The 72,089-nt window shown below is 39.6% G+C and overlaps 1 protein-coding gene and 1 pseudogene across 1 annotated transcript; both read right to left on the bottom strand.

The window, feature by feature from the left end:
- Nucleotides 1-19,469: 19,469 nt before the first annotated feature.
- LOC133832388 (uncharacterized) lies at nucleotides 19,470-24,064 on the bottom strand. The gene is made up of 5 exons (XM_062262737.1): nucleotides 23,729-24,064; nucleotides 23,129-23,500; nucleotides 22,915-23,024; nucleotides 21,070-22,333; nucleotides 19,470-20,933 (listed from the first exon to the last, which is right to left on the bottom strand). The coding sequence occupies exons 1-5, from the start codon at nucleotides 24,062-24,064 to the stop codon at nucleotides 19,470-19,472; spliced, it is 3,546 nt and encodes a 1,181-aa protein (XP_062118721.1).
- A 25,514-nt stretch (nucleotides 24,065-49,578) lies between these two features.
- Nucleotides 49,579-50,215, bottom strand: LOC133829081 (large ribosomal subunit protein eL21x/eL21w-like; annotated as a pseudogene).
- Between the last annotated feature and the right edge of the window lie 21,874 nt (nucleotides 50,216-72,089).

Raw genomic sequence — 72,089 nt, 5'->3', positions numbered from 1 at the left:
TATTTTAAACAAACAATATAAAATTTTATTATTTTGTTTAATGTTACTTGTATATAAATTCTGATAATACATATACAATATGATCAAAGTGTACACTTATGTGGTTTATTATTTTGTCCATTAAAATATATCCTTTATTTATTAAATTTATGAATTTTTTGCATACATTTGAAAATTATGGTGCATTAATATAAATGTGATGTGAACGTAATTAGAGGTACTAATTAATATATATTTTGATCCCAATAGAAACTTATTTAAATATTAAATAAATAAAAAAATTGTACCTTAAAATTAGCACGAGTTCAATTACTCAGTTTGAGTACAACTCACAGATGAATATGTGGAAAAATAGCCAAGTATTGTATCTGATTAAGAATGATGTGAACAACTCGGGACTCAATCCAGTTCGTACACGATATACATGTTATTATCAGACTGCCTCTCAGAATAACATTCGAGTTCGAGACTATAATTGCTAGATCAAAATTTTGGCACTCTGAGCTTAAAACAAGCTAAGGTTCAAATAGTCTTTGAACATGAGCTCAGGTGAGATATTCAGCTCTTGGAAACCTAGACAGAACGCATAATGAAGGATCCCAAAAGATTTGGAGGATCCTAATACACTCATTAATGCTCATGCTGTATTGCATATTTATCATTTATTATCTGAGATATCGGGAGTATATTCTATTCCATTATCAAATCATATCCCATGTAAATGGGAATAATCTGTATTAAATGTATACCTTATTTATTCACACGGTTACCCAAATCTGTCCATGAAATACCCCTATAAATATAAGGAATAATGGACAAGGAAAAAAAAGGCCTTTTGGTATTACTAAAATTCTACAGAAATTGTGAGAGAAAAGCAATAATACTGTCTCGTAGACTAGGTGGATTTTAACCACTGAACCAAGTAAAAGTTCGGTGTGTATGAGACGGTTCTTATTTTTTCATTATTGTTTACGATTTTGCACTAATATCCCTATTAGATTTCTTAATCTACTGTTGGTGAAAACTTTGGACATTGGGATAGAGCCATGATTTATCTCCAGTGAATCCTCCTGCCCCACGATCAGAACCTCAGGCACAGAGAACTCGGGACATTGGAATAGAGCCAAGATGGACTAATTTAGTTCGTCCTGATGGAACGAGGATAGCCTCGCCAATAAGACATCTACCATCACCAGTTAGACATCCTAACCACCTCGCCCACAATGAGATACTCCAGCTCGTGGGAATAGTTGGAGAAATCCCCCCCCCCCTCGTCAGTAGATACTTACGCCCCCCGAGCACGTGTTGAGAATCTAGGTCCTCGATCTCAGCCGCGGGCCATAAGTTTTGCAAATTTAAGTTATTGGGTGGGGATCCAGCGTGGAGTCAAGTCTGAAAGTGACCTGAGGAATCATCTGAGCTCAGCACAAAGTCTGCGGTATGATCCACAACCCGACCTGTGCGATCATTTGAACTGACAAAGAAGGTATCCATCTCGTAACGAGGATGCTAGATATACTTGACATGAGGGAGGTCCGTCTATAATAGTCGACAATGGGAATGTCCCACCTAACCAAGCTCGGACTTGGAGGGACAACAACCTATCAAACACGTATAATAGGATGGGAGTTGATGAACAACCCCCAGCTAACCTAGAGACCAAAGACTTAACCCTTAAGCGACTAGTCTTGATGGAGGATCAGATGAAGAGGCTCTAAATCTGGAAAGGGGGCGGATGATTGTGACTCAGATGAAGAGCTTGAACCTTTTGCTCTAAACAGTGCAGCAGCTATGTATCCTATTGGCTTTAGGATGCCAAACATGCGGACATTTGATGGAAAGACAGATCCATTCGATCACCTCGGGATGGTCAACACAATGATGATGCCCCACAGTGTCGGGCTCGATATAAGGAGTATCCTGTTCCCCGTGACTCTGGTCGGACCTGCTAGACAATGGTTTAAACAATACAAGAAGTATTCGTTAAGCTCGTGGAAGAAGTTGTCTTCCGAGTATAAGAGAGCATTCCAAGCTTTGCAGGAAGCTCGTGTAGAAGCCGATTCATTGGCCAATATAAAACATAAATCTCTTGAATCACAGAAAGCGTATCTGAGCATATTCACCAATGTTGCAGCATGAGCTAGGGACGTTGATGAGAGCTTCAAGCTCATGGCGACGAGGACAGGCATCTTGGTTGGAGGCGACCTATGGTAAGAACATCAACAAAAAGGAGTTAAAAGTGTAGATGAATTCTAGGCTCGACCTCAAGAATGGATAAACCTAGAAGAGGCGCGATTTGCTGTCGCAGGAACTAGCTAGGCCTCTATCCAACCTGCTGGAATGGTAGTAGATGTTGCAGCTACGGCTCAACCTTTTACCCAGAATAACCAAGCAGAAAAAAACAAGAGCAAAGGGAATGGTGAGGGAGACCAGAACGACACAAAGAAGAACAAGTCTGTGGAGAAATTCAAACCTGTTTATGCCACCTACACCGACCTAACGGACACCTAGAAACATATCTTCCTAGCACATTCTAATCGCCTCCCGTGGAAGAAGCCAGAACCTTTAAGGCATCAAAGGGCTAAGAGAGACTGCTCAAAGTTTTTCGATTCCACAATGACGTCGGCCATAACACCAATGATTGCCGACAGCTGAAGGATGAGATTGAGACTCTCATTCGGTTTGGATCATTAGCCCAGTATGCCCGAAATCGGGTAGTTTCCAATCAACTTGCCTGGCAGAATTTTCATCCAGCTCTGAAAGCCCCGACAGGTCAGCTTGGAGCTCAGATCAATTAGGTCGACCCTCCCCTGATAGTAGGAGGAGATATAACTAATATTGCTAGAGGAACTCATTTGGCAGGCACGAGCAGCGGGGTGCAAAAGAGGTATAACTAATATTGCTAGAGGACCTCATAATGGTGTGGAGCTTGTCCCGGGGTAGCGATTATCGAAACAACAACGGTTTGAAAAACAACCAATCATTTTCACGGAAGAAGATGCTAGCCACGTTCAATTCCCACACAATGACCTACAGGTGGTAACCGTGTAGCTCGCTAACCAAAGGGTACAGAGGATACTGGTGGATAACGAAAGTTCCATAAATGTGCATTTTAGGTTTACCCTAGAAAATATGGGATTGAAGGCAACCTCAATGACTCTGTACATATTTTCAAGTAAAGGAACAGCGGCCATAGGGACGATCGGACTGGTGGTTACATTGGGAGAAGAGTCATGAACTATCTCTAAAATACTTGAGTTCATGGTAATCGATTTTCCGGCTGCATATAACACGATTTTGGGACTACCCGCACTGATTGCTTTTGAAGCCATCACCTTGATCTAATACCTGGCAATGAAACTCCCCTCGACCTTGGGAATATGCACATTAAGAGGAGACTAGCTTACTGCCAGAGAATGCTACAACATTGCTATAAAGGGAAAATCACAACCCGGGCAGTAGGCGATGGTTATAGGTGAAGGAGATGAGGAGTCTCAGGAAATGGAAGTTACCTGTAGGAGAAAAGGACCTCGAGAAGGAAACAATGAGGTTGCCCAACGGGATGACATTGATCCATGGGTAGGCAAAGATATATATGAGCTTAAATCAATAGAATAGCTCAAGGAAATAAAAATCGACCCAAAAGAACCTTCAAGAGTTATCAAAATTGGAAAAGATATTGAAGTCGAAAGGAAGAAGGAGCTAGTCGAGTTCTTAAGGAAGAATCTGGATGTTTTCGCCTGGTTGGACGAGGATATGATGGGGATCAGTTCAAGTATAATAATGCATACTTTAAACTTGGACAAGAATGTGCTTGCAAAGTCCCAAAAATGGAGGCTTTGGGGACAGTACGTTCTGAAGCGTTAGAGGAAGAAGTAGCTCGCCTACTTAAATGCGGATTTATCAAGTTAGAAAAATATCCGATATGCGTTGCTAACCCTGTGATGGTCCCATATCCAAATGGGAAGTGGAGAACTTGTATCGATTTCTCCGACCTCAACAAGGCTTGTCCCAAGGATTATTTCCCATTACCAAGAATTGATTAGTTGGTAGACGCCACAACGGTCACAAGTTCATGTCTTTCATGGATGCGTATTCTAGATATAACCAGATCGCGATGAACCCTATAGACCAAGAGCATACAAGTTTCATGCCCGAGCATAACGCATATTGCTACAAAGTTATGCCATTCGGGCTGAAAATGCTGGAGCTACGTACTAATGGTTGGTCAACAAAATGTTCGCTAACCAGATCATGAGAAACATGGAGATGTATGTTGATGATATGCTTGTCAAATCAAAGACTGCCACTAACCATGTATCTGACCTGGAAGAATGTTTTGGCATATTGAGAAAGTACGACATGAAGTTGAATACCAAGAAGTGCACTTTTAGAGTTGTGTCGGGAAAGTTTCTGGGGTTTATAATCAACACAAGGGGGATAGAGGTGAATACGGACAAAAATCAGGAAGTTGTTAGAAATTCCTTCGCCCAAGTTGCATCAGGAAGTACAGAGCCTAACTGGAAAGGTGGCAACTTTAAACTGCTTTGTTCCAAAATCTACTAACAAGTGTCTACCATTATACAACTTGCTTAGGGGAAACAATAAATTTGAATGGACCGAAGAATGCGAACAGGTATTCCACGACCTGAAAACGCACCTGACTGTAATGACCAAACTATTTCTAAGACCTTGGACCACTAAAATTACTAGACATAGCTACTACTTTTGGAGAAAACATACATAAGAAATAATCATAACTTTATTAAAACTCCAGAATAAATATTGTATCAATAACATAAAATTATAAATTTAAAATGTAATATGGCATGGGTACCCATTGTTTATAAAACATACAACATAACTTTAAATACTAATTGCAAAATTACATCACAACAAAATTTTAAAGACATAAAAAAAATAACGTCACCCTCAAATGGACCAATAAACCGGGGACTAAGCTTGCCTTTCTTCCCAAACCGCTTCACACCCTTCATAGGAGATATATTTAAGAAGACTTGATCTCTGACTTGGAATTCCACATCACGCCGCTTGGCATCTGCATAACTTTTTTGATGGCTCTGACCAGCGAGCATACACTTTCTAATCAGTGCTACTGCATCCTGAGCTTCTCTAACAGCTTCGAGTCCAAGAAGTTTCCTTTCTCCTACCTTGTCCCAATGTAACGATGAACAACACCTCCTTCCATAGAGTAAATCATAGGGTGCCATCCCGATCGTTGACTAGTAGCTATTGTTGTAGGAGAATTCTATTAGTGACAAATACTTACTCCATGATCCTCCCAAATCAAGTACACAAGCGCGCAACATATCTTCTAAAATTTGTATGGTACGCTCGGACTGACCATCGATATGTGGATGAAATGTCGTACTAAGACTTAACTTGGTACCCATGGCTTGCTGCAAGCTTCCCCAAAATCTCGATGTAAACATCGATCCTCTATCGAATACTATAGTCTTAAGGATTCCATGCAGTCTTACTATTTCTTAGACATAAATGTCTGCATACTGATCTACTGTGTACGTAGTCTTGACAGGCAGGAAATGAGCTGACTTGGTTAGTCTATCTATTACTATCCAGGCCGAGTCGTGCTGCTTATTTGTTTGTGGAAGTCCTATCACGAAATCCATGGCTATGTCTTTCCACTTCCATTCTGGAATACTAAGCGGTTGCAATGAGCCTGCAGGCCGCTAATGTTTTGCTTTCACTTGCTGGCATATTAAGCATTTAGACACATACTCTGCTACATCTTTCTTCATTCCTGGCCACCAATATAATGCTTTAAAGTCGTGAGTCATCTTGGTCGATCCTGGGTGAACTGAGTATGGGGTATTGTGCGCTTCATCTAAAATCTTCCTCTTAATCCCTTGATCATTCGACACGCATACCCGATCCTTATATCTTAAAAACACCTGTCCTGAGATCGAGAAATCTGTGGCCTTGCCTTCTTTAACTGCATCCATATGTGCTACTAATGTGTCATCATGCCCTTGCCCGATCCGCATATCTTCTAACAGACTTGACTAGATGGATAAGTTAGCCAGTTTACCAATGACTACTTCTATTTCGGCATTGATCAGCTACTGCTGTAGCGACTTTTCTACTCCAGCTATCGCTACTAGACTTCCATAACTCTTCCTACTTAGCGCATCAGCAACTACGTTTGCCTTTCCTGGGTGGTATAGAATTTCGCAATCATAATCCTTCACTATTTCTAACCACTTGTGCTGCCTCATGTTAAGCTCCTTCTGAGTGAAGAAATACTTTAAACTTTTGTGGTCCGTATAAATCTCACACTATTCTCCATAAAGATAATGGCGCCAGATTTTCAATGCAAAGACCACCGCTGCCAACTCCATATCGTGCATTGGATAGCGTTGCTTGTATTCCTTCAGCTGCCTTGACATGTAGACTATTACCTTGTCATTTTTCATCAGCACACAACCCAAACCTTGCTTCAACGCATCACAGTAGACTACAAACTTGTCATTGGGTGTCGGTACACAAAGTACTGGTGCTGAGCATAGCTTATCCTTAAAAAACTGGAAGCTATCTTCACACTTATCAGTCCAATTGAACCTCTGCTGTTTCCGGGTCAGGTTGGTGAGCAGAGTGGCTATCTTAGAAAAGCCCTCTACAAACCTCCGATAATAACCCACTAGTCCCAGAAAAATTCTTTCCTCTGACGAGTTCTTAGGTCTTGGCCAATATTTTATAGCCTCTACCTTAGATGGGTCTATAGCAACTCCTTCCTTGGATACTATGTGGCCGAGAAACACTACTTGCGAAAGCAAAAATTCACACTTCTTGAACTTGGCATAAAGTTGATGCTCTTTTTTCGCAACAAGGTCATTCTTAAATGTTCCTTGTGCTCGACTTCGTCCATTGAATACACCAAGATATCGTCGATGAACACTACGATGAATTTGTCCAAATAATCCTTGAAGACCCTATTCATTAAATCCATAAATGTGGCTGGAGCGTTGGTAAGACCAAAAGACATAACTAAAAACTAGTAATGTCCATAACGAGTTCAAAAAGTTATCTTGGGAATATTTTCTTCCTGTACCTTGAGCTGGTGATACCGGGATCGTAGATCAATCTTTGAAAACACGGTTGCTCCTCGGAGTTGATCAAACAAGTCATCAATCTGGGGTAGTGGGAACTTGTTCTTAATCATAACCTTATTCAGCTCGCAGTAATCTATACTCATCCGCATACTTTCGTCCTTCTTCTTCACAAATAAAATCGGTGCTCCCCATGGCGAATGGCTCGACTTAATGAAACCCAAATCTAAGAGTTCTTGTAGTTGCGTCATTAACTCCTTGACTTCGGTAGGTGCCATCTGGTATGGTGCCTTTGAGATAGGCTCGGTGCCTGGTACTAGTTCGATTGTGAAGTCAATTTCTCGAGTCGGCGGTAACCCCGGTAAGTCGTCAGGAAATATTTTTGGAAATTCCTTTATGATGTGGATGTCTCCAACCTTTAGTGGTGTTTCCTTTACCACATCCATGACGCTGGCTAAAAATGCGTGACATTCTTTTTCTATCATCCTCTAAGTTTTGAGAGATGAAATAAGCGGCGTACGTAGTCCTGTAACTTTTCCCATAAAGCATAGTCTCTGACCGTCAGGAGTCTCGAACATCACTTTCTTGCGTTTGCAGTCGATGGTTGTGCCATGCCTTGCTAGCCAATCCATTCCTAGTATTATGTTGAAGTCTTTGATCTATAATTCTATTAGGTCTCCTTCTAGTTCTACGTCCTCAATTTTGATCGGTACACCCCGTATTATCCGTGATGATAGGACTATTTCACCCGAAGGCAATTCTATCACAAACCTAGTTCTAAATCATTCACAAGGTTTGTCTAATTTCTCTATCATTCCTAACGAGATATATGAGTGAGTGGCCCCCGAATCAAATAATATTGTACATACATCATTGAGGATAGGAATCTGACCTGTGACCACTTTATTACAAGCGTCAGCTTCTCCCTGGGTCAAGGCAAAGACTCTGGCAGGAACCATCTTGTTGTCCTTTTTCTCTTCTGGCTTGAGCTGGGGACATTCTCTCTTCTGGTGACCTTCCTGACCACAATTGTAGCATCCCTTGGTGTTTGCACGACACTCACCAGGATGTTTCTTTTGGCACTTAGAGCACTACGAGTATTTGACATAACCCGACCTACTACCTCCATTGTTTTTCTGTGCTCTTTTATCATTGTCGGACTGCTTATTGTAAGAATTTCTTCTCTTCTAACCATTATTGTTGCTAGGATGATGATTTTTGTGGTTGTTTCGACCATTCTGAGGTTGATTCTACTGTTTAGGCTCAGGCTTACTAGCTTCCTCCTTACTATCATTCGCCTGAAGCCTTTCTACTTCTATAGTCGTTTCTAGAACATCGACATACGTAGTAGTTCCAGGGTTTTCTAGCTTAACCCCTCCCTCAATCTTTGGTCTAAGTCCTCTAACGAACTAGGTAACCCTCAGAAAGTCAGTTGGAAACAACTCTGGTGCAAACTTGGCTAATTGGTCAAACTGTTGAGCATACTTTGCTACCGTCAAGTTGCCATGCTTCTGACTAGTGAACTCCTTGACCCTTGTGGAAATGACTGCCGAGTTGTAGTACATCTTGTGGAACAACTGGAAAAATCTGGTCCATGTCATGGTGGCGACATCATGAGTCTGCTGAACTAAGTCCCACCATATTCTAGCATCCTTCTTAGGGAGAGATGAAATACAAGATATGTAGTCCGCGTTGCCAAGATTCATGTCCGCTAGGATCGGCTCTACATTTCTGAGCCATTCTTTTGCCTCGAAGGGATCGTTTGTCCCTTCAAAGTTTGGAGTGTGTTGCTTATCAAACTGCTCATAGATTGGCTCCATGTACTGAGCTAGGTATGGCGCACAGTTCGCCATTTGCCATCCCCCATAAGGACCTACTTGTTGGGGTGCTTGAGCCATTTGCTGAGGCTGCTATTGCAGCTGAGGCGGAGGCTGAGTCTGAGTCTGCGGCTGAGCCTGTTGTCATTGTTCCTACAACAATTCCTCCACTTGTTGTCGAAGTCTTGCAATTTTTGCAGTGTTGTCAATCGGCGACAGCGGTGCACTTTGGTTAGCAGCAGTAGTGGTAGCACGTGCTCCCCTTCTATGAACTAGAGAGGCTTCATTAGTCTCAAGACGACGCTGGAGGCATTGGCATTGGTGCGTGCAGACCTTCTAAGCGACATCTTCACTAGAGTTCTAACAGTCGAGAAAAACATGTTAGAACTTACCCTAATAGGTTCTAAGGCAAAAACTTAATCTAAGAAAACATAACTTGGACCTATTAATTATGATTTCTTATGAAAAATTAGATAAGCCTTCTTTATCATTAGGGTGTGTTTCTATACTTAGAAAAATAAGCCATCTTTATTATTTTCTAAGTCTGTTTCTAATCATCCTATATGACTCAATTCTCTGGCTCGAAACTCGTCGTTGTTCCAAAGTTAACCATATTGAGGGAGGGCTGGGATCAGTAAAATTGTTCCCACTACAATGGCCCCCTAACTCTCAATATAGAACCTGGTCCATTAATTTGTATCCACCCTCACCGAACTTGGTCATTATTTATTAAATTTATTATTTATTATGATTGTTAAAAAAATCAAACTCATACATGTCATTCAAAAATAACAATAATATTTATTTGGAAAAAAGTTTTCACTATGTACAATCATAATTGCAAAAATAATAAATAAAATAAATAATGAAATAAACTAATCTAAAAATCATTATCTTCTATATCTGACCCTTCATCTAACATATCATCATCTATCTCCTCATAATTATCATTATCTTGAGCCTCAAAATTTTCACTAGGAAGATTCGTAAAAATTCTATGTTTTTGCTCATTTGTGAATTGGAATTCCATCTTAGAGGTGAACCTAAGTATGAGAAAATAATATCTCATAGCTACTAGTAATTCATCTTCATCATCTATAGTCTCCCATATTTCTTCTAAAGCTGCAATTACACTAGGATAATCTTTAAAAAGCTTAATTACTAAAACATATTTCTCCGTAGCTCTCATCATGATTTGCTTAGTTGTTTGGAGGTGAGCTATCTCCCTGTGGAAAAAGAGTAATCTCCGAGTGATTCTTTCTAGCACTCCTACTGTATTCCTTGGCTCTCTAATTCTTTTCAAGGTTTTAATGGCTTGGATATCCTCATTGGTCAAGGCTCAATCCATTCTTAACTGAAAACATAAGGCTAAAACGTTAACTAAACACATAAACATAATAACTATAACATAAACACTTACATTGGCGGTTAGATTCAGAGCTTGAGCATGTGTATCAAGGAGAACTTCATGCAAATGAATCGTTTCTCTGATACCAACTGTAATGACCCAACTATTTCTAAGACCTTGGACCATTAAAACTACTAGACATGGCTTCTACTTTTGGAGAAAACATACATAAGAAAAAATCATAACTTTATTAAAAATCCAATATAAATATTGTATCAATAACATAAAATTATAAATTTAAAATGTAATATGGCATGGGTACCTATTATTTATAAAACATAAAACATAACTTTAAATACTAATTGCGAAATTACATCAAAACAAAATTTTAAAGACATAAAATAAATAATGTCATCCTCGATTGACACACAGTCCATTGAATCCATTCATCCTTACACACATAAGCCAAGCTGCCAAGAATCCGCCCACCTCTATATTTATTTTCCTGCATCACACTAAAAATAAAGGAGTGAGCCTAATGCCTAGCAAGGAAAATCTACTAACACATATAAGCATAAAACTATATCATAAACATATACTAGAAAACATATGACTATAAAAGAAACATATATCTTGTAGGACTACAATGGCCATCATACTTCTTGGGGCTTGTTAGCTAAGCAGGTCATATGCCCATAAATTTGTGGGGCTTGCTATCTAAGCAAGTCATATGCCTATAAATTCTTGGGGCTTGCTAGCTAGATAAGTCATATGCCCAAGGACTATAAAGTATACTATACATATACATATCATAACATAAACATGTCATAACATATTATAACATATAAGAACATAAAATCTATCCTATTTTCCTTACCAATAGTCGGGATATTTGGGAACAAGAATGGGATTAGAAACTCCTATAAACCAACAGTAAAATGGTGAGAATCTCTAAAGATTAAAGATGAATATGAGAACTAAACTATCAAGAAGAAACTTACCAAGAAGGACCTTAAGTTTCAAGAACTTCAATACCTAATCAAGAATCATAAACAAGAGTTAGGATCTGAATAAAAGAAACTAAAGAAAACTAAAGAATCATATAGAACTTAACATAGGAATAGAAATACCTTGAATGATCTTATGGTTTGGTCTAAACCTCAATACCGAAATCACACTGTTTCTCACTTCCTAAGTGTTTATAAAAGCTTAGAATGATAAAGCTTTAGCCCAAAACCCAAGTGTATCTCTCTATAGTAACACTAGCACCTTGGAGGCTCTGATCAAATGCTTGAAGAATGAACAAAATGGTTGAGCACTAGGTCCTATTTATAGAATTCAAGGAGTGAAACTAACCCCTTTTAATTTGGGTAAATAAATGATTATAAAATGAAAAATATTTGAATTTTTGTTCAACTGACGCCCAAAACTCGGTCAAAATCGTTCAAAGGCAGATCTAGGTGGTTAAGGGTAATTTTAAAATTCAAAAATCAAACTTTTCAAAAAACCCACATGGAGTCGATATATCGCCCCCCATAGGCGATATATCGCCTCCCCCTATATTCCCGTGCCTTGTTCGATCATTCATGCAAAGTCGACGTGTTTTCCGTATCTTCCGTAGGCGATATATTGGCATACGTTGAAATATTAAACATGTATTTGCACTCTTTCAGCATAATTTGAATTGGATAAACAGCTTTGACTGAGTCATAATACGATCCTAACAGCTGCTGGAAGGTTCTAGAGCTTCTATATCTTTCTTTTATTAAAACTATCCATAAAAAATACTTAATTCCTTAATAATCAAAATTATGACAAGTGTCACACTCTTATTAGCTCTATCTAAACCATAGGTTATAATAAATATATTTCAAGAACCAGCAATATAATCAAACCTTATGTTATAATTAATATTCTGAAACAATAGGTTAAACTTATAAAATCCATAACTATTGTTATGAGTTTCCAACTAAGTCCCGATTTGAACCAAAATCCACGGTAACTAACATACTACTAACTAATACTAACTACTACTACTATCTAATTAGCTAAGTAAATATTATGGGACACTACACTAACTGAACCCCTCATACTATGAAAACTGACATCCGGAGAATGTTTGTTTCTTAACCTGGTCATGACAGAAAATGCAATCAGTGCTGTGTTAGTTCAAGAAGAAAATCGGGCATAGAAACCCATACATTATGTAAGTAAAAGGCTTCTTGGAGCTGAATCACGATACCCATTGATAGAAAAGCTCGCGTTCAGTCTCATTTTGGCTTCAAGGAAGCTCAAGCCATACTTCAAGTCCCATTCTATTAAAATGGGCCATCATACTTAGCTAGTTTGAGATATAATACATGCCACGAACGGAAATCAAGAGCCAAGCCCTTGCAGATTTTGTGGCTGAGTGCACATGTTTTCAGGACGAGTTAATAAGAGAGCCGGTGCAGGAATTATGGAAAATTTTCATTGATGGATCGTATAATGAAAATGGATCGGGAGCTAGGATAAACTTAATCTCACCAGAAGGACATCGGTTCCATATAACCCTCAGGTTCGGGTTTGAAGCATCCAACAATGAAGCAAAATATGAAGCCCTACTGGCAGGGCTAAGGTTGGGGAAAGAGCTCAAGGAAAAAGCCATCCAATGTTATTGTGATTCTTAGCTCGTGGTCAATTAGATATTGGGAGAATACCATGCTCGAGCCATCAAGATGGCAGCCTATTTGGCTAAGGTAAAGGGCGAGTTGTTTGATTTCGAGTTTAGCTCCGCTGAGCAAGTACCCCGTGAGTAGAATTCCAACGTTGATGCTCTGGCTCGACTCGCTACCACCAAAGAGGCAAATTCATTAAAATGTAGTTCCAGTGGAGTTTGGAAAGCCCAATTATAGCAGAAAGAATGATTGAGGTCGAAATTATTGACATAAAACCAACCTGGATGACTCCCATAGTGGAGTACCTCACAACTGAAAGACTACTTGATGGTAGGAAAGACGCGGGAAAGTTGTTGTATCAAGCTCCGTGGTATGTTATGATTGAGGGGATCCTATATCGACGAGGGCATTCGTTGCTCCTTCTGCGATGTGTTCTGACCAAGGAAGCACAGACTATTTTTCAAGAAATACACGAAGGCTTCTACGGAGACCATGCTGGGGGGAAAAACCTAGCTCTAAAGGTACTGAGGTAGGGCTATTTTTGGCCCAATTTGACGAAGGACTCGATCTCATATGTGTAAAAGTGTGACAAATGTCAACGCTTCGCCATAGTTTCCCGAGCTGCTCTAGTCGAGCTAACCATGATCTCATCCCCTCGGCCATTTGCAGCATGGGGAATTGACTTAATTGGTTCCCTGCCAACATGAAAAGGAGGAGTTCGGTATGCAGTAGTCGCAATCAATTATTTCATGAAGTGGGTAGAGGCTGAACCTTTGGCAACTATCACCTCGAAGAGAGTCTTTGATTTTGTTGTGAAGAATATCATATGTCGAATTGGACTCCCTAAAATGATCGTATCAGACAATGGAACTCAGTTCGATAGTGATCTCTTCACAGACTTTTGTAAAAATATGGCATGACAAAGAGTTTCTCGTTGGTAGCGTACCCATAACCCAATGGGTAGGTCGAGGACGTAAACAAAACCCTGAAGGAAAGCTTGAAGAAAAGACTAGATGAGGCCAATGGATTATGGCCCAAGCAGCTCCTACAAGTACTCTGGGCCTACCACACCTCACATAGATACTCCATGATACATACCCCTTTCTCCCTGACCTTTGGAAGCGAGGCTATGCTCCCAATTGAGGCGATGGTAACGACTCACAGACAAAAGACCTTTGATCAAGATCATAATCACAAGCTACTTAGTGCATCCCTCGATCTAATTGAAGAAAAATGAAAGGCATCACAATTTCAGCTCGTCCATGATCAACAAAAGATCACTCATTATTTCAATTCAAAGGTTAAGGGATGCAGACTCGAATTAGGCGATCTGGTTCTTCGAAGGGTCTTTTTAGCAAATAAAGATCCCAAGGACAGTGTGTTAGGGTCGAACTAGGAATGACCATATCAAATCGTAGAGGTCATGCGCGAAGGAACTTTCAAGCTAACCCGACTAAGTGGGGAAATAGTCCCACGGATCTGGAATGCCCTACACTTAAAAAAAGTATTATCAATAGTTTCGTTGTCTTTAATGTTTTCAGAATTATCATTTATGTAAGGCTTATTTATAAAAGCCATTTCAGTTAAATAATAGTTGGATTATTAAATAACCAATATCATCATTTTATTATCGCGAGCTCACTTTGTAAAAGCAACCAAGAACGTTTATACGTTCTGGTTGCTTGGGGGGCACATAACCGAAGAAAGTTTTTAAGAGAGTTTAGCTTATTCAGATAAAGATTAAAACTTAGAGTTTGGAAAAATTGAATATTCAACGGCTTTTAAAAGCTTGAATTTTCAAAAGACCAAACGCAGACTAAGTTTGAGAAATCTCTAAATCCCTGGATATAACTAGGTCCAAGGCTTGATTCTTAACAAGGTATGATGCAAATAAGCGAGCAAAATCTTGGATACAACTAAGAAATCGATAACATCTATCTCGATCTAAAGTCAACCCCTAAGATTTCGAATGTACAAGAATCTAAGGATTCATAAACATGAGAAAATAATAGACTAAAGGAAATACAAATAGATCACAAGTTAGATGTATATTCAAGCATATATTGTAATCTCGAGGAAAAAACCTCGAATTGAGGCCGAAGGAAATTGTTTTAGTCCCAATGGACTTAGTTACATAAGTTAAAAATAAATAAAAGTGAAAAATAAATCACTGAGGTCCATCAGCTTGTTTAAGACAAGTCACCTCCTCGCCATCTATCTCAACAGCTTCAATGGCTTAAGCGGTCTCCGATGGTTCCTGTGAGAACCGAATCGTGAACTTGGCAAGATATGGTTCCCACAACTCAGGCTGCATAAAGGAGAGGTTACCATACTAGTTAATATCCCAACAATGGTAAAGCATCTCCTCCATTTGATTCAATGACTCTGCAACTTCCTCCTTGGCCTTGGCCTCGACCTTGTTCAACTTCTTCCCGAGTTCTTCATTTTCAGCCTAAAGCTGGTTGACGCGATGGCTCACCTCCACGAGCTGATTCTGGGAGGCAGACAGTGCGGCTTTTGCAGACTGCTTGCTCTCCTGGGAGGAAACCAGGGCAGCTTTGGTGGTCTGTTTGCCCTCTTGAGCGGTGCTTAGGGAAGCTCAGAGCTCCTCGTCCCTGGCTTTAACCCGATCAATTCCTCAAAATTGATCCAGGATGGACTACAAAAGAATGAGGCAAGTCAAGAATAGTTTTAAAAAAAATCTCATTGGAAAGCAAAGAATTGAAAAAATCAAACCAGGTGAGGAAATACTTATAGTTTATATGATTGGTTAAAAGAAAGTGTCGATACGTCCACAAGAAACTCCTTGAAAGCTTTTGAGAATCCGAAAGGCGATGAAGGGATTTTGGGAGAAGTTGTAGAAGAAAAAGGGAAAATTTGTTTTTGAAAAGGAAACTTTTTGAATGCAAAGGTGGTGAAGGTTCAGGTTTGATCACCCTATTTATACGTAAACTATGGGAATTAATTTGGGCCACCCGATGAGGTTAGCTCGAGATCCAAATGTCAAGATTAAATGAACCATATGGTGGTAAAATGTTGACAGGACAGTTGTCACGTTCCTTGAAACCCGAATAGACGCCAATTACATACAACCACGTGTCCAATACTCGAGTAGTGGGCAGACACGATTTTACATGGCAGAAGCCTAAAAGCCCCTACTATGCATGTCATAAAGTGACGACATCGAGCACCAGCAGGAGCTTGGGGGGGAAATGTCATACCATAAAATTAGCACGAGTTTAATTACTTAGCTCGAGTACAACTGACAAATGAATATGTGGAAAAATAGCCAAGTAAGATATCTTATTAACAATGATGTGAGCAGCTCGAGACTCAATTCAGTTCGTACACAATATACAAGTTATTATCAAATCGTGTCTCAGGATAACAATCGACTTCAAGACCTATAATGGCCAGATCCAAATTTGGGTGCTCTGAACTTAAAACGAGCTAAGCTTCAGATAGTCTTTGAACACAAGCTTGGTTGAGATATTCAGCTCGTGGAAACCTGGATAGAATGCATACTAAAGGATCACAAAAAATTCAGAGGCTCCTAATACGATCATTAATGTCCAGGTTGTATTGCATATTTATCATTTATTATCTGAGATATCGGGAGTATATTCTATTCCATTATCAAATCATAATCCATGTAAATGGGAATAATCTGTATTAAATGTATACCTTATTTATTAACGCGGTTACCCAAACCTGTCCAATAAATTCCCCTATAAATATTAGGAATAATAGACAGGGAAAAAAGAGGCCATTTTATATTACTAAAACTCTGCAAAATTTGTCAGAGAAAAACAATAATACTGTCTCTTGGCTAGGTGGATTTTAACCACTGAACCACGTAAAAGTTTGGTGTGTACGAGAGAGTCCTTATTTTTTTGTTACAGTTTACGATTTAGTACTAATATCCCTATTAGATTTCTTAATCTACTGTTGACGAAAAACCGCATTAACAAAAATATTAAACTTTTTAAAATAAACTACTATATTAAAATATTATCAACTAATTAACCAAAATTGAAAGTCGTTTAATTAAATGAATAGTACACCGCACGTTATATAACTTTCATATCTCCTCTAAAATAAATTATTAAAATCCAAGTAAAAAATATATTAGAAATGTAATTTAATAAATATTTTTTTGACGTTTTTTTTTCTTTATAAAATTTTTCATAATATTTCTCTAAATTAATATTATAAGAAACAACATTTATCTTAAATTAATTTAAGAAAATTTCTAAAAAATAATAATTAATTATTGTGTATGATTTGCATATTCGCTTTTATTTTTTTTGATAAAATATTATCTTACTCTTTTTAAAATAAACAATTATCTTTCATTATATTTTATAAATTTCTAAAAGGTGCTTAATTTTTTTTTTTTTTGAGAATTGACACACAAAAATTCATCATATATATAATAGATCTTTAGGAGTGTGGGACGTGGAAGATGAATGAGGATTGGTTTCCATATTCAGATAATATGGAGATTGTGGAATTGAATTTTGAAGATTACATAGTTATAGAGAAGATGATAAACTCTTAGGCAAAAGTTGTCAGGTATGTTGGGTGGAATTTATAGTACGAACAAGGGGTGCACGAATGCCTGATTGCATGCATTTTTTTTATGTGAAATGTATTGACATTGTAGGAATCCATCTTGCTCAATTTGTTGATCTCAATTATTTTATTTTATTTGGTTATAACTAAATTAACATTTGGAATGAACTATTATTTAAACATATATAGTTAATAAAATTATAATAATTGAAAAATAATTATTATAGTTTGATTATTAATAAATGTTATGGAATTTATTTATTTAAAAATGCTACTATATAAAAAAATTATCTAATTAATTTTATGAAAATTGCATAATTTTGAATAAGACACAAAATATAATGTGCATTGTAAGTATTTTATACTTAGTATATTGTAAAACGCCTTAGACTACTACTTTGTAATAGGTCATCAACCTCATGAACTTATTTAATGAAAACCACTTAACATATGAAAATCCAGTGGGGCCTTGCTAAAACATGCAAGTTGGACCCAGTAGTTTAAAATAAAATAAAAGTTCTCATGCAACATTTAAAAATAAATATAATTCAAGTCTCACTGATATGTTTTGAAATCAAACTAAAATATAACATCGTTCTTTAAAAAAATTGGCGTTTAAGTGGATCGTTTACTCGCCCATAGGATACCCGCACGCAAAACACACTCTGGCGTCGAAACTCCTCACATCACCACGCATGCCAAAGAGAAACCCTATTTATTAGTTGAAAGGGAAATTAAGAGGGTGAGCTAAAAGGAAGTACAAACAACAAACAAAGAAAACACAACAAAGGCATACTCATATCGTAAGACTCATACAACATCATATCCGTACATTGCCATACATCGTACTTAACGTCATCATCATACATCATTTTCATGCATCACATATCATTAACATATTCAAACATCATCATCATAAACATCATCATTACATCCTTGTGAACATGGCCCTCTCTCTTGTCCATGTCACATCTTGACGTAAACAGGAGGCTTTGGCCCTTGAATAACCTCGGTGCGTTCGCCCAATGAGCTATGTCGTACCTTAGTAACTCGGGTAACATATTTATATCCTTAGTAACCATTTTTGTTGTGTCGCGTTCACCACACTACAACAACCATTTGTTTTTCATACAACACATACAATACATGCAAACCAGTCATATCAACGCAAAGGAAATACATGATTCATAAAATTCATCATATCATCTCAAAAATAGCATTTCATACTTCATATGACAAGGTACATCATCATACATAGAATAAACTCATCTTACTGTTTTGTAGCATAAATAAATAGAATTCTATCATTATTTATTTATTTCTTTTAAATCCCATCTACACAAGTATTTCTAACTTTTTCAAATAAGGATTTAGTAACATGATTTCTTTACCATTTATTTATTTCTTTTAAATCCCTAAGTTGTTTAAACCTTTTAAGACATTATTTTTATTTCATAAACATCACAACAACCTATAATCATAATCAAATAGTATTCGTTAGGATCACATGAGATTTCTTGTGCCCAATACATACTCCCCGTGTGTGCATGGGCCATGCACACATGGTGCAATTTACACATAATTTCCAAACATGCACATTTTTCACATAGAATCACAAAAGAATAATGCAAATTCTACCTATTATTCATGCATGGTTTTCAAGTAAAAATTATATGGTTGAATAATAGACATATATTGGAACGTAAAAGTGCATTTGCATGCGATATGCATACGTGTGAGCGTTGTTAGAAAGTGACGTTAAAACCGATAATTTCTACACGCTTATTTCTAACTCCTTCAAATAAGGATTTAACAACATGATTTCCTCACCATTTATTATTTTTTTTTTTTGGTAAGTAAGTCAATTGTATTGCAAATAAACCAAAACGTACAAAGCTGTGATAAAACAGCTACATCAAGGGACTAATTACATCACAACCACCAAAAGAGTCTAAAAAAAAAAACAACTCACAAACTCAACAACCTAGATACAGTCAAAAACCTTATGAAACCAGACCCACTCTTTTCCATTCACTCCTATAGGAACTGTATAGAGAATTCTATTATAGACAGACCACTTAATCTTTTTTATCATAAAATGGACAGACCAAACAATGTCTTCCCAAACTGCGATATTACGAACTCTCCAAATATGGTAGATGAGACTAGACAGAATAGACCAATACACAAATTTCTTGAACCGACTGAGTTTACATCTTTTTATCCATTTGAATATACCTTCAACTGTACAGAATCTGGTCCTGATTTCCAACCAACCCAACAAAATTTGAACACAACGGTCACTGAAAAAACAGCCAAAGAAAAGATGATTATGAGTTTCCACCTTAACTCCACAGATGCTACAGCAAGGATCAATGTTCATTCCATGCTCCCTCAAACGATCCTTGGTCTTCAATCTCCTGAGTAAATACAACCAGATGAAAATTCTATGCTTAGGAACACTTAATCTGTTCCAAAGGTCATTATAAGCAAATCTGGAATGAGAATTGTCCACAAGAGCTTTATATATGTCAGCTATGGAATAATAGTTATTCTCAAACTTTAGCCTGTTAATGACGCCTTTGATTTTCTCTTTAATCTTCACTATCTGACGCCAATACCAGCTGCAATCTATGGGAGCAGTATACTCCCACCAATCTTGATTTTGAATATAAACCGAATGCACCCATTTCACCCAAAGATTCTCCTTATTCATTGAAATATGCCACACATGTTTTCCAATAGCTGCATAATTCCAATAAACAATGTTCCTTAACCCCAAACCTCCCTCAGTCTTACTTTTACAAATATTAGTCCAAGAGACTAAACCAGGGCCACTAAAATCAGCGGAGCCATGCCAGAGGAAATTTCTACAAATGTCATTTATTCTGTCCAGAACAGCCTTAGGAAGAATCATAATCTGTGCCCAGTACAGGTGGATGGCTACTAAAACAACATTAATAAGAGTAAGCCTTCCAGCAAAAGATAAGTGTCTCGTGCTCCAAATCCGAATTCTATGAACCATCCTGTCAACCAAAACAGAACACTCATCTGAACCAATTCTTTTCGGGCAAATCAACACACCAAGATAGCGAAAAGGCAGCTGGCTTTTAATAAAACCTGAAACCAAGAGGATACGCCTCACTTCATCATCTTTCATACCATGGCAATAAATCGCTGATTTATTCACATTAGCTTGTAATCCAGACGTGACAGAAAACCTTTTAAAACCTTGCAAGAGAAGCACAATAGACTTATAATCACCTCTACAAAACAAAATAACATCATCCGCAAAATAGAGGTGATTTAAATTAAGCTCCTTGCATCTGTAATGGAATTGAAAATCAGGCTTGCAAGCAGTCTTGGCTAAGAATCTAGATAGGTACTCCATACAAATGACGAAAAGAAGCGGAGATAAAGGATCCCCTTGACTTAGACCTCTTTTAGCCTAAAAAAAAACCATGTAACGAGCCATCTAACAACAAGGAAAAACGAGGAGTACAAACACAAATAATAATCATGTTAACAAAATTCCTAGGGAAATTTAGCCCCAAAAGAATCTCCTCTAAAAAATCATACTCTACTATATCATAAGCTTTCTTCAGATCCAGTTTGATCATACAGCTGGGTTTCACGCTCTTCTTCCTATAATGCCTCACAATATCCTGACAAATCATGATATTATGTGCAATAAATCTCCCATGAATGAAACCCCCTTCATTTTGAGCTATAAGATTAGGTAAAATAGTTCTAAGCCTCTCACAGATAAGCTTTGTGGCTGCTTTGTACAGTACATTACAGCAAGAGATTGGTCTAAAGTCACTAACATTTGCTGGGCAATTAGTTTTCGGAATAAGGGTAATTGAAGTATTATTTACCTCTTTGAGCATTTGACCCAAATGGAGAAAAGATAGAACAACCTTGCTAACGTCCACTCCAATAATATCCCAGTTAGTTTTATAGAAACCACTTCCATAGCCATCTGGCCCCGGAGCCTTCTGATTAGGGATGGAGAAAATAGCCCGTTTAACTGCTTCAGGAGAATACTCTTGGAGAAGAAAATGATGTTGCTCCTGAGTAATTATAGGTCCCATACCGAGAACATATTGCAGCACCTTATTCCGAAAACAATTTTGAGAGCCTAAGAGATTTTTATAAAAGGACAAGAAAGCCTCATTAACTCCCTCTTTAGAATCCACCCAATTCCCATGCATGTCCTTAATGAAATAAACAGTATTATGAACTCTTCTTTGCTTCAGACATTGATGGAAAAACTTAGTGTTCCCATCACCCTCCTTGATCCATGCTACTTTAGCTTTTTGGTGCAAGAATGCCCTATATATGTCCTGACATTTCCTATACTGAGCACAGGCATTTAACTCCTCCTCCATTTTCGAGACATTTAAGGGGTCTTGTTGAAGAGCCTTTTGGACCTCATGCATGTGATGCATAGCAATCAAAACTTTGGCGTGAATATCCCCAAAATGATTTTTGTTCAGATCCTTAAGTCTTCCTTTCAAGAATTTCAGTTTCTGGACAACCTGAAACATAGGGGTACCCGAAACCTCTTTAGCCCAGGAATTTGAAATTATTTCTTGATATCTTGGGGCAGTACTCCACATGTCAAAATAGCGGAATGGATTTTTACCCCCTTTTATATCCGGATAAACTGACAGAAGGGTTGGACTATGATAAAAAATTCCCTCTAGCCAGAATACTACTTCAGCAGTTGGATAAAGAGAATTCCATTCCAAATTAGACAAAACTCTGTCCAATTCAGCATAAACTCTTTCATCTCCACATTGTTTGTTATTCCAAGTGTAAAAAGTTCCTGAATATTTAACATCCCTATGCTCACAAAAATCCAAGCATTCTTTGAAATCTTGACAACCAGGTTAGTGACCCTTCACTGAGAATCTGTCCTCCCCCAATAAAGTTGCATTAAAATCACCCAAGATAATCCAAGGACCAGATAAGTTCCTTTTAAAACTTCTCAAGGTATCCCATAAGTTCTTCCTCTCACTAGACTTATTAAAAGCATAGATAAAAGTAGCATGAAACCCATTAGCCCTCTTTGGCTGAAGAAATAGTGAATACACTGATCCGAACTCACTAACACATTAACATCAAAAACCTCCTGTTTCCAAGTTAAAATAATCCAGCCCTTAGGATGCCAAGCTAGATTAGTTGTGAAACACCAACCCTGAAACAGCTTCAAATAAATCTTCCCCATTCTAGATTCTTTGACTTTAGTCTCAAGCAAACAAACCAAACCAATTATTTTTTTATAGATAAAATTTTAAACTCTTGTTGCTTCTGCAACTTATTAATAACTCTCACATTCCATGTTAGAATTCTATCCATTGGCAGCTGGAGGTACTCCCCCTCCCATTATATTATTACTCATTTCACACAGAATCTGACCAAACCTTAACTCCTCTGTAGCATCCCCAAGCACTCCAAAAGCATTACCAATATTGACTATAGGCTCCTTCTTGTTTACAAATTTCCTAGCTGCATGAACCACCTGAAATCCTTCCTTATCATTGGTATGTTCCTTTATGTTGGTAACATTAGAGCTCCCCAGATTCGAGGTCCTAATTTCCAGCCAGGTTTGTTTTCCTTATATTGTTCCTCAGCCACCTGAGAAATATTCTTGGGTCTCCAAACTGCTGTCACTTGAGTCATATTCTGTTGATTCTTGCGGCAATTAGTATCCTCATGTCCCATTCCTTTGCAAACTGAGCAGCAGGTAGGCTTCCATTCGTACACAACATCCAAACGAATAACTTCAGTTTTTTCATTCACAAAACTAATGGTTGAGGGAAAAGCCTGTGACACATTTACCTCCACCATCACTCTAGCGAATTGCAAACGATCTCTATTCTTTGTGGCTGTATCTTCTCTGATAGGCTTGCCAATCTGCCTAACTATCTTGTAAAGAGATCTACCCCAGTATTTTAGATCAAGGTTATGAACTTGAATCCAAATGGGTATTGTTCTAATATCATCCTTCTAAAGACAGACATCAGGGTCCCAAGCTTTAAGCATCAATGGCTTTCTGTCAAAAAAATGATATCCTCCTGCAAGCACCTTGTCTCTATTTTCCCTAGAAGTAAACCGCACTATAAAAAGGCCCTGCTTCAACAGACTAACTTTATCCACCCTTGAATTTTTCTAGATGCGCCTGAAGAAACCCTCCATTACTTGAATTGGAGGATTAGCCCCCAAAACCCATCACACCACAGATGAATTCCAGTAACTAACGTCATCTTCAATGTCTTCATCCTCAATTTTCACCAGATCATCACTAAGCCCTGACTCCGGGATAACCCCCACAGGCTCCCCTGAAATATCCTTAACCTCATCTAAAATCGCCTGAGAGTTAGACGGAGATGAAGGGTCTCCGGTAATACCTTTTGACTTCACCGCTTTTGACATGATTTCTGAGAATTGTTTCCTAATTGCCGAACGCCTCTGCAACTCAGCTTCCGTCTCCAGAGGAGTGAGAATGATTTCATGGTTCTCCTCTTGGTCATCCGAAAAAACAATAGGCTCTATACCCAGCAGCTCATCCATAGATTTATTTATTTCTTTTAAATCCCTAAGTTGATTAAACCTCTTAAGACATTATTTTTATTTCATACAAAATAATTTAATTATCTACTTTCTTATTTTCTCAAAAATAATAATTCCATTTATTATTTTAAATTGGATAGATAAATAACAAACACTTGAAATTATCTAAAGGTGCTTATAAATATCATGTTTCTTTTAGAAAATAACTTTTTCTTTTAAATTAAAAAAATTACAAGATTTGATGTGAGAAAAATATAACTTAGGGAATTTAGTTCCGTCACAGGATTGCATTTAAATGAGAACAAATCTTAGATTTTTTTTGGAGGCATTTCTGAGGCTGATAAAAGGATTTTGGCTGCTGAAATGAATCTGTCAGAGGGAATATTTCCCCTAAAGTATCTTGGTGTGCCAATGAGACCAACCAAGTGGAAGCATGAGGACTGTGATGTCATTATTCAGAAAATCAAGAGGAATCTTCACACTTAGGCTAGTAGGCATCTGTCTTATGCCGGTAGAATGCAATTGATTCACTCGGTTCTTTTTGGATTAAGGAACTATTGGATGAGTATCTTTGTTCTCCCCCAAAGCATCATAAAAGAAATTGAAAGACTTTGTCGTGGGTTCCTCTGGAGAGTCAATGGGAATAGATGTAAGATTCATTTGGCTTCTTGGGATAAGGTTTGTTTGCCTAAGGCTCTAGGGGGGCTCGGATTCAGAAATGGTCAAAAGTGAAATCATGCTATTTTGGCCAAGTTTATGTGGGCTATATCTGAGAAAGTTGACCTTCTGTGGGTGAAATGGATAAACTCCATTTACTTAAAAGGAGCTGATTTCTGGTCCTATAATCTTCCCTCAGATACCAGCTAGTACTAGCGAAAGTTGTGTAACCTTAGGGGCAAATATAACAGGGAAGAGATTATGGCAGCTGGTGTATCAGGAAAATTTTGTCCTGCCATAATTTATTCCAACTCTCTTCACTATCAGTAGGTGGACTATTACAAGGTTGTTTGGTGTAAGCTATCTCTGCCTAAGCATAGATTTCTGCTTTGGCAAGTAGTCAATACTCATATGCTTACTCTTGACAATCTGTGTCGGTTCAAATTGCATATAGACTCACCTTTGTGCCCTGTTTGTGGTGAGTTTGATGAGAGTCTTGCCCATCTCTTTTTTGATTGTTCATTGTCTAAGCAGGTGTTGGCTCAGGTATTTGACTGAGTAGATGGGAATATATGGCCTGCTGAGTTTGACAGTTGGAGAGCTTGGTTAGCCAGCAGGAAATCTGAGTTCATTCATCAGTTTGCAGTTATGATTCTAGCTGCATCTGTTTACAACATTTGGAGGAATCGTAACAACTGCATATTTGAGTTATCTTCTAAATCTGCAGTGAGTATAGCTTCGGAAATTAAGGCTGTTCTTCATCATCGACTGTTCAGTATTCAAAAGCATAAACTTTCTGCTAAGGAGCATCGATTTATCTCTCAGTTTGCTGTCTCAGCTTGAACTTTATAGCTGGTCTGTTTGTATCTCAGTTTTTCTTGTGTTTTGGTTGTTTTGGAGAGGCTTTTAGTTATTAGCCTCTGTTTGTAGTGTTGCTGGTTTGTAGTTTGTATAGTTTCAGTTACTAGTTTATGGTTGTTTTGGAGTGGCTTGTAGTTTAGCCTCTGTTTGTTGTTTTGCTGGTGTGTAGTTTGTACTGGTTGTTTGATTAATGAAGTTATCCTTTCTTCTTGATCAAAAAAAAAAATATAACTTTAAGTATGGGAAAAATATATTTTTAATTGTATTATTTAGGTTTTAATTTATGTAGTGTAAACCCATATATGTCAAACAAAATAATTATTTTAATTTATTAATCTAAAGTTTCAGCAATTATTTATTTTGTTTAAAAGTCACAAGTGAATTTAAACACAACATTTTCATAATTAAAATACAGAAAACCATACTTATTAAAAATGTGAAAATTCATAGTTACAAATGAAAATATCACTTGAACATATATATAGTTTAGGGTATTAATTTATTTCAACATACACACAAACTTCCTTTCATTTAAAAGACATTTCACATTTTTACCAAAAACTTCTAGCAACAAATTAAGCCATAAAAAATCACCAACTTGGAATTAAAACTTATATTTTCTTCATAAAATATATAAAAAAAACTGTAGGTATTAATTTGAGTAAAAATATCATCCTAATGTGAATTAAAACACCCTATTAATTTCATAAAATCATCATAGCATTTGGAACACCACTTATGCATGCAAATCATTATTTCATAAATTTTATCCACCAATTATACACAAAATCAGCAAGCATATTTAATCATGAAACTCATCTTTATCTCATACTTCTCAAAACTCATACTTGTAACTTACATTTATCATCAAATTAACATTTATATAATTCTCAATTAACCCAAATAGCCTAGCATATTTCTAACGAGTGTAGGTGACATCACATACATTGACCCACATGCATCAAGACCCTTTTAGCCAAATCCATCATCATCATCTCATATTTTCTTTTTGCATCTTACAAGATCATGAAAAAAAACATCACAACCCTAAACTTACCCCTAGGCCGAAACACACCTAGGATTCAACAACAAAATATATCACAAAATTTTCATGCTTTATAAGAACCAAATCATTAGGTCTACAACAAGAACATACAACAAGATTCATTATTTAAACTCATCATGCTTTCAAATAAAAAATAATAATCATCTCTCAAATTCAAAGGTGTGATTTTTAAAGTTCAAGAGAAAACAAGAACCCTAGATCATGAATCCAACATAGCAACATAAAAGTAATATGTTAAGAATCCCCTACACATGCTTGGCTAAAACCCCCATAGGCATCAAACAAAATCAACCCCTATACCCATGATCAAGATCCTTATCATGTTTACCATGGATTTGATAAAACATAACCACATGGAAACAAACACTCACACACACAAAAACATACAAAAATCAAAACTAACAAATAACCATCAATCAAAACAAGGTTAGGGCTTAACTACCTCTTTGAAAATAATTACTCCCACAAGGTTGATTCTCCTTTGTTAGCACCTATAACATTCGAACCCCAAAAAGAACAAGAGAAGAGGAAGATCAACACTTAGTATTGAGGAGATAACCTAATCTTAAGAATCAAAGCAAAACATAAAGGGCCATACCTATGGATTTCGAATCCTTTCTCTCTTCTTCTCCTCCTTCTCCTTCTTTCTCTTTCACGCCGTCTCTCTCTCTCTCTCTCTCTCTCTCTCTCTCTAGTCGTCAGTCCCAAGGAGCAGAAAATGGCTCTTCTCTTCCTTTCTTCTCTTTTCATCTAACCCTAAAGAAGTAACTAGCCTAATGGGAATGGGCAAGTTTCCTCTTCCTAATTTCCATTAATTTGTTTATTCTAATTTCATAAATAAAGAAATTTTCAATTTAATTAAAAGAAGAAAAATACCAATTATCTAGCCATCATCAATTGACATGTAAAATAGGAAACAAATCCTTTCCCACTTGCCTCACACGCACACACTTCTCCTTTCCTTTTTCTTATTTTCTTGTTAGTTCTTCTTAAAATAAACAAATAAAAAATAAAACACATTCACACACACACATACCAATTTCGGCACACTCTCAATTAAATAAAAAAAAATAACATATTCTAATTACATAATTTGTCACACTTAATAAAATGTAACACTAATAATAAAACAAACATGTTACACAATTATTCCAAATAAATCAATTAATTCATAATTCACATAAACACAACAATTCATACAATATAATAAAAAAAAATTCATCACACTTAACAATTAAATAAAACAAAGCACAAAATTAATGATAATTTTTTTGGTGTGCTACATATATACCCTCCTTAAAAGTAATTTTGTCTCGAAATTCTTTCTTACCAAATAACTCAAGGTACCTTTCTCTCATGTCCTCCTGCAACTCCCATGTTGCTTCTCATTCTGTACTATTCTTCCACAAGACCTTAACTAATGGAATCATTTTGGATCTCGGTTCCTTGATTCCCTTTTCAATAGCACGCTCTGGATGTTCATCATAACTCAAGTCCTTCTTCAGCCGTAACGACTCGTAACTCAAAACATGAGAGGGATCTGACACGTACTTACGCAACATCTAGATGTGGAGGAAATTATGTGTTTTGACTAGTGCTAGGGGCAGTGCTAAACGGTACGCAACCTGCCCTACTCTATCCAAAATCTCAAATGGACTTTGTTGACGCGGTTCTTCACCAACAGGAAATTAAGAAAAGAAGAGAAAGGGATTAGTGCTTATGTTGAACCGAAATAGGTATATGATCTTAGGAAATGAAATGGTGACTCAAAGTACGTTTTTTAAGTTGTTCAAAAGTTAAAATCCTTCTACTCCACTAGTCAGTATTATTGCTATATACTGGATATTTGATTACAGGGTCTTTCTTACAATAGAGAATCCAACCTTTATTTACTCCCAGGGTCTCCATATTTATAGGAGAAGGCACTTGAGAGTTGGTAAGAAGGTCATCCCGTGACCTTCTTACCTATCGTATCAACTATGTGACATTCATGATTAATTCCTAAACCTGACACATAAGTGTGGTCAAATCAATAGGTAAGAGGATAATGGGCCGCACGGCCCAACCTAGTCGTGGGTGTCTGAATACGCACGTTCACGGTGCGTGTCCGAGAAGTCAGGGATATATCAGACACGTGATGTCTGATATATGCACGTTTACCTTGCGTGGTTGACTTTATAAAGGGTCATAGCCTCCAACTCTAGCTCGAACCACGAGCTGGATACTTAACTCGGCCTTCGGCCTTCAGAGCCCGTACTCAGTCCTTAAGTAACCAGAGGCGAACCCTTAGGTTACCTCGAGCTAAGGAGGTATGATCTTATGATGGCAGCTTCGGTTTTGGGGATGTCCACGAGATAATCATGATTAGGCCATAGCTCAGCTCGCTAATCAGCCCGTGGTAAAATCAGGGCGTACATCTGCCCCCCAAGCTCCTGCTCGTGGTATACGACGTCGTATAAGGCCACAGTAAGGGCTTTTAGGCTTCCCCATGAAATCTTCACATTCCACATTTTACGCAAGCGCCTAATACGTGGAACATCATGGTTGGTGACGGTACGTCTTCCGAGAATCGCATTTAATGGCTTAGCCTATGCCCAGCCGTCATTTCGTATTTCGAGTGGAGGGCCTTGGATCCCACATCAAGGCCATCCAACAGCCCTTTTTACGTGACCCTTCGCGTATATAAAAGGGGTGGCCACCCAACGCATGGGCCACCCTTTCATTTGAAATTTCTCAGAAACTCTCTCCTTCTTCTCTCTTCATCTCAGAAGATAAACCCTCTTCTTTTCTACTGTCATTCAGCGTTCAAGAAGCTCAGGCGTAAGGACTCCTTCAAAGCTATGGAAACAAATACTCCGACGAAGCTATCACCCAGGCGACACCTTCATCCACCTTCTAGCCAAACACTCTGTAAGTCCTCCTGACTATGTATGTTTTGAAAATATGTTTCGCTATAGCCTAGGTAAATATTTACTGTAGCCACATGCAAGGGTTTACTGGTTTTTGTGGGTATGAAGGGTGAAAGCCTTTTAGGTTAGGGTATTTTTGCTGTAGGAAATCGTTTAGGAGTATGGTTTATAGAATGCATTTTCGGTGGAAAATTTCTGGGTAGGAGTTTTGGAATTTTGGGTGCAAAACCGGGTAGCTTAGGGGACACGCTTCACAGGTAGTTTTGCCCTCTTTGCCTACTGAAACTTTCCCTCCAAGGAAAATTCGATCCTGACCCTCTTGACACACGAATTCCGAGTAATCGGGGATCTGTTGGGAGCACAGGCGCGTGTTCATAGAACCGCGTGGTCTCACTCTCCACGGGCTGGGCTTACCTCAGCTCGTGCAAAGAACACTTTGATTCTTCCTCATGCTTAGGTCGCCTTTTCTGAAATCTTTTCTTTTGTTCGCTAGGCGACCAGATGGCACCGAAGAGGAACGCTCCAAAGAAGACCGTCGGCAGCTCAGCCTCCCAGCAAGACAAGGGAAAGGCGGTGATACCGGAATCCCCGATCCCCAACTTTGGGCCGGCAGTGGAGCAGGAGGTCGAGGTGGCTCCTGACGTGTTCTTTGAGGCGGAGAGGATTGTCTCAAAGATTACCGATCAGATGAAGATCAATAAGCTATTCCTCTCCCACAACATCGGGCTGGGGAGAGCGTCAGTGATTGCCCGACCTCCCGCGGAAGGCGAGCGGAGCTGCGCTCCGCTCGACGAGGAATTCGCGGCCTGGTGCGGCGAGCATTTTAAGGCGGGGGCCTTCCTCCCGCTGGACCAGTATTTCGCTGACTTCCTCAATTTCGTGAGGTTGGCCCCATTTCAGCTCCCCCCCAACTCTTATCGGTTGTTGGCGGGGTTGAGATATTTATTTTTGAAGCACGAGTGGGAGGTCCCCAGTCTTGCGGATATTTTGTACTTTTTCTTCCTCAAGGCCAGCCCGGATCAGCGGGGGCGAGGCGACGAGTTTTACTACTTAACCCGATTTCCCAATACGGCTGCGGTCATCGAGCTGCCCAGCCACCCCAACGACTTCAAAGATCAATTCTTCATGTCGACGGGGTTCAGGAACTGCGAGCTCCACTACTTCAATCGTCCTCGTAAGTGTTTTTCAACCTTATCTCGTAAGTTAAGTATCATACATCTTCTCCTGTATCCCTTTCTGATTTAGATTAATCCTACAGCTATCTTTGCGAGGATGGAGAAATCTGTGACCCTCGGGGCTCAATACGAGACACTGGTGGGCTTTCCTCCCAGTGAAAAGGACTACCGCGTGCTCGTGACAGATGAGACGATGGTGGCCTGCAAGCTGATTTTCTCAAATCAAACTCTGAACCTAAGGAGGCCCCGGGGGCTTCCCCCAGCCCGCGATACCAGGCCCATCATCGTGGAGGAGGTTGCGGGAAATGAAGATGAGGAGGACGAGGTTCCTCTCGTGAGGTACAAGAAGCGGGCGTTGGAGGTTGCCCAGGCATCAGGCGAGGAGCGGATTCTGTCAGGAGCAGCCGTGGGTCCTTTTGGCCAAGGTAACCCTTACTTGTTTAGGAGTTTAGATAGGGCCACAGCAGACCCCCGGCTAGCTAGGTTCAATCCTAGGTAGCTTATCCATCGTCACCGAAGTGATCCGGACCTGGATACGACCCTGCTCCACTGTGTCGACCGGCTTGTGTTGGCCTACCAAGATAGCTGGCCTAGGGGTACCGTAGTAGTAGATAACACCCTAGCCTTTAGGTCGATCCTATTCGAGGAGTATGGGACCAACCTTCGGCCCTGGCCATCACTCCGGAGGGGTGCCGTAGCTCTGGGGCTTAGGTAATATGTAGAAGAATCTAGCCCTGAATCAGCCTCGGACCCAGAACTTGCGCCAGCTCGGGAAGTAATTGACTTAGATTCTTCTTCTAGCTCGGAGGGTAGGATTCCCTTTAGAATACATATACTTGAATTTCTCTTTTTCCCCCTTTGTTTTTGTTTCTGTATGATTGCTAACTCTTGTACTAACCATGTCTTTGTTTTGACAGAAGAGATGTCTCAGCCCAAAGAGAGACTGCGAGGTGCGTTCACTGGGGGGAACCCCTCAGCAGGGGCCGATGGGCCAAGAATGAAGAGGCTCTGAATGTCTAGGCACGCCGCCGGGACCCCCACCAAGTCTCCTGTAAAGGAGAAAGAGAAGCCCCCAGCTGTCCAGGTCGTGGGAGTGGTTCCTCCTGCTGTAGGGGGAAGCAACATGCCCCCACCCACTCCGCGAGCTCTGGCCGCCGCCCGAGACGCAGGAACGGAGATCGAGGCTTCGGTGATTGTACCCTCCGAGGTACGCATCCCAGTCAATCCCCATGACCTGGAGAAGATTCCAGAGGCCTTCCGGGGAACGGTGTATGAGTCGGCGAACTACGCCGTCAGCCACATATACAAGTTCAACGAGAAGGAGCTCCGGGCCATCGAGACAATGAGCCCGGTGGGCATGCTGGAGTCTTCACTGGGCATGACCCTAACGGTAAGCTGACTTTACCCTTTTATGGCTTTTTATTATTACACTTTGCCCTGTTTTTTCTTTCTTCTCTTTTTTCTAAGGCAATTACCTTTCAGCCTTCCCAGAGCACCGTTGCCCTTCATCGGAGCATCGCCAGGACCAAAACTCAGCTCGAGGATATGAGGAGTGAGCACCAGACTTCTCTGCGGCGGCTAAGGATGCCTTGGCGGCCTCGCAAGTCGAGTTGGAAAAAACCCGCCCAAAGGTTCAAGAGCTCGAGACCACCCTCGCCACCGCGCGGACAGACCTAGATGATGCGAAGGTTGAGGCCAAGGCTGCCCTGGAGGCCGAGCGGACAACTTCGGAAAAGGCCTTGGAAGACCTGTTCTACCATTGCTGGGCCTACACTCCAGATGCTGACTTCTCCTTCCTGTCAGCGAACCTCTGGGAGCGCTTGCTGGTTAAGTTCCAAGCTCGCCTTGATAAAGAAGCGCCCTCCGAGGCCGGGGAAGGCTCCGGCGCAGCTGAGCAGGGCGAGGCGATGACCTCCAAGGGGCCACCTGGCGGAGCTTAGGGCCTTCCTCTCTCGTGCCCTTTCTTTCAACATTTTTAACTCCCTTTTTTTGTGTGTAACCTATCCATGAGGTGCTTCCACCTCGAGACAATTTAACTTAATTTTATTTTTAATTGATTCTCTCTTTTGCCCCTACGCATTTTGGTTACAATTTTTGAAAAGCTTAGTTCGCGTTAATCTTTATCCATATTTCGAGCTCTTTAGGAAGAACAACGATCAACATATTTAAATCAACTTCTAAGTTTTATGACCTGGTTATATACATGAACTTAATTTGAAAACTTAGTTCATGTTAACTTTTATCCATATCTCGAGCTCTTTAGGAAGAACAACGATCAACAGATTTAAATCAACTTCTAAGTTTTATGACCTGGTTATAACCAGGAACTTAATTTGAAAACTTAGTTCATGTTAACTTTTATCCATATCTTGAGCTCTTTAGGAAGAACAACGATCAACAGATTTAAATCAACTTCTAAGTTTTATGACCTGGTTATATCCAGGAACTTAATTTGAAAACTTAGTTCGTGTTAACTTTTATCCATATCTCGAGCTCTTTAGGAAGAACAACGATCAAAAGATTTAAATCAACTTCTAAGTTTTATGACCTGGTTATATCCAGGAACTTAATTTGAAAGCTTAGTTCATGTTAACTTTTATCCATATCTCGAGCTCTTTAGGAAGAACAACGATCAACAGATTTAAATCAACTTCTAAGTTTTATGACCTGGTTATATCCAGGAACTTAATTTGAAAACTTAGTTCATGTTAACTTTTATCCATATCTCGAGCTCTTTAGGAAGAACAACGATCAAAAAATTTAAATCAACTTCTAAGTTTTATGACCTGGTTATATCCAGGAACTTAATTTGAAAGCTTAGTTCGTGTTAACTTTTATCCATATCTCGAGCTCTTTAGGAAGAACAACAATCAACAGATTTAACTCAACTTCTAAGTTTTATGACCTGGTTATATCCAGGAACTTAATTTGAAAACTTAGTTCGTATTAACTTTTATCCATATCTCGAGCTCTTTAGGAAGAACAACGATCAACAGATTTAAATCAACTTCTAAGTTTTATGACCTGGTTATATCCAGGATAGGACTTAGTTCGCGTTAATCCTTACCAATATCTCGCATTTTTTAAGAAAAACAATGATCAATCGATATGAATCAACTTCTAAGTCATTAAGGTGAGCTGGTTATATCCAGGTACCATATGCCCCCCAAGTAACTGGGAAAGGGTCTTTCGTGGTTACTTTAGATTACACTTGAAAATATGTACAAATATAAACAAAAAGCTGATTCTCATTGCTTAATACATAAAAAATGGCCTTCCAGGCCTTACAAGTGAATCATTGATAATATTTCTTTAAATGGATGGCGTTCCAAGTTCGTGGGACTGCCCCTCCATTTAGCTGAGCTAACTTGTAAGTTCCGTCTTTAATGACTTCGATGACCTGATATGGCCCCTCCCAGTTCGGTCCCAAGACTCCATCTTTGGGATCCTTACCGGCTAAGAAGACTCTCCTTAGGACCAGGTCACCAACACTAAAGGCGCGCTTTTTGACTTTGGAGTTGAAATAGCGAGTGATCTTCTACTGATAATGGGCGAGCTGGAGTTGCGAATCTTCTCGCCTTTCATCAACTAGGTCAAGGGAATTGCATAGTAGCTCGTGGTTGAGGTCCTGGTCATAAGACTGGACCCTATGCGAAAGCACCTTAATTTCCACAGGGAGGACTGCCTCACTCCCAAAGGTTAGGGAAAAAGGAGTATGACCCATAGGAGTCCGATGCGAGGTCCGGTATGCCCATAGGACCTGGGGTAGCTGTTCTGGCCAAACCCCCTTCGCTTCATCTAATCTCTTCTTGAGGCTCGCCTTTAGAGTCTTGTTGACAGCTTCGACCTGGCCATTCGCCTGAGGATAGGCCACGGAGGAGAAACTTTTCACAATTCCGTACCTTTCACAAAACTCGGTGAACAGGTCGCTATTGAACTGAGTGCCATTATCGGAAACGATCTTCTTGGGCAGGCCGAATTGGCAGATAATGCTTTTAACCACGAAGTCAAGCACTTTTTTGGACGTTATCATCGCCAAAGGTTCTACCTCAACCCACTTCTTAAAGTAGTCGATGGCTACCACGGCATAACGGACCCCGCCTTTCCCAGTAGGGAGGGTGCCAACCAAGTCAATCCCCCAAACTGTGAATGGCCATGGGGACAAGATCATCTTCAGCTCGACTGGAGGAGCTCGGGAAACTGCGGCGAATTGCTGGCACTTGTCGCACTTCTTCACGTATGAAATCGAGTCTTTGGACAGAGTTGGCCAGTAATATCCTTGGCTCAGGACCTTTAAGGCCAGGCTCTGCCCCCCAGTGTGGTCTCCGGAAAAACCCTCATGCACCTCCTGCAGGATGGCCTTTGCTTTGCCTGGAAGAACGCATCGTAGGAGAGGTAGGGAATGCCCACGTCGGTATAACACTCCATCTACCATCGTATACCTGGGAGCTTGATACAGGACTCGCCGTGCATCATTACGTCCTTCAGGAAACTTTCCCTCGATGAGATACTCAAGGAAGGGGGTCATCCAGGTCGGCCTGGCATCGATCATCTCGACCTCCGTCCTAACTTCTTCTATACTTGGTTTCACCAAGAATTCTATTGGCACTAACCCCAAGGTCTCCGTCTCCCCAGAGGTGGCGAGCTTGGCAAGAGCATCTGCGTTAGCGTTCTGCTCCCGAGGTATCTGTTCGATCGAGCCTCGCCTAAACGCGGACAACTCAACTTTTACCCTTGCCAGATAGGCGGCCATCTTAGGCCCCCGTGCTTGATATTCGCCCAGAACCTAGTTTACCACGAGCTGGGAGTCACTGAAGCACTGGACGGAGCTCGCCTTTAACTCCTGGGCTATCCTTAGCCCGGCCAGCAAAGATTCGTATTCAGCCTCACTGTTGGAGGCCTTGAACCCGAACCTCAGCGCCGAGTGGAATCTATGTCCTTCAGGGGATTTCAAAATGATTCCAGCCCCAGAGCCGTTCTCGTTGGATGAACCATCCACAAATATCCTCCATGACGCATGGGACGAGGTGACCTGGGGTGAGTCTTCTACAGGATCCTCCTGGAATCCCGCGCATTCTGCTATAAAATCGGCCAGGGCCTGACTTTTTATAGCAGTTCGCGGAGTGTACAAAATCTCGAACTGACTGAGTTCGATTGCCCACTTTAACAAATGTCCCGATGCTTCAGGTTTTTGCAAAACCTGCCTTAAAGGCTGATCGATCATGACGTGTATCGAGTGGGACTGGAAGTACAGTCTGAGCTTTCGCGAGGCCATGATAAGGCAAAACGCCAATTTCTCCATCAACGGGTACCGGGATTCAGCCCCGAGAAGTCTCTTGCTGATGTAGTAGACTGGTCTCTAAACTCGGTCTTCTTCCCGTACTAATATGGCACTAGCGGCATCCTCCGTGACAGCTAGGTAGAGAAAAAGAGGCTCTCCTGCCTTTGGTTTGGATAACACGGGCGGCTCAGCTAGATGTGCCTTCAGGTCGAGGAATGCACTTTCGCACTCTTCTGTCCATTCGAACTTCTTGTTTCCTTGAAGCAGGTTGTAGAATGGCAAACATTTATCGGTGGATTTCGAAATAAACCGGTTGAGGGCTACCACCCTTCCTGTCAGGCCTTGGACATCCTTGCGCGTCCTGGGTGAGGGAAGCTCGAGCAATGATTTGATCTTGTTGGGGTTTGCCTCGATTCCTCGGGTATTGACGATGAACCCCAGGAATTTCCCTGACGCGACTCCAAAAGTGCACTTCTGTGGATTAAGCTTCATGCCATACTCCCGTAGTATCTTGAAACATTCTTCCAGGTCGGAAACATGGTTATCGGCAGTCTTTGACTTGACTAGCATGTCATCAACGTACACTTCCATGTTTTTCCAATCTGGTCCGGGAACATTCTATTTACTAACCTTTGGTAGGTAGCTCCGGCGTTCTTCAGCCCGAACGGCATGACCTTGTAACAATAAACGTTAGTCGGGGTCATGAAGCTGGTGTGTTCCTGGTCCGCCGGATTCATGGCGATCTGATTGTAGCCTGAGTACGCATCCATAAAGGACATGAGCTCGTGCCACACCGTGGCATCCACCAACTGGTCAATCCTTGGTAATGGAAAGCAATCCTTGGGGCAGGCTTTATTCAACTCAGAGAAGTCGATGCAGGTCTGCCACTTCCCGTTAGGCTTTGGAACTAGCACGGGGTTGGCGACCCAGATTGGAAACTTGGCTTCACGGATAAAGCCGCATTTCTTGAGCCGGGCTACTTCCTCTTCTAGGACTTCAGCCCGGGTTGTTCCTAAACGTCTTTGCTTCTGGGACTTGGCGGGAACGCTTTTATCCAGATGAAGCGTGTGCATGATGACACTCGGGATGATTCCCACCATATCTTCGTGTGACCATGCAAATACGTCCAGGTTATTCTGCAGAAACTCGGTCAGCTCCACCTTCCTTTTGCTACATAGATTTTTCCCAAGCTTGACCTTCCGCGAAGGGTTCTGCGGATCGATGTTCACTTCCTCGAGCTCCTCAATAGCCTGGAGCTCGGATCTGTCCTCGCCTATTCGGGGGTCAATATCCTCACTTAAGACGACATTTTCCCCTTCGGCGCTTTGAGGTTTTTCAATCTCAGGATCAGCTAAGGGTTCCTGAGATTCCTCTTCACCACCTTGAATGGCCATTGCTAGCTGCCTGGGTTTAGATTTTCCCTTCATGGAAATGTTGTAGCATTCCCTGGCAGCGAGATGATCGCCATGGACAATGCATATTCCCGTGGAAGTAGGGAATTTCATCGCGAGGTGGCGAATGGAAGTGACGGCCTCAAATACCATGAGTGTAGGTTGTCCCAAGATGGCGTTGTATGCAGCGGAGTAGTCAATGACCACGAACTCGAGGAGTTTGGAGACTGTCTGAGATCCTTCTCCTAGGGTGATCACCAGCTCGATCACCCCTATTGCTGCTGATCCTTCTCCTGAAAAACCATACAACATCATGGAGGTCGCCTTCAGCTCGGCGACGGTCAAACCAATCTTTTCTAAGGTGGACCGGAATAGGAGGTTAACAGAGCTCCCGTCATCGATCAGCACCCTCCTGACTCTCCGATTGGCGAGCTGAACTGCCACGACCAAAGGGTCATTGTGAGGGAACTGGACATGGCCCGCATCTTCCTCAGTAAAAATGATTGGTTGCCTCTCCAATCGCTACTGCTTTGGCTGACGCTGCTCCAGGACAAACTCCATTCCGTTATGAGCCTTTGGTTCGTTCACGTATCTCTTCTGGGCGCCCCTGCTCGTGCCAGCCAAATGCGGACCTCCAGAGATGGTGGATATCTCTTCTCCTACCACAGGAGGAGGTACATCCTGATCTATCCGAGACCCGGGCTGACTGGCCAGGACTTCTCAAGCAGGTTGACTCGCTGGAACCCTATTCCGTGCGTATTGAGCCAAGGGGCCAGCTCGGATGAGGGTCTCGATCTCATCTTTTAAATGCCTACAATGGTCAGTATTGTGGCCAACATCGTTATGAAAACGGCAAAACGTGGAGGTGTCTCTCTTCCCCTTGTGGTGCTTTAATGGCTTCGGCCTCTTCCAGGGGACTCGAGTAGAGTTAGCTAGGAAGATGTTCTCCCTATACTGGGTGAGCTCTGTATAAGTCGCGAAGATGGCTTAAACTTATCTACGGACTTATTCTTCTTTTGGCCGTGCTGGCAGCCTTCACCATTTCCCTTTCTTTTGCCTCCACCGGGCTGGTTGTTCTGTGTGATGTTTTGGGCCGCTGACACGACCTCCGTCCCCACTCCAGCGGGCTGCTCAGGGACCTAGCTGGTTCCTGCAGCTGAAGCTTCGGCCTCCTCCAAGTTGATCCATTCTTGGGCCCTATTAAGGAATTCGTTAACCGAGCTGACTCCCTTTCTTTGTATGTCTTTCCAGAGATCCCCCCCGACGAGGATTCTAGTTCTCATGGCCATGAGCTTGGAGCTATCATCCGCGTCTCTGGCTCGAGCAGGGACGTTTGCGAATCTTCTCAGGTAGGCGTTCAGAGTTTCACCGGGCTGCTTCCTCACGTTAGCCAGAGAGTCGGCCTTGACGCGGGCAGCCTGGGAGGCTCGGAATGCCCTCTTGAAATCCGCTGAGAAAGTCTTCCAGGAGCTGATTGACTGTCTTTTACCTTGCTTGAACCACTGCTTAGCAGGTCCAGTTAGTGTGGAAGGGAAGATTAAACACCTCAGCTCGGGGCCAATGTTGTGGGCCATCATTAGGGTGTAGAACATCCCTAGATGGTCCGATGGGTCTTCGTCCCCATTGAACTTTGACAGGTGCGGCATACGAAAACCAGGTGGGTACGTCGTTGCTGTTATGGTGGGGGCAAAGAGCTCCATCTCGTCCCTAGAATCATATTCATCTTTCTCTTTCTCCGATAGGAGTTTCCTCATTAGATCCTCCATCTGAGCCAGGCGCTCGAGGGTTTGGTCCTGATGTCCTTGGTTATTCCGGGGCTGTTCAACAGCTCCGGATCCATTGTACATATTTGGTGGGTTATTGCCCCTCTTATCTTAAGATGGGTTATTTGGGGCATTCCCTCCGTTACGTACTTCGGACAGGGCCCCCCCTGAGCGAGCATGGCTGTCTCCTCCAACCTTCTCCCCTCTATGGGAGTTAAGGCGGTCCTGCAGGTCGCCCCCTGGTTGGCTTGTGGACTTTGCGCCGAACTCAAACGCTGACGCAGGTCTCCGCCATAAAGGTCACTCCGGCGACTGCCGGTCCAGTAGCTCCTGCTAGAGAGGCTTGGAGCCCGACTTTGGTGTTGAGGATCTGCGCTTTCCCTTGGCGCCCTGCTACGTCGGGAAAGTCCGGCTGATGGCGGGTTTCTCCTGCTACTCCCATAGGCTGGGATATCTCAGACGGGCCGAGGAGGAGATGGATATCTGATTGGAGACAGAGGATGCCTGATTGGAGAGGCGATCCTAGTTCCATCAGGACGGATCAAATTTGGTGGGGGCCTTTCGGCCCTGCCAACCTGTTGGTCCCGCGCCTGGTGATCTGGACGAGGCGCAGGACGGTTGTTGGGGACGGGCTGATGCTGCAAGCCCTTCCCGGATCTCCTTCGGGAATTTCCTCGAGCTCCCCTGGGCGCTCTCGAGGATGGTTGGGAGCTAGGAGTCAACGTCCTGACCGAACGGCTGTATTGCTGTTGTCTGGCTCTAGGCACTTCTTCGAAGTTTGCCTCTCGATGGTGTGATGAAGGGGTAGAGTTGGCTGTCGGAAGTCTATCCAAGTGGCTATGCCTGGACCGGTTACCCCGGCGAGACTTAGGAGCCTCGCCTTGCCTCTCTCCGACGTTAGCGTCGGTTGTGAGAGGGGGTAGTCAGGCCAGCACATCCTTGATCTGTTGGCTAGCTATTGCTCGCTGGCTCCTCAGCTGAGCATTATCCATCTCCACTGTAGTGTAATAACACGGGTTTGGATTAGGTGGCCAAGGTGCCGAACTTCAGGTGTCTTCTTGGCCCGCCGGCTGCTTTCCTGGCCGCTGCTGGGCTTCAGGAACTTGTGCACCGGGGGTGGCAGTATGATGAGCCTCCTGCCCATCATGCTGTTCTGTCTCGTTACCGTGCCTGGATCGAGTAGTCACCATAGTTGGATGTTTGCGACAACACTAATCGAACTTGCTCTCAATGAAAGCACCAAACTGTTGATGCGGTTCTTCACCAACAGGAAATTAAGAAAAGAAGAGAAAGGGATTAGTGCTTATGTTAAACCGAAATAGGCATATGATCTTAGGAAATGAAATGGTGACTCAAAGTATATTTTTTAAGTGGTTCAAAGGTTAAAATCCTTCTACTCCACTAGTCAGTATTATTGCTATATACTGGATATTTGATTACAGGGTCTTTCTTACAATAGAGAATCCAACCTCTATTTACTCCCAGGGTCTCCATATTTATAGGAGAAGGCACCTGAGAGTTGGTAAGAAGGTCATCCCGTGACCTTCTTACCTATCGTATCAACTCTGTGACATTCATGATTAATTCCTAAACCTGACACATAAGTGTGGTCAAATCAATAGGTAAGAGGATAATGGGCCGCACGGCCCAACCCAGTCGTGGGTGTCTGAATACGCATGTTCACGGTGCGTGTCCGAGAAGTCAGGGATATATTAGACACGTGATGTCTGATATATGCACATTTACCTTGCGTGGTTGACTTTATAAAGGGTCATAGCCTCCAACTCTAGCTCGTACCACGAGCTGGATACTTAACTCGGCCTTCGGCCTTCAGAGCCCGTACTCAGTCCTTAAGTAACCAAAGGAGAACCCTTAGGTTACCTCAAGCTAAGGAGGTATGATCTTATGATGGCAGCTCCGGTTTTGGGGATGTCCACGAGATAATCATGATTAGGCTGTAACTCAGCTCGTTAATCAGCCCGTGGGAAAATCAGGGCGTACAGACTTATATATCTCAGGCTCAACTTCCATTTCTTTCCACAATGCATAACACCTTTCATCAGTGAGGCTCTCAAGAACACAAACTTGCCCACTGCAAACGCGATGTCCCTTCTCTTAAGGTCCGTGTAACTCTTTTGCCTACTCTGTGCAGTAAGCATCATTTCCCAAATTTTCTCGATCGCCTCACTGGCTTCCCTAACTGTCTCGGGGCTTAAAATCCGTTTCTCCCCAACTTCATCCTAGTGTAAGAGAGATCTACACTTGTGCTCAAAAAGCATATCATAGGGAGTCATCCCAATGGTGGATTGATAACTATTATTATCGGTGAACTCCATCATGGGTATGTATCAGTTCCAAGACTCTAAAAACTCCAAAGCACAGCATCTCAACATGTCCTCTAGAATCTGGATAGTTCTCTCAGACTGCCCATCGGTCTAAGGATGGAACGCAGTACTAAACTTTAACCTTGTTCTGATAGCTCTCTGTAGTCCCTTCCAAACTTTTGATGTGAACACTGACCCTCGATTAGAAATTATCAACTTTGGAACCCCATAAAGTCTCACTATTTCACTCACATACAATTCTGCATACTGGTCCGCCGAATAGGTAGTCTTAAATGGTAGAAATTGGGCGGACTTAGTGAGTCTATCCACTATACCCAAGCAGAATCATGCTGCCTTGTGGTTCTAGGTAATCCTACCACAAATCCATTGCTATATTCTCTCATTTCCATTCTAGAACGTAAATCGGTTGAAGTAACCCTACTGACCTTTGGTGTTCTGCCTTGACTGACTGGCATGTCAAGCATCTGGAAACAAACTCAACAATATCCCTCTTCATTCCAGGCCACCAGTATAACGCCTTAAGGTCTTGGTACATCTTCGTCGACCCTGGGTGTGAGTAGGGTGTTGTATGCGCCTCTTTCATAATACTTTCTTTAATCTCATCATTATCAGGCACACAAATCCTATCCTTGTATCGCAGCAATCCACCGTTGGACATCGTGAAGTCACTACTACCATTCTCCTGTACCAAAGCCTCCTGCTTCATTAGGGCATCATCCACTTTCTGTCCTTCTTTAATTTGTTTCAGTAGGGAGGATTGTAACGTGAGGTTCGCTAGGCCTCCTGTCATGAACTCGATGCCGACGTTTATAATCTCCTTTTGGAGAGGCTCCTCTATTGTGGTCACTGCTGAGACATTCCCATGTCCCCGCCTACTCAATGCATCTGGAACCACATTGGCCTTGCCTGGGTGGTATAGTATTTCACAATCATAATCTTTAACTAGTTCAAAACACCTTCGCTATCTAATATTCAGTTCCTTCTGTGTGAAGAAGTATTTCAGACTTTTGTGGTCAGTGTAGATTTCGCACTTATCCCCACATAGGTGATGTCTCCATATCTTTAGTGCGAACACCACTACTACCAACTCAAGATTATGAGTGGGATACCATTGTTCATAGTCCTTGAGCTGTCTGGAAGCATAAGCTACCACCTTCCCATCCTGCACCAATACACCACAAATTTCTCGCCCTCCATGGGAACACAAAGGATAGGCGCAGAGATCAACTTGTCCTTAATGGTCTGAAAGCTCTCTTCACATTTCTCGGTCCATCAAAACTTCTGATGCTTGCGGGTCAAGTTGGTCAAGGGTGTGGCGATCTTTGAAAAACCCTTGACAAACTTTCGATAATAACCCACTAATCCTAAGAAGCTTCGAACCTCTCAGGCATTCTTCAACTGGGGCACTCTTTAATGGCCTCGATCTTTGACGGATCCACTAACATCCCACTCTTGGACACTATATGCCCTAGGAAAGTTACTTGTTCTATCCAAAACTCACACTTAGACAACTTAGCATATAGTTGATGTTCTCGTAGTCTTTTTAGGGTCAACCTCAAATATTCCTCATGCTCCTCCTTGGTCTTTGAGTAGATAAGGATATCGTCTATGAACACTACTACAAACTTGTCCAAATATTCCTTAAATACCCTGCTCATCATGTCCATGAATGCTGCTGGGGCGTTAGTGAGTCCAAAAGACATCACTAGGAACTCAAAGTGCCCGTAGCGAGTTCTGAAAGTCATCTTCGAAATGTCTCCCTCCTTTACTTTCAACTGATGATACCTGGATTGCAGATCAATCATTGAGAATACTACTACTCCTTGCAGTTGATCAAAAGGGTCATCTATCCTCGACTAAGGATATTTGTTCTTAATGGTGACCTTATTGAGTTCTCGGTAATCAATGCACATTCTCATGCTCCCATCCTTCTTTTTCACAAATAGGACTAGTGCTCCCCATGGCGAATGACTAGTTCTTATGAACCCCTTATCCAAAAATTCCTGTAGTTGGTTCTTGAGTTCCTTCAACTCTACAGGTGCCACTCGATAGGGTGCTTTAGAGATCGGTGTTGTTTCTGGTGCAAGTTCGATCACGAATTCGATTTCTCTATCCGGGGGTAATCCTAGTAATTCCTCAGGAAACACTTCCAGAAACTCGTAAACAATATGCACATTCTCTAGTCTCAACTTTGTTTCCTTAGATTTATCCACCACACTAACCAGAAATTTCGAACAACCATGTTGCATCATATTCCATGCTTCCAGTATTGATATCATGGTTGTACGAAAACCCACTAATTCTTCTTTAAAAAAAAAAAGAGTTCCCCTTCTTCTGGTCTGAACTCCATAGTTTTTTTCTGATAGTCAATCGACGCTCCATGTTTGGATAACCAATCCATGCCAAGTATGACATCATAGTCTAGTATATTTAGTTCTATAAGGTCTGTCGGGCACTCCCTGCCCTCTATCATTATAGGTGTTGATTGTAACCACCTAGTTGACAACATCATGTCTCCTGACGGTAATATTGTACGAAAACTATGCTCAAACAGTTTATAAGGCATACCCAACTTATCAATCATATTCATGGAAATATAAGAGTGAGTCACTCTAGAATCAATAAGGACTCTACACATAATACTAGATATAGGGAGCTGACTTGTGATTACGGTATTACTATTGGCTGCTTCATTCTGGGTTAAGGCAAAAACCCGTGCTGGCACTAGATTGTTGTTACTGTTCTGTCCCATTTTCCATTGTGGGCAATCCTTTCTCAGATGTCCTGCCTGACTACATTTGAAACATTTTTTTGTGCCGGTCTGCCATTCTCCCATATGGCTTTTCGAGCATTTAGGAAAAGTGGGGTACTCTACTCTGTTACTTTGGTGATTCCCACAGTTTCGATCATTATAGTGTCTGTTGCAATTGTTAAGGTGGTTCTGAGTGTTGTGACTGCTGTTATTGGTGGCCAGGGTTCTCGGTCTCTTATCAGTGCCACTATTCTACCCTTCATTAGCTTTCCTCTTATTGCCCTCATTGAAGCCCTTGTTTTAGTGGGCCTCCCTTCAGGTAGCATTGTCCTTCCATATCCGATCCTCCAAGTATTATGCTTCAAGAGTCCTATCTAGTACTTTGGCATAACTAACCACTTCAGCACTGGTCATCTTAACGTCCCTAGCAATCATAGGCTTGAGTCCCCTCATGAACCTTTGGACTCGCAGAGCTTCAGTTGGTATAACTTCAGGGGAAAATTTTGCAAACCTATCGAACTTCTGTGCATAGTTAGTGACAGATAGGTTTCCTTGAACCAAAGTCACGAAATCATCTACTTTGGTTGCTAACACATCTGCACTATAATACTTCTTGCTAAAAGCCTGAATGAAATCTGCCCAAGTCATGGTAATCAAGTCACGAGTTTGTTTAATCACATCCCACCATATCTGCACATCTAACTTAAGCAAGTAGGCTGCACATGAGATTCTCTGACGATCATTTAATTCCATATAATCGAAGATGGCCTCGACTGATCTTAACCAATCCTCCGCCACCATGTGATAAACCTTCCCCTCAAAGGTTGGTGGGGCTTGCTTTATGAAACATTCATAAACTAGCTCAAACCCATAAGTCACAGGTAGTGATGCAGGTGGTGGTGTTGGCGGTTGAGGCTGCACCATTGGTACTTGAGGCACTTGGGGCATTTGGGGAACTTGTCTAGCATGTGCTAATTGTTCATCTCTCGACCTTAGTTGTTCCCTCAACCTTGCAAAATTTGATGCCAAATCCATCACTACAAGAAAAAACAGTATTCATAACACTTAAAAACTGCTAACCGGGAGTATTGATAACGCTTCTGAAAACGCTAACATAGCCACTGTTATTAAAAGTCCTGTCTTTTCTATAACAGTATTCAAATGTTATGTTCAATGTTATCTTAAACTATTCAATAACACATTTTTAGTTGCTATAATATTCAAATAATAACATTTAGTTAGAGTACTTAGTTATAAATTTGAAGTTTAATCTTATACTTTATGCATAACACTTTCCAACTGTTATGAAAATTGTTATATTTGATCATTTTATAACATTTTTAGTTCATTCTATTATATAAATCATAACTTTTTGTCCCAATTATAATATATTATACAAAACAACCATAATTATTGCAAATTCTCCAAGTAATAACATTTTGTTATTTTGTAGTGTGCATTTTTAATTGTTGTAAAAAGTTTTTATTATTGAATTTTTATTAAAAAAATCATAATTGATCACAAGTGTAATATTAAATAGATCAAAAAATCTAAAATATTCAATATATATGATAAACCATGAGTATTTTTACATTTGAAGACGAACTAGTTCAAACCATGACACTGTCCACTTCAAAAGTTCTTAGTTCTAACTTGAGTTTGAACGCATACATAATTAAATTCTATAGTCTTGCACATCTTTTGCTTCAAAAGTAAAAAACAGAAACATAACAAGATACACAAAAAGTAAACCATGAAGCTTGCTCCACCCTCCAATTCATCATCCATTCAATTGTGCACTTGTCTTTGTTGTGAGGTTGATTTGCTTAGCTACACAAGAGTTTAAATAATTAATGCTTAAACTTAGAGTTAATAGTAAACTAAAAGAGTACAAAAAGAAATAAAGTTAATAACCTCATTACGAATTTATAAGATGGCCATGTAATTACACTAACTATAGCACATAGGCATGAAATATTGAAGATTTATGCTTGGTAAAATACTCATTAGAAAAGTTAGCTCAAACACTTTATGATTATGAAATGAAAATGCAAATGATACACCAACCAAACATACAAATATATATATACAATACAACAACTAATTTATAAAGAAAACCCAATAGCATAGACACATGAACTAGAATTAGATCAAATATAAAGTTCCAAATAACAAGAGTAACGAATTTGCCATTTTTATTGTAGATTTCCAAATACTGTCTTCAGGGACCCTTGAAAACTCTGCTGTAATATAGAATATCAGTTCAGTGGCTTTAGGGACCCTTGAAAAAGGTATATGAATAAACCAATTCCAATCATGAAAGCTTTTTACTATAAATAAACCAAGCATTTAGGTTCAATTTCTTCGTGTTCAGCCAAGTGTCATCATATTGTATTCTACTAAAATATCATAAATTAAAGAATGCTAGTAGTCATCACCCTCTGCCACCATACTTTTTAATCACCCAAAAATGAAAAAGAAAAATGCCTTGGCACTAAAAGGAAAGGTTCGGAAGTCCAAAAAAGTGCTACTGCCCAAGTAGTATGAGCACGTTATGACATTAGAAGAAGAAGACCAAAAAAAAGTAAAACAATCAGAAATATATCAAAATAGCAAGTTCCCTAAATCAATGTAAAACACAATAGCAGAAGAAAAAATTTGGGCATAAGACATGAGCAAGTAAGGATCAATAAGGATACATAATTACTAGAATCTAGGCTACACTAAGCATCATTGGAAAAATTATTCCCAAAATATTAAAATCCTGCTAGGCAGCAATAAACTGTCATGGTAGAATATTAAGTTATTACCTGGGCAGGATGACTTTGGATAGTATCCACTACTTATTTTTCATGACCCCGCTCAAGATGGAAATTTGACTCAAGCTTTGAAGACTATCTCATTTTTATTTTTACCAATCCTCCTACAGAGCATTAAAATTTAAAAATCATCAGGATCAAAGCTCTACAACAATGATAATCACTGCATAGAATATATTTATGCACACATAATCTGTCTATAATTTGTTCATTATTCAGATCAATGATATAAACACCTTATAAAACTTCAAAATAATTTAAAATATATTAGATTAATAACCAAATATTATTCATCACGTATGCGCTCACAATATCATTGATTGATTAGGGTAACATTCTGCATATCCCGTGTGTCATACTAACCTCCAACACTTTCAACATGTAATCATTAAAACTTCTGAGGTTATCCTTTTGAGCTTCTTGGATAGCTGAAATAAGTTCCATTTCATGCACCTGGTGCATAGGTATGATTAAGAAATCATTATCAGTCACAAACATGGCCAAAGTATATCAAGTTATTAGAAGAACAGCTATTTTCTCAAAATCAATTAAATTTTCAGGCTTGCTTGCAGCTATATATTGAATGATTCTCTCTTCTTAACAAAATATAAATATATATTGTAGAGGAGAGTGAGAGAGAGAAAGAGACTATAAAACTAATTCACATGCCAACAGTTAGTACCAATGGCTTGAATAAACACTTGTATTTTAGAAAATTCGAATAATTGTTTTAAGTAGCTAAATTGGTTATAACATTATGCCAACACATTCAAACCACTCTAACAAAAGTAACATACAAGGATAGTTACTCCAGAGCAAGTAGAGAAAGCAAAAAATATCTTTTAAACAAAAAATAAAGGATAACAAGCACAGATGCAAACAATTTTAAGACTAACGTACCTGCTGCAGATATTCCTCAACAGTTGTTGCCTCCGCAGGGAAAACATCCTCAAATGTTGTCTTCATAAAACATACAGCAGAAGAAAATCAAATGGCAAAGCAATTATAGATATCTATTCATAACATCATTAACATCTTACATGAACACCCTATTTCCTCCTTTTTTTCTTCAAAAGATAAAAATAAAGAGTACCCATTAACCTTTAGGGGAATAAGGATGAAGTAGTCCTCCAGAAATTCCAAAAGCACCTCCTCCAATCCCAATTTCATCATAAATATCTATTCGTAAGTTTAAGTCCTCTGCAGTAGTCTCCTATATGTATATAACAACATTGGTGCTCTCAAAAGTTTCTCTCTTAACACATAAAAGCTCTTTGGTCTTTCTTGTATTCTAATGCTTACAACCTCTCTAATTTTTCTCACTATATCCTCTCCATTAGAAACAATTCCAACACAAACAAATATATGTATTGATATATTCAAAATGTTTCTTGATATTAAACTAAAATCTAAAAACATAAAAAGAAAAGAAAACTCACAGACAAATGGCTTCTTGAGCAGCTGGATTGCTTGGGTTCTTGCTTCAGCAGGGGCATCATCCTGTGTGCTTCAATGGCTCAACCGAAGAGAGTGACGACAGACTAATAGACTGTATTTCATTTCATTGATAGCTCATCTTTATTGTACTGGCTTTAGCTGCATTGCAAATTTAAATTGTATGTATGTTAGTTTAGTGAATCTAATAGACTGTATTTTATCTTTGACATAACTGCTTCTTTATTAGACAGCTCATACTCAACCTACAAATTTGCACACTTGTACATATATCAATAGTGGAAAAAACTTGTTAGACATATGAAAAATAAAAAAAATAAAAAAACATGATCAAAGCTTCTGCGTGGTGCTTATGGCATAATATCACTTAATATCTGAGTTGTGCTTCCACAACAAGCAGCAATAATTATATACAGCAACAGAACAATCAAGCAATGGCTACTAGGTTTAATGTTATTCATAAAATAAAACTACATTTTAAAGTAATGAAATTAGGAAAAAAAGTTTTACCTGAGCGAATATAGAGTTGACTTCAGAAATTTTCGCTCAACTCTATAGACAATGAAGCTTAGGGAGGAGGTTTAAGCTCAGTATTACAGTATATATCTATATTCACTCAACTCTATAGACAGATGTAACTCATAAAAGTATATCTCAGAAACAGTATTACATGTATATACCTAAGCGAATATAGAGTTGACTTCAGAAATTTATTCAAAAAAAAATCTTAATAAATGAAGACATGATGCCGTGAGATACTGAGGTGTTGTGCCTACTACTTATTTCCATTTGGCTTTTGTGAAGCTTTGAGGTGTCCTTCCGAATTGATGCCATGACTAGTGAGGTGAGCTGCCATGAAGACCTGGTATCGTGAGGTTATGTGCCTTGCATGAAAGATAAGAGTTGCAGTGCATGAAAGATGAGAATGCCTTTTGCTTTTTGTCTTTCATAAACCGAAAATCTTGGACTCTTGGAATATTTCTGTACACAACAAAAATAGCACAGAAAATTTTTAAAACAAAATTGTACTTAGAATAGTATTCAAAATATGAAAACTAACAACGGCTTCGAGTACTTGAACTAATTAAGGAAACGTTTCCCTTGGTAGTCTTGAAAACAAAATCAAAACCAGACAAGAACAGAACATTGAGAAGAAAAAATAATACATAAAAAGATCTAATAACCACCCTTGAGATCGTTGACAACATCATAAGGAATGGGGGTGACAGTTTCCAACTGAGCTCCTTCAACCATGAAACCTGGCTTGGGACCCTCTGGCTACCTCTTGGTGCTGATGGCCTCACCCTTCAACTTGGCCTCGGCCTTAAGCTTATCGTTCCTTAACTTTTTGTTTCTGAACTCCTCAGTGCATCTAGAGGGCTGGACATGCTCCACACGAACATGAATCCTCTTCTTAATGATGTGGCTCCCAACCTGCTTCTTAACCTCCACGCCAATAGCGCGCTTGGTGATGTTCCAGACACGCCCAGTTCGGCCATGGTAGAACTTGTAGGGCATACCCTTGTGAATGGCGTCGTTCACCTTAATATCAACATACTCGCCGGTCTTGTAGGTCTTGAGGTAGGTGGAGAGAGGGATGTACCCCTTCTTCCTGAAGGAACGTGAAAACAGGTCTCGTGTCCGAGATCGTAGACCGTGTCCAGCCGGCATTTTCTATTACCTCTATTCTCTTCTTACTCTAGGGTTTCTCTCTGTAACACGGCAAAGTCAAGCCCTAGATAAAATAGCACAGAAAATAACACTAATATTATTGCAAACTCGCATCATTTTCAAAATACTTGTACACAACCAAAAGAGAAATTTTGATAGAAGAGAAAAACCCAAATGAAACTCAAACTTCATGCCAAATGACTCTCCCAATTCAAAGAGAATCAAGTCGAAAGTTACTTTCTCAAAAGCTAATATGAAAATTACAGAGTATATAAATTCCAAGATCATAGTATTAATGACTACCCAGTCCCACGCTCGACCTCGCACACTGCCAAACATTCAATGACTATAGCGGAGATAGAAATCGTCAAGCTCCTGCGCGGTTGAGCCCCCGTCACCACCTCTGTCGAGTTTCCCACACCAGCCACCTGCAAGAGAAAATGTGAAAAAATGGAGTTGAGAGGTTAGAAATTAGATAGATGTGAGGGAGATAGAGCGTTGAGAAGAAAAAGGGTATGACGATGAGAGAAGAGAGAGATTAATGAAATAATAAAATAAGGAAGTATTGGCGGTATTAATTCATTCCTCAAAAATTTGTGCGCCTTTTTTAATTTCCATAAAGTATTAATGACACTTCTTAAAATCTGTTATATTTCCACGTGATATTTGGTCAAAAATGTTGTAGTGCATAGTTGGTGCAGTTGGGGTTGTAGGTTGGACTGATGGCATTCCTACTTCAGGAGATGTCGTGGCCTTAGATCTTGTGGAGACACCCTGTCCTCGGCCTCCTCCTTTTCCTTTGCCTCCTCTTCCTTTTGTCGACATTATGAGATTCTAAGGTACCAAAAGAAAATCATAAGAGAGGACAATTCGCATAATGGTTTGGTAGATATTCGTGAAAATCATATATTTCAAATCCACACCATTTAGAGTTTGCAAGAGGAAATATATTAAACCATAACATTCAAAGTGTGTTCAAAATTATTCCAATAATTTAAACAACTCATATAGTGTCCAATAACCAAAAACACAATTCCTTTGGGTTCTTAAAAAAATCCCATCTTATTCATTAACATTTCACTGAACGATCTACGTTTTAGACTCTAGTCCTCAACTGTGGAATATTCCCAAGAGCTGTAGTCGAAGACGTCCTCTGAGATGTGGAAGTAGTCGGGAAAGCTCACGAATGCCCTCATTCTAGCTCTTACTTGTGGTATGGAATGAACTACCTCTTGACACGCCTCCTTCCAAATCGTGCACCGTCTCATAACGCTCCTCCATCTCTCCATTCTCCGTCTTTACCATAAGCGGCTCCTCACGACTAAAATCGTAGTTTTCCATAAGATCGTAGATCATGTACTCGATGGTGCAAAAGTCCAAGTCGTCCTAAATGACGTCGTGCCATGACATGGCCAACTGGAGAAGGCCTCTTGAATGCCCTACTTCCTTAGAGCCGTTACTAAGTGAGTTTAAAAACGTGCTTTTAATTCACTAATCAAGGTTTTAAGTCAAATAGTGTAATTAAGCCGTAAACAAAGGAAAAAAAAACATTAGAGATAGTAATCTTTCATAGTAAATCATAAAAGTTTGACACCTGGGATCCCAAAATACAGTTTAGAAATATTTACAACATAAAAACGGTACTAAGTTGGCTAAACGACAAAATTCAAGTTCATCTACAAGCATCCCCCAACATCCTCTGGCTGTGACAGCCAGGATGGCCAAACATGTACATGCCGCTTCACGCCTGCTGTACTCATGGTTGGTTGACTTTCTCTTTACCCTTACCTGCACCACAGAGCATCTGTGTGCCGAAGCCCAGCAAGAAAACCAACAAACAGATAACATATGAAACACATATACCAGGCATATAAATAGGCCACCAATGGGCTAAACACATAAGGCCTAGCCGTCCCAGGCATTTACCAAGCCCTGGGTTCACGGACCACGCCGTGAGGATATCCCAGGTATCCTTCTAGGGACTCGCCCTGGTAACTCGCACTCCACGTGCACAACGCTGCTCTGGCCCCTTGCCGTTCTCGGCCTCACACTCAACGTGCCCAATGCCATTCCCGGCCCTTCACCGTTCTCGGTCTACACCGTTCCCGGCTCAAGCCGACCATTCACATCTCAAAATACATAGCATAGCAAGCAAGTATAGAATTCTAGCATATTCAGTTAAAGGGCTACGCCTCGTAGTTCTAACATATTGGGCTCAGCTCTGCATATCAATTCTATTCAAGTACATTGGGCTCAGCCCTGCACACAAGCTCTATGAGAACAGGGGTGTTCTTACCTGAGTTCCGAGCTTTCTGAGCACCGATGTCCCAAGCACAGTCCTCTAACGTGAGCCTCGCCGAAACCCTAGTCATAACACATTAACAATGTCCTTCCATCAAGTTCTAATGCAATAAATAACTTTGAGCCATAACCCTAACCTCCGGGTCCTTGAATTCTATCAATCCGGGTGATAAAATCCATCCCAAGCCTTACCCGTTGAGTTTCCAAGCCTAAAATACCCTTAAAAGCTCAAACTGGCACTAAGGGCCGCGACCCCACCCACAATAGCCGCGGCTAGCCTCGAAACAGAGGCTAGCTCCTCACTGACCCCCACACGGGCTGCGGCGCGTCCACCAGGTGCCGCAGCGTGCATGAGCTTCTCGGCCTCCCATGGCCGCGCGCGCCCACGGGCCACGGCGCACCCCTCTTAGGGCCGCGGCTCTCACCTCCGAACCCAGAATTCCTCATCAGTTTTCTACCTTTTCTTCAAGCCAATCCTCACCAAAACCAGACTAACAATCCTAGATAATTAACACCATCATTCCAGCTCAATAACAGCATTAAAACCCATTGAATCCTACTCCAAAACTCAGCTAAGGCACCCAAAAGTAGACCAAGCTTGACCAACATGCAATCCTCAAAACCAGCAGAAATTCAAGACCAAATCTTAATAATTAGAACTTACCTCTTACTGAATTAAGCTTCTGAACCAGTTCCCTTAGATTTCCCCAGCTAAAAACCTTTAACTTTAAGTTGATTTTCCTTAGGTTTCCCTTGAGTTTTCCTTAGAGAGTGAAAGAGAGAGAGAAGTAAGAGTTATCTTCAGTTGGGAGAAAGTATGAGTCGGTTTCTAAAGTTTCTGAACTATTCCTCTATTTTGTTTCATTCACTTAAGTCTATGCAGTTACCTCAAGGCTCGGGGTACCAAAACGTCCCCGAGGGAAAAATGGTAAATTTCCCAAATATTCCCGCCTAGACATTCTATCCTCAAATATATCTCCAAATATTTATTTTCATGTCCCGATAATCCCAAAACACACCTAGTACCCAAATTACCCCTCGACTCACCCCGAGTCCGAATCTCAACCCCGTTGTGGCTCTCTGGCTAAGCGCTCCCCAGGACTGTCTCGGATCGTGTTGTACAGACATATCACATATATAACATTTATCACACTTATGGCCCTAATATCCAGACGGGGCCCACATGCACATTTAACTCAATTAAACATGCATCATAATCATATATTCACATAAATCCACATATAAGCATATTAAACCACTTATTGCCCTCCAGGCACACTAATCAGGGCTCTAAGCCTGATTAGCAAATTCGGGTCGTTACAACTATCCCCTCCTTACTGAAATTTCGTCCTCGAAATTACCTGAACAACTCGGGGTACCACTCCCTCATCTCTGACTCAAGTTCCCACGTCGCCTCTTCAACCTTGCTGTTTCTCCACAGCACTTTCACCAAGGCGATGGTCTTATTCCTCAAGACCCTATCTTTTCGGTCAAGAATCTGAACCGGCTTTTCCTCATAGGATAAATCCTGATCAAGCTCCAAATTCTCAAAACTTAAAATATGCGTTGAATCTGACATATACTTCCGGAGCATGGATACATGGGACACATCGTGAACCCCTGATAATGCTGGGGGCATCGCTAATCTGTAAACTACCTCACCAACCCGTTCCAGAATCTCGAAGGGGCCAACATATCTGGGGCTCAACTTACCCCAAACACCAAACCGTTTCACACACCTCATGGGTGAAACCCTAAGGAACACATGATCACCAACCTGAAACTCCACGCTCTTGCGTTTCAGGTCTGAATAACTTTTCTGTCGACTTTGGGAAGCGAGCATACTCTGATCTTCTCAACTGCCTCATTGGTCCTCTTAACCATCTCCAGACCCAAATACCTACTCTCACCTGTCTCATCCCAATGAATAGGTGATCTACACTTCCTTCCATAAAGCATCTCGTACGGAGCCACACCAATGGTCGCCTGATAACTGTTGTTGTACGAGAACTCGATCAAAGGGAGATACTTACTCCACGATCCCCCAAAGTCAAGCACACAGGCTCGCAGCAGATCCTCCAATATCTGAATTGTCTTCTCAGACTGCCCATCCGTCTGAGGATGATAAGTGGTACTAAACCGTAACTGCGTGCCCATAGCTTTCTGCAAACTCTCCCAAAAGTTGGAAGTGAAGGTGGGGTCTCTGTCTGACACTATCGACCTCGGAGCCCCATGAAGTCGAACAATCTCCTTCACATACAACTCAGTGTACTGCTCCACAGTATAAGTTGTCTTAACAAGAAAAAAGTGGCGGACTTGGTATACCTATCCACAATCACCCTCACTGAGTCATGCTGTCCCACATTTCTCGGTAAACCAACTACGAAATCCATAGTAATATCTTCCCACTTCCACTCTGGGATCCCCAAAGGCTGCAATAACCCCGTTAGCCTCTGGTGCTCAGCCTTAACCTACTGACAAGTTAAGCACTTATACTTCAGTAATCCCATCTCTGAGATGGAGAAGTCCTTTGTCGCTCCGACTAAGGCATTCTCCCTATGACCTCGCAACTGAGAATCCTTCCCCTGTTCTTCCTTAATTCTCTCAAGGAGTGTAGACTGAAGAGTGATGTTGGCCAACTGACCAAGCACCAACTCTATACCTGCTCTGGTCATCTCCTCAGCTAACTTATCAGATTTATGCCTCGAGCTAAACAACTGCCCTGGGCCCTTCCAACTCAATGCATCAGCCACTACATTAGCCTTCCCAGGATGGTAAAGGATATCACAATCATAATCCTTAAACTACTCCAGCCACCGCCTCTGGCGCATATTCAGGTCCTTCTGAGTAAAGAAATACTTCAGGCTCTTATGGTCGGTGTATATCTCGCACTTCTCACCATACAAATAATGCCTCCAAATCTTAAGTGCAAACACTACCGCTGCCAACTCCAGGTCATGCGTAGGATATCTCTGCTCATATTCCTTCAATTGTCTCGATGCATAGGCTATCACCTTGCCAGCTTGCATCAACACGCACCCCAAACCCTGCCTGGATGCATCATAGTAAACCACAAACTTTTCATTCTCTGTCGGCAAGCTAAGTACTGGCGCAGTAATCAATCGCCGCTTCAATTCCTTAAAACTGTTCTCACACCTGTCCGTCCAGACATACCTGGTCTTCTTCTTTGTCAACTCTGTCAACGGCGCTGCTATTCTGGAGAACCCCTCAACAAACCGCCAATAATACCCTGCTAAACCCAGAAAGCTTCTCACTTCAGGAACATTGCTCGGTCTAGGCCGATCTCTGACCGCCTTAATCTTACTTGGGTCAACCAGAATCCCCTCCTTACTGACGATATGACCCAGAAAGGTAACTTGTGGCAACCAGAACTCACACTTACTAAACTTAGCATATAACTTATGCTCTCTCAATCGCTGTAGAACCAACCGCAGATGCTGCTCGTGCTCCATCTCTGACTGTGAGTACACTAAGATGTCGTCATGAATACTATCACAAACTTATCCAGGTAATCCTTGAAAACCCTATTCATCATGTCCATGAAAGTTGCTGGGGCATTGGTTAATCCAAAGGACATAACCAGGAATTCATAGTGTCCATACCTCATTCGGAAAGCGGTCTTTGTTATGTCCTCCTCTTTAATCCTTAACTGATGGTAACCTGATTGGAGATCTATCTTGGAAAACACTGTTCTCCCCTGTAGCTGATCAAACAAATCGTCGATCCTAGGCAGTGGATACTTGTTCTTAATGGTTAACTTGTTTAGCTCCCTGTAATCAATACACATCCTAAGGGACCCATCCTTCTTCTTAACGAACAACACTGGTGCACCCCATGGCGAGAAACTCGGTCTAATGAACCCCAAATCAAGTAACTCCTGCAACTGAATCTTCAACTCCTTTAATTCCGCCGGAGCCATTCTATAAGGTGTCCTAGATACTGGCTCCGCTCCTGGTACCAACTCTATAACAAAGTCAATCTCCCTCTGAGGCGGCAACCCTGGCAAATCCGCTGGAAACAGATCCGGAAACTCACACACAAACCTTGTCTCACCCGGTCCAACCGACACCACCCTAGAAGCATCCACAACGCTTGCCAGGAATCCTATGCAACCTTCCTGCATCAGGTCCCTAGCCCTTAATGCTGAAATCATTGGTACACGCGGTCCATTAACTGACCCCACAAACACAAAGGGTACCTCCCCTTCTGGTTCAAAAGTCACCATCCTGCGCCTGCAATCAATATTTTCCCCATACTTGGATAACCAATCCATTCCCAAAATCATATCAAAATCATTCATCTCTAGCTCAACCAAATCAACAAACAATTCCCTACCATCTACCTCCACTGACAATGCCCTAATCCACTTCCTAGAAACTACCAATTCTCCTGTTGGCAACAAAGTCTGAAATCCCCTAGCATACACACCACTAGGTCTACAAAGTTGATTTATCACCCTAGCAGACACAAATGAATGGGTAGCCCCTGAATTAAAAAATGCAGTATACCAAGAACCAGCACTAGAGATCTGACCTGTCACCACTGAGGGACTAGCCTCCACCTTAGTCTGTGTCAAAGTGAATACCCTGGCAGGAGCAAGACTGTCACTCTGCTTCTGCTCCTCCTTCTTAACTTGAGGGAAATCCCTCTTCAGATGGCTGGCACTCCCACAAACAAAGTAGGCCCTGATCCTGCACTCACCCTGGTGTCGACGCCTGCACCGTGGACACATAGGAAAACTCCTCCAATTATCACTGCCACCATGACGGCCAGTAGAAGCACCTCGCACTCTCCTATCAGAACTAGGAGGGGTAAATGAATCTGGTACTCTTCTTTTCTGCTCACTGGGGCCACTGCCCCGACTAGACCCAACAAAAGGAGGCACCGTCCTCCTGGCATCGCGCCTAATAGCGCTGTCCTTCCATATCTGATCCTCAGCCCTCTCTGCAGTAAGGGCCTTATCCACCGCTTGGGCATAAGTTGTAGTCTCTGGAATCAATGTAATATTCACATCACGGGCGATCATCACATTCAACCACCGTATAAATCTATCTCTCATGGCCGCATCCATCGGCACTAAGTCTGGTGCAAACTTCGCCAGTTTGTCGAATCTCAAGGCATACTCAGTAACTGATAACCTGTTCTGAGTCAGGTTGATAAACTCATCAACCTTCGCAGCTCGAACTGCTATGCTATAGTATTTCTCATTAAAGATACTCTTAAATTCCTCCCATGTCATGACTGCAACATTCCTTCGCTGACTCACCACATCCCACCAGATGCGGGCATCATCCCTAAGCATATAGCTCGCACAAGCAACCCTTTCACTTCCTTCGACCCTCATAAAGTCTAAGATTAAGGAAACCATGTTCCTCCACTACTCTGCCTGCAGTGAGTCCGATCCACCCTCAAAGGTAGGAGGTTGTTGCTTCCTGAACCTCTCATACAAAGGTTCCCACTTATTCTCCAAAGCAGACTGAACTGGCACCGGTGCTGCAACCTGCGGCATTGGCAGCCCAGTAACCTGAGGCAGGGCCTGTTGCCTCATCTGTCACAACTCTTCCTCTGTTCTCTGCAGTCTAGCCTCCATTTCGGCCAATATCTGTTGCCAGTTCTGTGGGGTAGGTGGAGGGTCCTGACCCTGGTTGTCATCCTCGGCCCTACTGCCGCGAAGTCTAGCTGATTGCCGAGGCATCTCAACAAATATGCCTGCAACCAATGACACCGCTCATTAGGCATGATAACAACATCCAAAACCACCTCCCAGGCTCATCAGTAATCCACACATACTAACTCATATAGCATATAACACACATCAGGCCATGCCCTAGCATCATGCATATGTTAATTCATTCATCATGCTCTAAACAAATTAAGCAGGCAAGCAGGGTATTCAAACACATTTTCATATATATTAGCCAATCTTACCAACCAACCCTGAGTTAAGCCTGTCACTGACTGCGTGTGTACATGTTCGGTCAATCTCCAGAACCAATAACCTTGGCTCGCTCTGATACCAAGTTGTAACGCCCTACTTCCTTAGAGCCGTTACTAAGTGAGTTTAAAAACGTGCTTTTAACTCGCTAATCGAGGTTTTAAGTCAAATAGTGTAATTAAGCCGTAAACAAAGGAAAAATAACATTAGAGAAAGTAATATTTCATAGTAAATCGTAAAAGTTTGACACCTGGGATCCCAAAATACAGTTTAGAAATATTTACAACATAAAAACGGTACTAAGTCCACTAAACGACAAAATTCAAGTTCATCTACAAGCATCCCCCAAAATCCTCTGGCTGTGACAGCCAGGCTGGCCAAACATGTACACGCCGCTTCACGCCTGCTGTACTCATGGTTGGTTGACTTTCTCTTTACCCTTACTTGCACCATAGAGCATCTGTGAGCCGAAGCCCAACAAGAAAACCCACAAACAGATAACATATGCAACACATATACCAGGCATATAAACAGGCCACCAATGGGCTAAACACATACGGCCTAGCCATCCCAGGCGTTTACCAAGCCCTGGGTTCGCGGACCACGCCGTGAGGATATCCCAGGTATCCTTCTAGGGACTCGCCCTGGAAACTCGCACTCCACGTGCACAACGCTGCTCCTGGCCCCTTGCCGTTCTCGGCCTCGCACTCAACGTGCCCAATGCTGTTCCCGGCCCTTCGCCCTTCTCGGTCTACACTGTTCCCGGCTCAAGCCGACCATTCACATCACAATATACATAGCATAGCAAGCAAGTATAGAGTTCTAGCATATTCAGTTAAAGGGCTACGCCCTGCAGTTCTAACATATTGGGCTCGACCCTGCATATCAATTCTATTCAAGTACATTGGGCTCAGCCCTGCACACAAGCTCTATGGGAACAGGGGTTTTCTTACCTGAGTTCTGAGCTTTCTGAGCACCGATGTCCCAAGCACAGTCCTCTAACGTGAGCCTCGCCGACACCCTAGTCACAACACATTAAAAATGTCCTTCCATCAAGTTCTAATTCAATAAATAACTTCGAGCCATAACCCTAACCTCCGAGTCCTTGAATTCTATCAATCCGGGTGATAAAATCCATCCCGAGCCTTACCACTTGAGTTCCCAAGCCTAAAATACCCTTAAAAACTCAAACTGGCACTAAGGGTCGCGGCCCCACCCACAAGAGTCGTGGTTAGCCTCGAAACAGAGGCTAGCTCCTCACTGACCCCCACACGAGCCGTGGCGCGCCCACCAGGCGCCGTGGTGCGCATGAGCTTCTCGGCCTCCAATGGCCGCGCGCGCACACGGGCCGCGGCGCACCCCTCCTAGGGCCGCGGCTCTCACCTCCGAACCCAGAATTCCTCATCAATTTTCTACCTTTTCTTCAAGCCAATCCTCACCAAAACCAGACTAACAATCCTAGATAATTAACACCATCATTCCAGCTCAATAACAGCCCTAAAACCCCATTGAATCCTACTCCAAAACTCAGCTAAGGCACCCAAAAGTAGACCAAGCTTGACCAACATGCAATCCTCAAAACCAGCAGAAATTCAAGACCAAATCTTAATAATTAGAACTTACCTCTTACTGAATTAAGCTTCTGAACCAGTTCCCCCTATGCCTCAATCTTCAAGCTTCAAGTTCCCTTAGATTTCCCCAGCTGAAAACCTTTAACTTTAAGTTGATTTTCCTTAGGTTTCCCTTGAGTTTTCCTTAGAGAGTGAAAGAGAGAGAGAAGTAAGAGCTATCTTCAGTTGGGAGAAAGTATGAGTCGGTTTCTAAAGTTTCTGAACTATTCCTCTATTTTGTTTTATTCACTTAAGTCTATGCGGTTGCCTCAAGGCTCGGGGTACCAAAACATCCCCAAGGGCAAAATGGTAAATTTCCCAAATATTCCTGCCTAGACATTCTATCCTCAAATATATCTCCAAATATTTATTTTAATGTCCTGATAATCCCAAAACACACCTAGTACCCAAATTACCCCTCGACTCACCCCGAGTCCGAATCTCACCCCCGTTGTGGCTCTCTGGCTAAGCGCTCCCCAGGACTGTCTCGGATCGTGCTGCACAGATATATCACATATATAACATTTATCACACTTATGGCCCTAATATCCAGACGGGGCCCACATGCACATTTAACTCAATTAAACATGAATCATAATCATATATTCACATAAATCCACATATAAGCATATTAAACCACTTATTGCCCTCCAGGCACACTAATCAAGGCTCTAAGCCTGATTAGCAAATTCAGGTCGTTACAGCCTCGGGATACATCAACAGTGCTTCCCTCAACACCCAATATTTCTCTAAGGGCCATAGCAATGCCTCTCTTTTGTTCATAATTCTTTGAATACGATCGCATACCACCGCCATTGTTTTCAACACCGCAATCCTCCAATCGTAGGTGTCCTCTTCGAGTTGGACCTTAGGTATTGCGCGGATCTCCTTAAGTAACTATTTCTTAGTGGTTTTAATAATGGGATGCATCTTACTATACCACAATAACAAAATTATAAAATTTAAAAAGATGAAAGAAATAAATACATATAGAAGAAATACTTACGACACAGTGAGGTGAGTTTTTCTCGTCTTTAGCGTGTATGGGAAAGGTCCTTGGAAACATGGATGACCTGTCTCTGATACCATTTGTAAAATACCCTAGACTACTACTTTGTAATAGGTCATCAACCTCATAAACTTAGTTAATGAAAACCACTTAACATATGAAAATCTAGTGGGACCTTGCTAAAACATGCAAGTTGGGCCCAATAGTTTAAAATAAAAACAAATGTTCTCATGCAACATTTAAAAATAAATATAATTCAAGTCCCACTGATAAGTTTTGAAATCAAAATAAAACATAACATCGTTCTTTAAAACTATTGGCGTTTAAGATGACCGTTTACTCGCCCATAGGATACCCCCACACCATACACACTCTGACGTCGGAATTCCTTGTTGGTTTTTATAGATCAAATCAGAGATTATACGCAGCGGAATAACAATCAAAATTGTTAATTTAACCCCACAAGATTTCTAGATCTACTTCTTCACATACATATATATATTTATATATATTGAATCAAAGAAATGAATAGAAAATCACCTCAAGTCCTTCCTCGCTGCTATCTTTTTGTACGGCAAAAATCCTCGAGATCTCACACTAGGATCTTCCAAAATGTTCTCAACACACAAGCAACGGGTGTGGGCTCGTTATACAAAACAATAGGCAAGATCTATTTATCAGATTTTCTCAACAAATGTGATCTGATAAAGTTTGGACCTCAATTTGTGAAGAACAATGACCTAGGCTTGTAGCATTGTTCTCTTTCTCTTAGGGAGATTTCACGATATATTTTCTATCACTGAAAAGTATCGCTTTGAAAAACTGATCTCCAATATTTAATATATCCAACATATTAAAATAAATAATATTAGTTATTTTAAACAATTTAAAAATAACTAATCTATTATCATATTTTTGTTTAAATAATAATATTTTAATCATATTAAAATATCTCATTATTTATTTAATATTTAAATAACTAAAATTGTTGAACAAAGATCCTTCTAGAACCTTCTTGTGCGTGTAGCACAGTGACTGTGCACTGTGCTACATGGCCACCTCATGTGAGGGAGTGCATGTGATTTTTCCAATAATTTTTTTATTATTTAAATACCAAAAAATCCCAAAAATAAATTAATTCAAAATTAATTATATTTTTGTTAAATCAAATAATTAATTAATTACACATAATTATACAATAATTATGTTTATGTTTAGTGCATAGAAAAATATTTTACTTATCAAATAAGTCATTTTGCCCATTTTTGTATTTATCCTTGTCAATGGTTATTTGAGCTATTTCGGGGACCATGAATCTATAACATTAAGATCCAATAAATTAAAACTAAATAATTAAACTATTTAATCATTATAGTTAATTTATTAATTATGATATTTCTCCACTATAAATTTAGAATTGAACTCTTTATGTTACAGATATACTTTTACTGAAATCTTATTTTAAGTTGTCCATTGATATAACCACCTTACAATAGTTCAACTCTCTAATTAATTAGTTCATAAATTAGAATGGAAGAATTACCATTTTACCTTTCTAATTTACTTCTTATTCCTTAAGTACCATTAATTCACTAGTGAACAATTAATCTATAATCTAATTATAGATTTGAGCTCAAAATCATTCAGTTCCAGAATTAACCCTTAAGGAAACCAATATACGATCTGTTAGGAAAGATTAGATTCCGTATTGTTGATACATGTTCCCAGCCATCCATGATATTAAATCTCCAAAACAAAAGTCATTAGCCTCATTCTATGAAGAGACATTAACGAATGAATCAAAAGATTTAATAAACATAAACAGGAGTTCATGAACACTCAGGATTTAGGTTGATCTATAAATGATCATCAGTTATGATATGAATTACAAATCTTTATTATTAAATGGTTTTTGGATAAAGACTTTTATTCATATCGGTCCCTGTCATATATAATCATATTATATAAAGCACCTTTATCGAGATGTCTTACCACATCAATAATCAGAATCTAGATTATTTGAATCAATATGATACTCAGTAAACCATACTTACAACCCCAATTAAAGAATTCCATAACTTCAGTTTGTTGTTGACTATTTTTATTCATTCATGTGATCTTAATTCTCTCGTACTAATACAATATCACATCCTCAATAATGAATATGGAATTTTTCTAATATTTACAAAAATTATTCAAACAATAATAACAATAATAGATCATTGTATTTATTTATTCATTGAAATAATAAATGTCTTTTACATGCTTTTAGGACATACTCCTAACACTCCTCACATCACCATGCGTGCCAAAGAGAAATCCTATTTATTACCTGAAAGGGAAAGTAAGGGGGTGAGCTAAATGCCCAGTAAGGAAGTACAAACAACAAACAATGAAAATACAACAAAGGCATACTCATATCGTAAGACTCATACAACATCATATCCATACATCATCATACATCGTACATAACGTAATCATCATACATCATACATCATTTTCATGCATCACATATCATTAACATATTCAAATCTCATCATCATAAACATCATCATTACATCCATGTGAACATGACCCTCTCTTGTCCATGTCACATCTAGAGGTAAACAGGAGGCTCTGGTCCTTGAATAACCTTGGCACGTCTACCCAATGAGTTACGCTGTACCTTAGTAACTCGAGTTACATCTTTATATCCTTAGTAACCATTTTTCTTGTGTCGCTTTCAACACAGTAAAAGCCATTTTCTTTTCATAAAACATACATAATACATGCAAACCAGTCATATCAACACAAAGGAAATACATGATTCATCAAATTCATCATATCATCTCAAAATAGCATTTCATACTTTATATGACAAGGTACATCTTCATACATAGCATTTATCCTCAAATAAACCATCTTAACATTTCGTAGCATAAATAAATTGAATTCTATCTAACTTTACATTAGGTCCGAGCAAAGAAAAAATGGAACAAACTTCACAATGAGCCTATAATCATAATCAAATAGTATTCTTTAGCATCACATGAATTTCTTGTGCCCAAGACATATTCCCCATGTGTGCATAGGCCATGCACACATGGTGCAATTTACACATAATTTCCAAACATGAACATTTTTCACATAGAATCACAAAAGAATAATGCAAATTGAACCTATTATACATGCATGCTTTTGAAGTAAAAATTATATGGTTGAATAATAGACAAATATTTGAACGTAAAAGTGCATTTCCATAAAGTGCATTTGCATGTGACATGCATACGTGGGAGCAATGTTAAAAAGTGACGTTAAAAACAAAAATTTCTACACGCTTATTTCTAACTTTTTCAAATAAGGATTTAGCAACATGATTTTCTCACCATTTATTTATTTCTTTAAAATCCCTAAGTTGATTAAACATTTTAAGACATTATTTTTATTTCATAAAAAATAATTTAGTTAACTATTTTCTTAGTTTCTCAAAAATAATAATTCCATTTATTATTTTAAATTGCATAGATAAATAACAAAATCTTGAAATTATCTAAAGGTACTTATAAATATCATGTTTCTTTTAGAAAATTATCTTTTTTTTTTAAATTAACAAATTTACATATATTATTTAACTTTAAGTGTGGGAAAAATATATATTTACTTATATTATTTAAGTCTTAATTTATGTAGTGTAAACTCATATATGTTAAACAAAATAATTATTTTAATTTATTAATTTAAACTTTCAGCAACTATTTATTTTGTTTAAAAGTCAAAAGTGAATTTAAACCCAACATTTTCTTAATTAAAATAAAGAAAACCATACTTATTAAAAATGTGAAAATTCATGGTTACAATTAAAAATATCATTTTAACATATACATAGTTTAGGATATTAATTTATTTAAACAAACACACAAACTTCCATTCATTTAACAAACATTTCACATTTTTACCAAAAACTTCCAGCAACAAATTAAGCCCTCAAAAATCACCAACTTGGAATTAAAACTTATAGTTTCTTCATAAAATATAATAAAAAAAATTGTAAGTATTAATGTGAGTAAAAATATCATCCTAATGTGAATTAAAACACCTTTTTAATTTCATAAAATCATCATAGCATTTGGAATACCACTTATGCATGCAAATCATTATTTCATTAATTTTATTTACCAATTATACACAAAATCAGCAAGCATATTTAATCATGAAACTCATCTTGACATCATGCTTCTCAAAACTTATACTTCTAACTTACATGTATTATCAATTTAACATTTATAAAAGACTTAAGAAAATTCTCAAATAACCCAAATAGCCTTGCATATTTCTAATAAGTATAGGTGACATCAAATACATTGACCCACATGCATCAAGATTCTTTTAGCCAAATCCCTCATCATCATCTCCTATGTTATTTTTGCATCATACAAGATCATTAAAAAAACATCACAACCCTAAACATACCCCTAGGCTAAAACACACCTAGGATTCAACAACAAAATATATCTCAAAATTTTCATCCTTTATAAGAACCAAATCATTAGGTCTACAACAAGAACATACAACAAGATTCATTATTTAAACTCATCATGCTTTAAAAAATGATAATAATAACCATCTCTCAAATCAAAAGGTGTGATTTTCAAAGTACAAGAGAAGACAAGAACCCTAGATCATAAATCCAACATAGCAACATAAAAAAAAATATGATAAGAATCCTCTACACATGTATAACGCCCTGGTTACCCCAAGACAGTTACGGTGAACTTTGAACCATGATTTAACTTGCTAACCAAGTTCTTTGGTTAAAAACATGCTTCTAGGTGTTATTAATACATTAAGGTGGAAAACCAATCAAAAGGAAATGATGTACTTTATTTAAAACATAAAATTGTTCATGGGCCCATAAAAATGTTTACAAGTTATTTACAATGCAAAATGGTCATTACAGTATAAAATTTATAATTTGCAAATCTAAGCGGCAAAAATAGGATAAACTCCCTAGTTCCCTTGAGAACTCCTTGGCCATGGTCATCAAGCGACCAAATATGTACACTGAGCCTTAGCCCCCAGTCCCTTCAGCTCCACCGCCCATCTGCACCACGCTCGACCGCGGCGCCCCAAGAACAGGGTCGCGGCCCCACCCGGAAACTCAGCCATAACCCCGATTTTCCACCTTTTAATCCTTCCAAAAACCTAATAAACATCTCCAAATCCAAAAATCTAAGTTCCCAAACATCCCAATGATCCAAAATCATGAAATCCCGAGACTCAAACAAACCAAAAACTCATCAACACACAAAATCCAAATCAGAGCTTAGAAACTCTAAAACTCAAAACTTAAAGCTTAGATTACCTTTGATTAAGTTGTTTCTCGCTAAATCCTTCGGTCAAGAAGCTTCTACTCTTTCCTAGGATCGCTATACCTCGACCCTCGCTTGATTCCGACTCCTAAAACCCAAGTTTTCTTCGAAATTGCAACGAACGATAAAAAGGAATAACAGGAGAGAGAGTCAAAGTGTTTGAACATAGTTTTCTTTCTGACAGGCTACTTCAAGCTTAAGTAACCTCAAATAAATCCTAATGGTCGGGGTCCCAAAAACACCCCTGGTCACACTAATTCCTAATATATCATCAAATAATCATTCTCATTATCCAATATCCCAATAATTCACCCCGTTATGAAAAAACTACTAATTTGCAACCTAAGATCGTCTCATGCCGAATAGCTCGAATATATCCACATAATAACGAGATCTCATCCATAAATCACAACATGCACCAAAATATACAAATATGCCCTCAACGGGCCAAATTACCAAAATGCCCTTATAATTAAATGTGGACCCACATGCATGCATTTAACATCATATTATAATATAATTCACATAAACATGCATATAATAGTTTAATGGCATAATAAATCAATTATGGCCCTCTCGGCCTAATAATCCAACCACTAAACTGTATTAGGGATTTTGGGGCATTACAACATGCATGGTCGAAACCCCTATAAGCATCAAACAAAATGAACCCCCCATACCCATAATCAAAATCCTTATCATGTTTTCCATTGATTTGATAAAACATAAGAACATGGAAACAAACACTCACACGCACAAAAACATGCAAAAATCAAAACTAACAAACAACCATCAATCAAAAGAAGGCTAGGGCTTAACAACTTCTTTGAAAATAATTACTCCCACAAGGTTGATTCTCCTCTGTTGGCACCTATAACATTTGAACCCCAAAAAGAACAAGAGAAGAAGAAGATCAACACTTAGTATTTAGGAGATAACCTAATCTTAAGAATCAAAGCAAAACATAAAGGGCCATACCTATGGATTTCAAATCCTTTCTCTCTTCTTCTCCTCCTTCTCGTTCTTTCTCTTTCATGCAGTCTCTCTCTCTCTAGTCGTCGGTCCCAAGGAGCACAAAATGGTTCTTCTCTTCCTTTCTTCCTTTCCTCTTCCTAATTTCCATTAATTTGTTTATTCTAATTTCATGAATAAAGGAATTTTCAATTTAATTTAAAGAGGAAAAATACCAATTATCAAGCCATCATCCATTTTTACATCGTCCATTGACACGTAAAATAGGAAACAAATCCTTTCCCACTTGCCTCACACGCACACACTTCTCCTTCACTTCTCCTTTCCTTTTTCTTATTTTCCTTTTAATTCTTCTTAAAATAAACAAATAAAAAATAAAGCACATTCACACACACACATACCAATTTCGGCACACACTCTCGATTAAATAAAATAAAGTAACATATTATAATTACATAATTTGTCACACTTAATAAAATGTAACACTAATAATAAAACAAACATGTTACATAATTATTCCAAATTAATCAATTAATTCATAATTCACATAAAACAACAATTCAAACAATATAATAAAAAAATAATTCATCACACTTAACAATTAAATAAAACAAAGCACAAAATTAATAATATTTTTTTTTAGGTGCTCTATATATATATATATATGAATTTTCTTAGGTAGGGGCATCACTTTTGCTCGGCGAAGTTTTTTATTTTTGGCACTTTGAAACATTATAACCCAATTATTTTTTTGCATGGGAAATTCTGAATAATTTATGTTGTCGAAATCAAAATTCAAATAGTAAGTAGCACACATGCTTGATTTTTTTAATACACATGGAAAATAGACTATTTGAATTATGATTTGAGCACAGTAAATTATAAAGAATTTCTCAAAACTTAACGGGATGCATGTTATAACTATAATATATACCAACATGCAAAAAAAAAAGGTTATAATTTTTCCAAGTGCCGAAACTAAAAAATTCCCCTACGGTAGGGACAAACGTGATGCCCCTACCTAAGAAAAATTATATATATATAAATATATATATATAGGGGACAACTATAGTGGGGGCATGTCTTTTGCCCCCATTGGTAGGGGCATCTCTGTTTGTGGTACGTTGGAAAATTATAATCCAATTTTTTTTTATATGATGGTGTGCATTGTAGTTATTTAGGATAGTCTACTTGTTTTTAAAAAATTCACAAATAATTTATGATACCGAAAACAAGCTTCAAAATAACTTGTTTCATGCGCGTAAAAAATAAGCTTCAAAACAACCTATTTCTTATTTTTAGCACTGTAAATTCTTTAGAATTTCCCAAAAGTTTGTAGGGGATTCTAAATAACTATATTGTACACCATCATATACAAAAATATTTGAATTGTAATCTTTCCATATATCGAAAACACGAAAATAGGTTGTTTTTAAGCATGTTTATACGCGCGTAAAAAAACTTATTTTTAAGTCTTTTTCGGCACTGTAAATTATTCGAAATTTCCTGAAAATTAGTAGGATTCATACTATAAAATAGAAAGGCCCCTACCGGTGGTGACAAAAGGCACGTCCCCATTGTAGAATTTCCCTATATATATATATACAGGGACCTTCTTAACTAGGGGCATTACTTTTATCCTACCGTAGGGGCGCTTTCTATTTTTGGCACTTAGAGAAATTATTGTTGGGAATTGTGCCCTGAAAGCATATGTATTAGACATTGTTTTAAGAAATAAATAAATAAATTGAATTTGTTATGCATATATTTTATGTACTATATTATTCTGTGATAATATTAAGTAAATATCAGAAAAATTCCTAAGTTCATATATGTGATCTCAACCACATATTGATACGGAAGGACTGTGTTTGAGATAAATGAACTTGAATAATCCGCAGTAAAATAAAGTTATGGAATCTTTAGATTAATTACTGCAAGTACGGTACTAGTATTATGAATACATGTGATCTAGATCTGGATTACTAGTGTAGTAGGACACTATAGTGGAGGTAATTTATATATTAGAGAATTAATAGAACTGGACCAGATATGTTTATTAATACTTAGTTAAATATTGTTTCGAAGTATTAATTAAATATATCAACTGATGATCATATACAAATAGATCTTAATCCTGAAGTTACTATGAACTCTTGTTTATGTTATATGAGTTCTTCGATTCACTCGTTAGGGTTTGTCAAAATGATCAAGCTAGAAACTTTTGTTTTGGGAACTCATTAATGTAAATGGCTGGGGACATACTATATAGATAAGGAATCTATACCTTCTCACAAGAGATTGAATAATGGTTCTCTTAAGGGTTGACTTTTGGGACTGAAATGTTATTGAACTCAAAATTCATAATTTGGTTATGAATTCACCTTCACTAGTAAAGTCAATGGTACTTAAGGAAACAAGATATAATTAAAAGGGTAAAATGGTAATTTTATTCGCGGTTAATTATGAATCATTATTAGAGGGTTAATAGGTATGTAATGATTATATCAATGGACGCTTTATTGTGATAAAGTACTTAGTAAATGAAATGTCTATAATTACAAGAGTGCAATCTCATATTTATAGTAGAGTAATCATGAGATTAATAAATTAAGATTATTTAATTAAAGAGTTTACTTAATAATCACAAATTTATTGGAGCTTGAAATTATAGGTCCACAGGTCCCCATAGCGGCTCTATCAACACTATTCAAAGCAAGAGTTGATATAAAGGGTAAAATGGTAAAAGACATATTTAAGAAGAAATTTGTTGTTCGGGCCAAATATGAAATTATGTGATAATAGTGATTAATTAATTAATTAAAAATTAGTGGTAATTATCAAAATTAATTATTGTTTAATTTTCCATATTATATAAATAATTAATTATAATTTTTGAAATTATAATAAAATAAATATTAAAATTTTGAAATTAAAATTGGATTTAATTAATTAGTAGAATTGATTAAATATCTTTATTTGAGTGGGAGATAATAATCTGACAAGTTCAAATTGGATTTGAATTTAAAAGATTAATATTTACTCAAATAATTAATTAAAAAGATAATAGATTCAAATTCGAACTAATTATCAAGTTGTTGGATTTTATCTGATAAGGTAGTTTGAATAAATAATTAAATAATTGTGGAAAAAAATCTTGGACCCTATTTTGTAGGGAGCTACATGCACCAAGGAGTCCCAGGGACTCACTTGGGCGTGTAGAAGAGTAAAATATCAAGATTAGACTTTTCACTTCTATTTAATTAATTAATTAATTAATGGATAAGTCAAAAGTTAGTTTTGATGTTTACATTATTAAAATAATGGTTGAGAAAATAAATCCTCCTATTTATGGGGTACTGCACGACACACAGTCCCTGGACTGTGTGTGGGGTGCAGCTATAAAAATCAGGGACTGGATTTTTTCACTTTTATTTATTTAATTAATTAATTAACGAAAAATTCAAAAATATACTTTTGATATTTTCATTAATAAGATAATTAATTAATTAAAAGATATATTGTAATTGGTTACATATTTATTTTTTAAATTTAAATATTTTCTATATAAGTTAGACTTATTAGAAAATAACCACATACTCAATTTTTCGCTCTAAAAGTAAAAAAAGATACTTTCATCTCTCCCTGAAAAAGTTACAGAACAAATCTCAGGCCTATTCTCTTGATCTCATGTGTTGAGTGCATCAAGTTGAATCAGAAATATACCATCCTTTATTCTCTAAGTGCCAACACACTTCTTGAGGTGTAGAGAACATTGTGGAAGATCTTGGTGTGAGTACCTGGGCGCAGCTTGGATATGAAGATCGTTTATTTTATGAAAAGATAGCAAGGACACTTGATAGGCATCGAGACGTATGTTCTTTATCCTTTTCTTGTTTATGATTAATGTATGTATATTAATGGATCCAAATATTTAAAAGTCGTTTAAATATGTCACAAAATTTTTGTTGTACACTTGGCCAACCCATCACACAATTATGCTGCGTATTAGGAAACTTGTTTCTAACAATTGGTACCATAGTGGTCATTAATCTCTGCATACATTAATTACTGTGTGGGAATAATATGTATTCTTATGTTATCGTAATATGTGTGAATGGATGGATGTATGTATGTTTAAAGTTTATTCTTAAGGGTCGTTAATTATATGGTGTTTTGAGTTTAGGAATTGTTCTTAAATTTCTAGATGAAAAATGTAAGTCATTTTGGGGCATAGGAATTTTTGTAATTTAAATTTCTACATTAAATTATTTAAAAAAATTTATGTAAGGCCTGAGCCCCAGGTTTCGTGCCCAAAGCTCGAGCCTCAGGCTACGCACGCTGCCGTACGGCCCTGTGGCCTGTGGCTCCCCAGCCGCGCGCCTGCATCCGCGCTCACCCCTGCGCCTGCATCCACGCGCGCCCTGCTAGCTCCATGCGATAGCCTGAGCGCCTTCCAGCCATTGCCCCAGCTGCTGGGCTATCCACCCTGCGCAGCATCCCAGGCCGAGACGCCTGCTCTAGCAGCACCAGGACCCCGTTGAGCCGCTACGAGCCCCTGTCGTGGCCTCCCGCCATGCCTCCTGCCCTATTGAGCCAAATAGTCGCCGACCCTAGGGTTTCTAAACCCTAGGGATTGCATCTTTTTTATCTATTTAAATTGTGGGCCTAATTTATTTTAATC

Source organism: Humulus lupulus, chromosome 4 (assembly GCF_963169125.1).
Source record: "Humulus lupulus chromosome 4, drHumLupu1.1, whole genome shotgun sequence".
NCBI lineage: Eukaryota > Viridiplantae > Streptophyta > Magnoliopsida > Rosales > Cannabaceae > Humulus > Humulus lupulus.
Note: the sequence above shows the minus strand (reverse complement) of the source record. Positions and strands in the feature narration are given on the sequence as shown.

Excerpts from the sequence above, each read along its gene's own strand:
- LOC133832388 (XM_062262737.1), bottom strand. The coding sequence starts at position 24,064 with ATGGATGAGCTGCTGGGTATAGAGCCTATTGTTTTTTCGGATGACCAA. Across the intron at positions 23,501-23,728 it reads GTTACTGGAATTCATCTGTG|AAGGATGATATTAGAACAAT; the intron begins GTGTGATGGGTT and ends GTCTGTCTTTAG. Across the intron at positions 22,334-22,914 it reads GATGCTACAGAGGAGTTAAG|GGATGTTAAATATTCAGGAA; the intron begins GTTTGGTCAGAT and ends TTGTGAGCATAG.